At 53.4% G+C, this 69,882-nt stretch overlaps 2 protein-coding genes across 3 annotated transcripts; one reads left to right on the forward strand and one right to left on the reverse strand.

Moving 5' to 3' along the window:
• Positions 1-7,635: 7,635 nt before the first annotated feature.
• LGALS9 (galectin 9) lies at positions 7,636-14,025 on the forward strand. Of its 2 annotated transcripts, none has more exons than XM_053662697.1 (5): positions 7,636-7,856; positions 9,891-9,932; positions 10,393-10,481; positions 10,617-10,779; positions 13,243-14,025. In XM_053662697.1, the coding sequence occupies exons 2-5, from the start codon at positions 9,912-9,914 to the stop codon at positions 13,387-13,389; spliced, it is 420 nt and encodes a 139-aa protein (XP_053518672.1). In that variant the 5' UTR covers positions 7,636-7,856; positions 9,891-9,911; the 3' UTR covers positions 13,390-14,025. The 2 variants fall into 2 exon arrangements, with proteins under 2 accessions (XP_053518672.1, XP_053518671.1); XM_053662696.1 differs by lacking the exon at positions 7,636-7,856 and adding an exon at positions 9,593-9,740.
• A 1,399-nt stretch (positions 14,026-15,424) lies between these two features.
• Positions 15,425-43,613, reverse strand: NOS2 (nitric oxide synthase 2). The gene is given in 26 exon segments (XM_037162808.2): positions 15,425-15,982; positions 16,596-16,790; positions 17,759-17,907; positions 18,245-18,366; positions 18,803-18,890; positions 20,685-20,892; positions 21,905-22,068; positions 24,067-24,248; positions 25,003-25,081; positions 25,913-26,045; positions 26,867-27,041; positions 27,384-27,433; positions 28,330-28,434; positions 29,274-29,418; positions 29,792-29,874; positions 30,902-31,096; positions 34,149-34,250; positions 34,343-34,517; positions 35,821-35,960; positions 36,053-36,194; positions 37,119-37,210; positions 37,680-37,842; positions 41,382-41,530; positions 42,547-42,669; positions 43,448-43,583; positions 43,585-43,613. Coding segments are annotated over 26 exon segments (3,441 nt in total). The 3' UTR covers positions 15,425-15,865.
• Positions 43,614-69,882: the final 26,269 nt, after the last annotated feature.

The raw sequence follows: 69,882 nt of genomic DNA on the forward strand, positions 1-69,882 counted from the left end.
GTCAGGCACTTGGATCCCCGGTTCTGTCCCCTGAGCACAAAGGGAGGATTGTGTGACTTCCCGAGCTCCCAGCCAATCCCTTGTCTACCTTGGATCCCATGTCCCAGCCTCCTTTCAAGTCCACCTCAGGCTCAAGCCACCAGCTGGTCACTCACATGGGAGGTGGTCTCCTTAGCTCCTCCTCTTTCTCCAACCTTAACCTTTCCTTGTACCATCACCAACACTTGCCCCTCTACAGGAAAGTGACTCTGATTGACACCTGCTGTCTCCACCAACAGACAGGACCCTCTTCAGCTGGAGGCCCCCCTTTTCCATTGTCCTTCAAATAAAGTGAGAAAGAAATACCCCTGGTGCCCACGTACACGGGATGGCTGTGGTTTATCAAGTGTGTTGGAGGCACTTGGGTTCCTGGAATTGGGGAGGTCCTGGCCAACGAGGGAGCCCAGGCACACTTGGGTGGGAGTGTCCTGACCCATTTCTGCTCTCAGTGGGTCCCCACACATCCCACAGGTGTGTGGGAGAAAGCAGCTGGACTCAGGCTCTTTGCAAGGAACATCTGACAGGAAGCTTGTTAGCAGAGTTGCAGCCAGGAGGCAGCCCCATGCTTCTGAGATGGGCCAAGGGCTGGGTGGGGGCCTGTGAGGGCCAGGAGAGGGCCAGGACAGGGCCAGGAAGCCAGACAGCAGGGCAGGTCATCAGTGGGAGGAGGTGGAAGGAAGGGTGAAGTGGAGCTGACCCAGAGGAGAGCTTGTTATTGGTTCCACTGTGGGTCCCCCAGTGTTAGGGGGGAGGCGGTGCTGGGGAAAGTGGCTCAGTGTGTGGGTCTGCCAGCCCCTGGGCCAGTGCAGGGGGACCCAGGTCTTGTCCACATGATGCCAACCCACCATGATACTCCACCAGGAACCCAGGGCCTCAGGAACCAGGGCTCAGGCTCAAAGCCTAGTCCCGGAGCCAGGAGTACCTACCGCACCTGAAAGCTAGTTTGAAATGAGGAATCTCGGGCCCTACCACGCACCTGAATCAGACTCTAAATGGAGAGACATCTGAGGTAGTTACTGTGCTAGAGGCAATAGTCTAAGTGACCATGTCCTTGGTCACCGTTGTGCCATGCACTGCCAGGACACTGTAGGCTGGTGTCCCCTCTTCCCCCACCACCCCATCTGAGTGGGGGCCAGGGAGCCAAGGTAACACAGGCCAAACTCCAGCCAGTAGCCAGATCTCACCCGACCCTCACTTACCCCTGGCTGAGTGCCTTCCTCCTTCCCACTGGGAGAGGACACATGGGTCAGTCCCCTGAGAAGCCTTCCCCACGGAACACGTGTATCCTTCATGTACTTCCAAGGCCTTGACTGTAGCCTAACCTCACCTGCCTTGTCATCCAGGTGCCAAATGATATTGGCCAAAGTCTCATGAATCAGTGGCCCCGGACAAAATGCAGCGGCTTTGTCAGAAGGCAAATGTCGGGGGACTCTCTGCTGAAGAGCTGTCTTCCGGGCAGCACCGAACCCTTGCCGCCTCCACCCCTTCCCTGCCGGAGGTGCCTCCTGTGTGAGGCTGGGCTGAGGCCAGTGCTCCCTCCCCCATCACAGGTTCCCAGACGTGCACCCCCTGTGCAGCCCTCGTACCCGGTTCAGAGAAGCCACAGAGCCAGGCTGGGACAGCACCAGTGTCCAGGTCTATATAACTGAGGGCTGTTTCCTTGTGACACACACATGCACACACACAACAGGCCTAAAATAAAATGCATTTCATATAAATACCTCCATCAAGGAGTCTTACAGGGAGGGTTTAGATGGCCCTCAGGGGCTGACTAGGCTTTTGTTGTTGTTTTTGTTTTATTTATTTTATTATTATTTTTTTATGTATAACTTTTTGACCCACTCAGAACTTAGCTATTCGTTGTTATCTGGAAGGGATTCGTTTCAGGACCCTCTATGGATAACAAAATCCGGAGTCCACTCTGGATTTATTTTTATTTTTTTTAAATTTTTTAATTGATTATGCTGTTACAGTTGTTCTATACACCCCTTCATTCCCCTCCACCCTACCCCCCGTCCCCACCATTACCCCCCCTTTAGTTTATGACCATGTGTCTCAAGTCCTTTAGATTCTATATTTCCCATGCTATTCTTGCCCCCCCATCTATTTTCTATCTACCGTCTATGCTACTTATTTTCTGTACCTTCTCCCCCCTTCTCCTTCTCCCACTCCCCTGTTGCTAACCCTCCTTGAGATCTTCATTTCTATGTTTCCACTCCTGATCTAGCTGTCCTGTTAGTTTGCTTTTGTTTTAGGTGTGGTTGTTAATAACTGTGAGTTGGCTGTCCTTTCACTGTTCATGTTTCTTTAACTTCTTTTTCTTAGATAAGTCCCTTTAACATTTCATATAATAAGAGCTTGGTGATGATGAACTCCTTGAATTTGATCTTATCTGAGAAGCACTTTATCTGTCCTTCCATTCTAAATGAAAGTTTTGCTGGATAGAGCAATCTTGGTTGTAGGTCTTTGGATTTCATGACTTGGAATACCTCTTTCCAGCCCCTTCTTGCCTGTAAGGTCTCTTTTGAGAAATCCGCTGACAGTCTGATGGGGACTCCTTTGTAGGTGACTGTCCCCTTAGCTCTTGCTGCTTCTAGGATTCTCTCCTTCATTTTAATCTTGGCTAATGTAATTATGATGTGCCTTGGTGTGTTCCTTCTTGGGTCCAACTTCTTTGGGACTCTCTGCGCTTCCTGGATTTCTTGGAAGTCTATTTCCTTTGCCAGCTTGGGGAAATTTTCCTTTATTATTTGTTCAAATAAGTTTTCCACTGGTGGCTGTTCCTTTCCCCCTTCTGGTACCCCTATAATTCGGGTGTTGGAGTGTTTAAAGATGTCCTGGAGGTTTCTAAGACTCTCCTCATTTCTTTGAATTCTTGCTTCTTGACTCTTTTCTGTTTGGCCATTATTTGCTTCCTTCTGGTCCACTCCATTGATTTGAGTCCCAGTTTCCTTTTCGTTGCTATTGGTTTCCTGTGCAATTCCATTCATTTCAATTAATTTCACCTTAAAAGCATTTTCACGAGAGTCACATTTTCTCCTTAAAAGAGAGAGACTGCAAAACACAGGTGAAGTAACTCAAACAGGAGAATTCACTAAATTGAACTGGACAACACTGCCAGCAACGTGGTCAACAGCGCTGAGACCACACTGAGGGACCAAGCTCCCTAGAGCACCACCCCACAGCCCCTCCCAGGGTCCCACTGGGACTCCAACAGGCTTTGTGTTCAAAATCCCGGTGAACTAAGCTGTGCCCAAAACCCAGGGGCATCTTCCCTGTCCTCCCCATGGCTCCTGAGGTCCCATAGCCAGGGTTCTGACCTGTGGAAAAGGGCCAAGGTTGTGAGGGGTGGGACCCACACCAGCCTCAAAACCTCCCCCTCACAAACCACAGTCTGTACAGTACATAGTAATTGTGTATTACATAGTCACTGTGAGCGCGGACCTGCTGCACAGTGTGACTTTGGAAAGAGCAATACACACAGTGGGAGACAACACTGACCTCCCTAGGTGACTTCTCTTGGTTCTTGTGCCCAAGCCCCTCTAGTCCCCCCTCCAAGGAGAAATACTGGGTCCTCCAGGGCGTCTCATCCCCCTGCCCCTCGAGGGTCAGGTAGCTGTGGCTGGATCAGGCCCAGTTCTCCTTTTCCTTCCTGACAGCACCCAGGACCCTGCAAGCACTGAAGACCAAGCTGCTGGCTGAAGGGAAGACACTCATTTTGTCTGAAGTGCAGAGGCTAAAAAGTGGTCATCAGCAGTCAGGCTGGGTCCGGACCAAAGGGACAGACAGACAGAAAGAAACCGTGCGCCCACGGGAGGAGAAGGGGAAGGGGAGGAGAATGGAGGGAGGTGGGCATGCAGAGGACCTGTGCAGGGCAGGCTGGAGAAGTTGGGACCTGGGTCAGGGGGCCTCTTAGAACCAGGGGAAGAGTTTGTGGCACAATAGAGACAGGAAGGAGCCCACCCCTTCCTCTGCCCCCTCACTGGAGGCCCCAGGACCCCTTCCCAAGGTCTGGATGCCAATCTCAGCACTAGAACAGCCTCTTGAGGACTGAGCTCTCCCAAACCAATGAGGGGTCTGGTCCCAGCCCAGGGCTCCATGACACTACATGTGGCATAGCTGCCCTTCCCCCACCCCCATTGAACGCCCACTAACAGTGCAAAGGGCTCTTCCTCCACATCCTGGTCAACATTTCTCACCTTCTGGTTTTCAGTAGTGGCCATTCTCAGGGGTGAGAAGTGGCAGAGACACGTTTTGAACAGCTCTGTCTGATGCAGACTTTATATGTTGTGGCTGTGATGAACAAAGTCACACCGACTGTGGAAGTCCTGTGGAGAAAAAGGGGCAGCACAGCCACTTTCTGAGCGAGGGAAACACCCAGATCCTTGCCTGGACAGGCTTTTATTGCTTTCAAATAGCACACATCAAAAAAGGTTCTCATTCATTATCCTCAGGTTTGCTGTAGGTGATTACCTTTTACAGATAACAAAGGAGAGGATGTCGCTGATTTCTTCTTACAGATAATACTCAAAGAACTATGAGGGCTTATTCTGAGTCCAGGTCAGTTACCTAAAGGGCCATACATCTTTGGGAAAGAAACTCATATTATGCTTGGACCCTTATCATTTAAATTGAAAGTATTAGCAAAGCAGGTTTCATAGGATTTTATGCATTCTTTCTTTGGCCTGATGGCCCAGGGATGCATCACATTATTTCAGGCTTAAGTCAGACAGGGAAAGTAAGGCAGCAAGAGATCAGGTGACTTCTTGTAGACAGCATGAGCACTCAGGCTGTGTCAAAGCCGAGGGGTGAAGGTCCATGACCCCCTATTTTATAGTCCCCCATGTCCTTCCCTGAGGGCCTCTTCATGACCGTGCCTGTCTTAGGTTGTCCCTCCCTTGAGGAATCTTACCCATCATTGGCTAACCAGTCATCCACCTCGGGCCAGGCAGGGTGAAGTAAAAGGGGGCAGAGGTGGTGCTTCTAGGAGGAAGATAAGCTTTGTCTCCGTAGTGACTTATAGTCCCAAGGTCTCTTACTCAGCCTTAGCCATAGGGTACAGCTTCTGAAACCAGGGAGGGTGGTTCCTAACATCTTTGGATCAGGATGGTTGAACCAAGATCCTCAGATAAGGGTTGGAAATTTTGAATAACAGAGCTCTGAGAAGAAACTTTGCTTAGGGCTTCCCCCCCCCCCTTTCTTCCTAAGATTGGACCTGAGTGCTGGGAATGGGTCATGTGACTGCACGGTGCCGATGCCACCCTGCTGAGGTTGACCATGCCCTGGCACTGCACCTGGAGGATGCCCCCCAGGGTCTCAGCTGGGCTGAGAATGCCCCACCCTGCACAGCTAGGGCAGGGGGCCCTGGGGCTCTCCTTGTCAGTTGGACTTCCTGTGAGTCACTTCCAAAGCACCAGGGATGCCTCCTGCTTGTCTGCTGGAACTCAGGCTGTCCCTGTTCTCCCCAGGACACTCGGAGCTTTGGGAGTCTTGGGTGTCTTCCACAGGACTTTGTTGAGACAGTGTTTACATGATAAATGCACAGATCCCAGTGTGCTGGATGAGGTGAAACAGCCGTGTGACCAGCACCCAGGTCAAGTCCAGAGCACTTCCAGTGCCCAGAAGATGCCTGCGTGCCCTCCCAAGTTCCCGGTTCCACTCTGAGTTCCCTGGCTTTTCCTATGTCCCAGTTCCTTTCTATTGCTGGGGCCACTGCATCCTGTGAACCCCACAATGTGCTCCTTCCTCCTCCTTTTATTCACATCTGTGTTCTTTCCACTTTGGAGTCATGGCGAGTAACGCTGCCATGGACATGGGTGTGTGTTCTCACCCCTCTTGAGTTGTTTTCCAAAGTTGTATTGTTTCACAGTCCAACCTGCAAGGAATGAGAGTTCCACTTGTTCCATATCTCAATCAATGATGACATATTCCCTGGTGTCCCCGGTGTTGCAGAGGATTGCAAAGAATTTGTCTTCCTTTCCCTCCTTTCTGCTCCAGCAGTGCTGTCTGCCCCTCAAGTCAGTTAAATTCTAGTTGATCCAGGAATATAATGGGGGTGGAGGTTGGGCTGAGGGGAAACAGGAGCCTCTCCAAGAAGCCAGTCTTTGCAAATTCTGGTGCATCTAGACGAGGTTCAAGAAAGAAGAGGGGTGCACACACATGCATGACCCTGGGGCACCTTCTACCCACTTGGCACCCAGGTACCCCTTACCTGCTCACTCAGGCTTGACCTGTAGCACATTGGATTCCTGTCTAGCACACTGAAGGGACCTGCTTGACTTCGGGTAAGTTTATCATCACCACTCCTAGCCCCTCCTCCGCCAAGTCTTGGTTCAACCGTTTTCCTTACCTCAGTGCTGAAGCCATTAAAAGGCAGTTTATTTAATGTGTCACCCTGACCTCCATGTCACTTGGAATGTTCCACTGTTTCCGAGACTTCTCATCTCTGTATTCTGAAGCCAGGAAAGAGAAGGGACACAGGAGTCTGTCTGTCTCCACCATCGTGGTCCATTGATCCTTCTTTGCCATGTCTTCTCATGAGACTTTCAGGATCCAGAGGTTCCTGGTGAAGAAACGGCAGCTGAATTGGCCCATTTCCCCAGTGGGCTCCACTGGTACAGACCAGGCACAGCTCCCAGAGGAGACACTGGGGAGGAACCGGACTGGGTGCACGAGGACTGGCACATGAGACACGGCCCCATATTTAGGTTCCATCCAGTTTGTCTGCGTCTCGAAATCGCTAAAAGGTCACTACTATCCAGATAGCTGGGGTTTTAATTGGGAAGTTATTGAAAAAATAATATTTCTCTGTGATTTTTTTGGCAATAGTCAGTTGGTACATTAATCAATGTGAGGCCATTAACAAACAGGGAGAGAGGAGAGGAGAAGGCACAGAAAAAAGAGGTAAGCTGTCCAAGCAGGAACGCAGGAGCTCATAGGGCATCCCTATAACCAGGGAAGTCACAGCCTCCATGGTGAGGGTTTGCATTTACAGATAGAAACTCTGTCTTGTACACTTCTTTGTACATGATGATGTTTTCACGTGAGGAGCAGGATTTTAAGGCAGCTGGCGAGGGAGTATTTACTCTCCTCTTCCTGATTTCCTCACACACCCTTCCTTCCCCAGAACCCTTTCCTTCTCTTTCTCTAGACACATTTCCTCTTCTTCCTGGCTCTTCCCCACTGGGTTACTGCCAAATTGCTTTGATTTCTATATCTCTGTTGACCCTCCCCAGTGCAGAGGACTGCCTGACTGGTGAGAGGAGCAGCTGTGACCACAGAGGTGGTGGAGAGATGAACCTGAGCAGCATCCAGCCTCTCAGCCTGAGCTCAATGAGTTTCCAGGTTGTGGGCATGGGTGGTGCTGCCAGGCCACGCTTCTGCCTCTCCAGGAAAGCAGCTCTGGGTTTCTGAGGACACCACACTTGGGTGGCAGGGGTGGAGGGGGCTTCCCAAAGAGAACACAGAAGGACAGAAGTGCCAGGAGGGGCAGTCCGGATCCGTGCATTGGACAAATGCTGACTGAGCTCCCGGTGGGCGCCCGTCCTTCCTCGTGCTCAGGGGGAAGGAGCGCACAGCTCATCACAAGGACAGTGATGGTTTATTGGAGTGAAAGGGGAAGTACACAGGGCGTCTGGGGAGCACGAGAGCCCAGCATGTCTCACTTCCTCTGGAGGGGGCCTCCCTGGGTTCAGTCACCACTGCCTAGAAAATAGGTGACCACAGCCAAGCTACTTTTTCCTCTCTGGGCCTCAGTTTCCACATGTGTAGAATAGGGAGAATCCTAGAGCCATGTCCAGAATCGGGGTGAGAATTCGGTGAGGTCCATTCTTGGGTGCTTGAAGAGTGCCCGGCACGCTGTGGGTGATTCAGGGTTTAGTCTGATGAGGGGTGTGGGGGCAGCAGGGAAGAGTCCTGAGGGGTCTGCTCCCTGTGGGCTGAGCACAGCTCAGGGAGGCTGCAGAGGGGCCCTCTGGGGAGGGAGGGAGGAGCGGGGCCGTCCCTGCAGAGTGGGACACGGGCTGGTTTGCACCTTTGTGCCAGGTGTGAGGGCCCTGTGTGCAGGTGGGTTGTTTGGACCCTCTGAGCTTTATGATCCCCACGGCATTCATGGGGAAACTGAGGCTCTGAGACACTGAGGCCAAATGTGCCCGGATGGTAAGTGGCAGAGAAGGGAGGTGCCTGTATTTACCTCCAGAGGAGGGAGGGGCCCACAGAGGGAGCAGTGATGGGGGAAGGCAGGCAAGTGGCAGCCCCAGGCCCAGGGGGCCTGTGAGGTGACCCCGTCCTGGTCCCGACCCCGTAGTGTCTCTAGAAGCCTCCCCCAGCCTTGTTCCTGAGGGGCGGGGGAGATGGACTGACAGAGTCTTTCTGGGTGGGGCCACGAGACAGGCGGGTGGGCAGCAGCAGCAGAGTGCTGGGGGCACAGGTCGGTGGGGGCAGTTGCTGCCTGGGCTTCGAGTTGCAGCCCACCTCAGCAGGGCCCCTGGCATGGCCTGCTTTCCCCCACAGTCACCAGCCCCTGAGCTCTCCTTAAGGAAGGGCTGGTGGTTGGGCTGGAGAAAGCTGAGCCAGGCCTGGCTGGTGCACCAGGGTCAGAATGTGTGACCTCAGGCCCCCTTCCTGTAAGATGGGGGATGCCAGGGCTCCTCCCAGGCCCTGACACATTCTTATCCTGGTGGCTGGTTTCTACTCTTCAATCCCTGGACACACAGTGTTTTAAATCCGAAGGAAAACCCACCATGAGCAGTTAAAACAGGCTAGTTTTCCTTATAGTCAAAACAAAAATGAGGATGGGTGTTGCCCCCAAAGGGGCCTGGAGCACCCAACCACCCCACATGGTCTCCCCTTCTGGTGTCCCCCCAACTCCCAGCAGTGACCTTCCTCTTCCTCCAAAGAGTGCTGGGAGGTGACACGACCCGGCTGTTCTGCGGAAGAGCTGAGCACCTCTGGGGACCTCACCCCACACTCCTGCCCCCCAGCAGCCCATCTGGCCCAGCCTCCTCAGGGGCTAGGATGGAAGTGGAGGCACAAGGAGGACAGGGCTGGCCGTTTGGTCCGGGGAAGCACTCAGCGAGCCTGGAGCGAGGATGTTCTATCTCATTGTGAGAATCAGCTGTGTGCTGGTCAAATTAAAACTGTTTTTGCTGGTGCTCAAACCCCACTGCATTTCTGACCAGCTGCATGGCCTTGGGCTGTTCCCAAACCTTCCTGTGCCTCAGTGTCCTCATCTGTGGAGGTGGTGCTAATAAATGGCCAGGGTTGTTGCAACGATAACCAGGACCAGACGGGGAAATTGGCCACAAGAAGTGCCTCCAACCTTTGGGCAGAGGTGCCCTCTGACTGAGAGCCTCGCACTTCCCCTGGGCTGTGCCCCTTCTGCCCTCTGTGGCCGGTGCCTGCTGGGGACACAGGGCCTCTGGAATCAGGCTGCCTACCCGCTCGCCTGTAGGGCCTAGCCCTGTCTCCCGACCTCTAGGCAGGACCCTGAAGACTGCCAGGAAATCGGCCCTTCCGTGACTGAGAGGAGAGAGCAGTGGCCCCAGCATCTGGGTCTGAGGCCCTGCATGCTCACATCCCTGGGATGTCACTGCTGGTCACAGACAAAAGTCACTGCTTCTCTTCCTCCTGCTGGTGCAAGTCAGACGGGTGCCCTGGAGGGAGCAGAGCTGCCTGTGGAGGGCCCAGGCCGGGCGGCTGTGGTGGGTCTCGGACTGTGGCAGGAAGTTCCACCCAGGCCGCCCCGAGAGGGGGTGAGGGGGGGGCCCAGGGGCTGATGCTTCACGTTGGAGCATCCCCTCAGAGTGTGCGGGCGCAACCCCACACTCAGTGTCCTGGTCTCTTTTCAACAGAACCCTGTGATCCCACCTGAGATGTACGCCAACCCCACCTATGTAAGTGATTTCTCAGGGAGGGTGGAGGGTTGGTGTGCGCTGGGCAGCGTGGGAGGTGAAGGGAGGCTCACAAAATGAAATGCAGTCCTTGAGGAAGCTGAAGTTCAACACCCAAGTAAATGAGAAGTCGTTGAAAGGAGCTTTCACCTTCAAGTGTCCCTTCATCATGAGCACATTACGTGACTGTCCCTCCTTAGCCCCAGTGTCCCCTGTGTCAGGCCTAAGTCTAACTCATGAAATTTTGAGCCCATTAATTATTTTGAGGATCCCTGGAAAGTTTCCCTTTGGCATTTACAACCAAGTAAAGGCACCTCGATTCTTTCTCAAGGAGATATGACTCCCAGGAACAGTGGTCAGACTCAGTGCACAGTCCGAATTCATGGAAATTGGCAGGAGGTTCCCCCTACAGTGGTTGCTGCTCTGGCTGCCACTGGCTGAGCTGGTCCTCTCTTCCCAACAGCCGTTACCCTACTTCACTGCCATCCTGGGTGGGATGTGCCCCTGCAAGAGCATCACCGTGTCAGGCACTGTCCTGCCCAGCGCTCGGAGGTAAGCCTGGGCTCTTGGGGAAGAGAGCTACCCCAAGCTTGTTCTTGCCTCTCCCCTGGCTCTGTGCAGGATGGGGAGGGGCAGGGTCCAGAGCTCAGTGGAAAGAGGAGACTCATGTCAACTGCCCACCCTCAGGTTCCACATCAACCTGCGATCTGGGAGTGACATCGCCTTCCACCTGAACCCTCGTTTTGACCAAAACACCGTGGTCTGCAACACGCTGATCAATGGCTCTTGGGGGCATGAGCAGTACTCCATATCGAAAACAATGCCCTTCTCCAGAGGCCAGGGCTTCTCGGTAGGTGCTGCAGCCTGGAGCTCTGAGGGGCTCTGATGGGCAAGTAAGGCAGGGGGTGGGGGCGTCAGTGTTTGGGAGCTGAGGCCTCTGGGGTGAGGGCTGGGCCCAGAAGAAGAGAATGTGGTCACCAAATATTTGTTGTTATGCTCTTAGAATTACTGTCCCCCATTGTGAGGGCAACTTTGCCCCCAAGTTCCCCTGTCTGCCACGGATGAAATTAAACACTACCGAGACATCATCTGCTTGGGGAGGAGAGGTGGCCAGTTTCTCCGAGGAAAAAGGCCTCAAGACCCTTCCTCCAAGGGCTTTTATTGGGTCGTAATACACAGGAATACAGGGTGGCAAAGATCAAACAGTACATAACATTTCAAAGAAATCTGAGGACTTAGTCTGAGTCAGAGTCTGTCAGGAAGAGGGTTTGCAACAACTTTAGGGTTTCCTGCTCGGACCCTTAACATATGAATGAAAGCACTTTTAGCAGAGCAGCTTTCACGGGATTTTGAGAAATTTTTGTGATGCCAGAATTTCCCCAGGGATCCACTCTAGCAGAGCAAGGAGCTGTGCCCCTCCCCATCAGGTTTTCAGGCTTAAGTGGATTAGAGCCAGGAAGCACTTCTCCCAGAGGACCTGGGGACTCGGGCTATGTCACATAGCCAGGGGGCAAGGGTCCCTTGCTCGCTCTTTGTTGCAGCCCCCTGAGTTCTTCCACGATGGCCTCCCAAGTGATTGAGTCTGGCCTAGGTTTCTCCTCACTGTGAGGAGACTTTTCCATCATGGACATCTGACCGTGCTTTGGGGGCAGGGAGGAAGCCGAGGCAGCATTTGCTACCAGAGACAAGCTTTGTCTCCTGTGGCTCGAATTCTGGAGGTCCGCTCGCTCATCCTTAGCCACGGAGGGTAGTTACAATTTCTGAAACCAGGCAGAGAGGTCCACAACACCCCATAAAGAGGTGGTGTTATCTGCTGTTCACAGGTGAGAGACAACTCAAGTGCAGGGTCCTCACCTGAGGTCACACAGCCAATAAGTGGCAGATCGAGCCCAAGAATGAGGTGTCATTCATTTATTCGTTCACTCACTCATTCATTCATCACTCATGAGCTCTGTCACCAAGGCCGCTTAGTCCAGGTGTTGGGGGAGGGGAGAGAGCCATGAAGCCAGCAGACAACATCCCGCCCCTGAACTTCACAGCTGAGGTGGCAGAGAATCACCGCAGGTCACCACAGGTGCTTCGCTGAAAGTAAAAGAGCCTGCTGGGGTAGAGCGAGGCCTGGGCGGGGGCCACACCCCCTGAGATGGGGACAGCTCTCAGAGGCCACAGTGCAGTGGAGACCTCCGGGATAGAAGGAGACCCCCACAAAGACCTGAGGGGTGCATTCCCAGAGATGGGGGAGGGAGCAGCTGTTAGTGCAAAAGTGCTGCTCACAGGCGTGGACTGTGCAGGACCGGGGAGCCAGGGAGGCTGGAGGCCAGGAGAGCACAGCAGGGGCTCCCAACCCCTGCTACACATTCAAGTCACCCAGAGAGCCTGACAGGGAAAGGCCCAGGTCTGGCCCCAGCCCGGGCCAAGCAGGGGGAGCCTGGGCATCTGTGTTTTGAATAGGCCCTGACACTCCTCCCCCAGGTAGCACACCACCCTTGTAGGGCCTTGAGGGCCACGGAAAGGAGTCTGGATTTTGACAGAGTGAGTCTCAGTGTTTCAGCCTCAGAGCAATCTCCTTCGACTCAGAGACACTGTGTGACTGTGAGCAAGTGACGAGGCTGCTCTGAGCCTCTGTCTTTCCATTGGAAACATGGGACTACTAGCAACAGTGACCTTGGAGATGTGAGAGTGCACCTACCTCGTGTTGGGACAGGCTCCGCACAGAGCCCGGCCCACAGGAAGCGTGCTGCACGTGCCGGGTGTGTGGGGGATGACGGCGTTTTCACACATGTGCTCCCACCGCCTCGCAGAGGGTATTTGGGCAAAAAACGACAAGTTAGGAGGGGCCGCTGCAGGAGTGCCGGCCTGGAGCACTCCTGGGTGCGGGTACCAGGGACATGGGGGGCACAAGGCAGAGCCCCTGCCCCTGGAGGCTCAGGGTCCAGTGGGAGAGTGAGGATGGGGGCGGGGACAGGACCTGAGGGGGCTCCTGACTTGAGTAGCAGGGGTCAGGCGGTGGCAGAACGCAGGGAAGGCCAGCTGGAGAGGGGTGAACCCTGAGGGGGATGAGCAGTTGCCCATGTGGGGTGGTGTGTGGTGCGGCGCCTGGGGGAAGGGCATTCTATGCCAGGGAACAGAACATGCAAAAGGATAAGAAGGAGAGGGTGTTTGTGAACAGTGAATCCCGTGTGACTGGATGTGGGCGTGGGGCCTCCTTAATGGATGGAAGTCAAAGGCAGGAAGGGGAGGAGACCCCAGCCTGCATTTAGGTTTGCTGACTTTCCAAGTACACTGGAAATGACACGGCCGTCTGTCTGTCCAGGTGGGGATCACGTGTGGGGACACCGGCTTCAAGGTGGCAGTGAACGGTCAGCAGCTGTTTGACTACAACCACCGTGTGATGGACCTGCCTGCCATCAATGTCCTGGAAGTGGCAGGTGATGTGCAGGTGACCCACGTGCAAACATAGGCGGAATTCCTGACCCTGGGGACTTGGCCTAGAGCACGTCGCTGTCTGGGTCTGCTCATCACCTCCACCTTTCCTGTCCCTGCCCCAGCCCTTCCCAGCCCTTCCCAGTCCTTCCCGGTCCACCGAGGATCTGGAAGAACCAGGTCCCTGTGTGGCCCTGCCTCTGGCTGCAGCCCCCTGAGGTGGAGACGGCAGCTGGATGGCACTGCCTCCCTCAGCCTGGGCACCACCTGGGGCTCCAGGTGCCCAATCCAAACATCTGAGGAAGGGGGTGGTGTGTGCAGGCTGAAGCCCCATGTTCTGTCCCCTGAGCACAAAGGGAGGGCCGTGGGCCTTCCCAAGCTCCCAGCTGAACCCTTGTCTACCTTGGATCCCATGTCCCAGCCTCCTTTCAAGTCCACCTCAGGCTCAACCCACCAGCTGGTCACTCACACGGGAGGTGGTCTCCTTAGCTCCTCCTCTTTCTCCAACCTTAACCTTTCCTTGTATCATCACCAACCCTCCCTCTCCAGGAAAGTGACCCTGATTGACACCTGCTTGTCTCCACCAACAGACAGGACCCTCTTCAGCTGGAGGCCCCCCTTTTCCATTGTCCTTCAAATAAAGTGAGAAAGAAATACCCCTGGTGCCCACGTACAGGGGATGGCTGTGGTTTATCAAGTGTGTTGGAGGCACTTGGGTTCCTGGATTTGGGGAGGTCTGGCCAAGGAGGGAGCCCAGGCACACTTGGGTGAGAGTGTCCTGACCCATTTCTGCTCTCAGTGGGTCCCCACACATCCCACAGGTGTGTGGGAGAAAGCAGCTGGACTCAGGCTCTTTGCAAGGAACATCTGACAGGAAGCTTGTTAGCAGAGTTGCAGCCAAGCAAGGAGGCAGCCCCGTGCTTCTGAGATGGGCCCAGGCCTGGGTGGGGGCCTGTGAGGGCCAGGGCAGGGCCAGGAAGCCAGAGGGCAGGGCAGGTCATCAGTGGGAGGAGGTGGAAGGAAGGGTGAAGTGGAGCTGACCCAGAGGAGAGCTTGTTGTTGGTTCCACTGTGGGTCCCCCAGTGTTAGGGGGGAAGTGGTGCTGGGGAAAGTGGCTCAGTGTGAAGGGTGTGCCAGCCCCTGGGCCAGTGCAGGGGGACCCAGGTGTTGTCCACATGATGCCAACCCACCATGATACTCCATCAGGAACCCAGGGCCTCAGGAACCAGGGCTCGGGCTCAAAGCATAGACCCAGAGCCAGGAGTAGCCACTGCCCCTTAAAACTGGTTTGAAATGAGGAATCTTGGGCACCACCACACACCTCAATCAGAGTCTGCATTGGAGAGACACCCCAGGCGTTTAGTGTTCAGGTTAGCGTGCAAGAGACTCTGGGCTAGGTGACCACTGTGCCAAGCAACACCACCGCACTGCAGGTTGGCTTGTCCCCTCTCCCCCCACCACCCCATCTGAGTCCGGGGACCAGGGAGCCAAGGTAACACAGGCCAAACTCCAGCCGGTAGCCAGATCTCACCCGACCCTCACTTACCCCTGGCTGAGTGCCTTCCTCCTTCCCACTGGGAGAAGGACACATGGGTCAGTCCCCTGAGAAGCCTTCCCCACGGAACACGTGTATTCTTCATGTACTGCCAAGGCCTTGACTGTAGCCTGACCTCACCTGCCTTGTCATCCAGGTGCCAAATGATATTGGCCAAAGTCTCATGAAGCAGTGGCCCCGGACAAAATGCAGCGGCTTTGTCAGAAGGCAAATGTCGGGGGACTCTCTGCTGAAGAGCTGGCACCCTGGGCAGCACCGCACCCCTGCCGCCCCCGCCCCTTCCCTGCCCAAGGTGCCTCCTGTGTGAGGCTGGGCTGAGGCCGGTGCTCCCTCCCCCATCACAGGTTCCCAGACGTGCACCTCGTGTGCAGCCCTCGTACCCGGTTCAGAGAAGCCGCAGAGCCAGGCTGGGCCAGCACCAGTGTCCAGGTCTATATAACTCAGGGCTGTTTCCTTGTGACACACACACGCACACACACAATGTGGTTAAAATAAAATGCATTTCATATAAATACCTCCATCAAGGAGTCTTACAGGGAGGGTTTAGATGGTCCTCAGGGGCTGACTAGGGTTTTGTTTTTAAATACAAAAGCATAAATAACTGTACAGAAAAGAGTGGGGCTAAATACAGAGTGGTGAGGCAGCGCCTCCTGGTGGTCCCTGACAGTGGTGCAATCAGAAGAAGGCTCCATCCTTCTCACCCACTGGCCAGGCCTGGCATTGCAGCTTTTCTTTAAGGGACCAGGGACATCCCAATATTCCATTATCTGGGGAAGGGTGGGCTCAAAGGCGACAAGAGGTTCCCTCAGTCCAGGCTGCTACTTGGTAGCCAGTCAAACAAAGGGGGAAGGAGATGGACAAATAAGATGTGTGGCTTGGCGATATAATTTTCCACCATCTCCCTGTGGCCTCTGAGAATGGAGAATTGGGTCCATCATGAAATTCAACCGTGGCAGCTTTAACTTCCACGGGCTGTTGAAGCTCTGGGCTCACTAGACTTCCCGGCAGCCCCATCCTCTTGCACCTTGTAGGGAAATACAGCTCCGAAGATATCTTCATGATAGCGCTTCTGGTTCTTCAGGAAAAAACAGAAAGCTCATGTCAGCTCTGCTGGTGCAGCCACCCCTCACTCATCGGGCCCAGGCTGGAACCAGTGCCCTGCGTCCTCCCAGCTTCCCTACCACACATACACTGCTGAGCCATCTGCCTTCCCCACGGCCATGCTTAGATTGCACTTGACTCTGACTGAGACTCTGTAACCCCCACTGCCTGCTCTGCCGTGGACCACCTGAACATGTCTCCAGGCTTTAGGATGCACAGAACAGCCTGCCTAGTGCTTATCCCACAAGATGCTCCTGAAACATGGGCTCTGAGATAAATACATTTTGTGTGTGACACAGTTTCTCCCAGTTTTGAAGCATCATGATGCCCAGAAACATGTTAGAGGCTCTGAAAGTCTCATTGTAAAGCAGTGTGTTTGACTTTGTTTAACTGAACAATCAGACCAGGATGCACATCAAGCCTCTAACAGCGCATCCGGCTCTGACCCTCCAGCCACCTCTAGGATTCTCCTGACATCCAGGACTGTCCTGATCCTGACTCCCCTAGTTCTGATGCCCCTAGCCCTGGCTCCCTGTCCCATGCCCATGACCTGCATCTAGCTGGTGCACCTGCACCAGCTGCCATACCTTAAGCTGGAAGAAATAGTCCTCCACCTGTTCCTCACTCAGGCTCAGCTTGGCTGCCACCAGCTGCTTAAGTGTGTGGGCTACATCCCGGGCCATGCGCACGTCCCCACAGACATAGAGGTGGCCCTGCTCCTTGTGAAGCACGTGGAGCACCTGATCGGCCAGCTGCTGCTGAAGGATGTCTTGAACATAGACCTGAAACCAGAGGAGATGGTGAGTCCAGACCCTGGCTGCTGGGTGGTGAGGGGACAAAGCTTGTAGTCAAACGTGGTGGCCACAGGGAGTTGGTGAGGAGGCATGACGGGCGGCAGGGTGAGCACCCTCCCCACCAGGACTCTGCACAGGGACCAGGCTGAGCATGAGGACGTGCACTGGCACCTGCCCAGCCCAGGTCTAGGCTGGAGAGAGGAATCCTGGTCACGCCCCAGCCCTCCAGGAGCAGACGGTCCAGGGGGGCTCCCTGATGTACTCTGGATTCACATGCTTCAAAGAGGCACCATGAAGCCACTTGCCCTATGCAGGGCCCTGAGGCCCACCTGCCACACCCCAGAAAAGGGATTCTCTCACTGGGGGGCTGGTCTATGGGACCTCCACTCTTATGCAGAGCAGGGCACAGAGCCCTGGGCTCCCCAGTGACATGGAAGTCCAGGAGTCCACTGGGCTCCCAGTGACCCAGCCTTGGCCATGGAGCACTGGCTCTGGGAGGAGCCCTGATAGGACCAGTTCATTAGGGAGGGGCCAAGAGCCTGATCTGACTCCCCAGGGTCCTGGTCAAAGTGCCCTGGGGCAGCAGAGCCCATCAGTGGAGCAGCGAGTGCCCTCCAGCCTTGCCGTGGTGGAGCATAAAGCGGGCCTGGACAGCCTCTCCCTGGGCAGTTGTGCATCCCAGCCAGGGAGGGCCTTCAGCAGGCTGGGCCCAGGAGATTAACCCACCACGTGGCCTTGACGACTTGGTCCTGAACACCTCATAGCCTATCTCTTGGAAGAGTGAACTGAATAGTTTCATAGCTTCACAGCATCTCTCTGATAGTATAACAGCCTACATTTTAGAGCAGAGGAGATGAAAGTTCAGAGACATGAGTGGGGTGTGGAATGCCAGGACACCCATCATAGTATAGCCTGTGCTTTTAATGCTCCTCCCTCTCATGGGGGAGCCGCATTACCTTGGGTTGGCCAGGCAGACGAGAGTAGGCTGTGTGCACCTCATGCAGCACCCTCTTCTGGACCATCTCCAACATCTCCTCCCGATAGAGGTGGTCCTCGTCTGGGCGCCGGCACCCAAACACCAGGGTCATGCAGCCACTCTGGAGCCCTGGAAGACCCAGCAGGTTGCAGTTACCAGGGTGGCCACAAGAGGGCAGGCATCAAGACCAGACAAACTGGGTACCCAGCTTGAATTCTCATTTCATCTCCACAAGAATCCTATCTACTACTTTCCTTACTTTATAGCTGAGGATGCTGAGGGCCAGGGCATTCAGATCCCTTGCCCACACAGGCTGAGGCAGACCTCGGATAGGGGCCAGGAAACGTCTGTGGGCAGTGGCACAGCTCTCCTGCAGCTCAGTTCTACTCCCAGGCAGGTGCTGGCCACCTGGTCCCCCACCCCTCCCCCCTAGAGGCCCCCCTCCCCCCCGGCCCGCCAGCAGTACCTTTTTGTTCAATGTCATAAAGCCGCTGCTGCCAGAAACTGCGGAAGGGGGCAATGCCCGTGCCAGGCCCAATGAGGATGCAAGGCTGGGAGGGGTCCTCAGGGAGCTGGAAGCCACTGGCACTGAAGGGGACAGAAAGAGAGACCATCGTCCTCAGGCTCCGTGGGCTGCGTGCACACGCAGGACAGGGGCTGAGGAGCTAGGGGTGTGGTTGGGGTGGGAGTGTTGGGGGATGTGGAGATGACAGTGAGCTCGAATTTGATTCCCAAGTCCCACAGGCCGCTTCGTCTCCCTGACCACACACACCAGAACCTTGTGCCAGTGTCCTTCTGAGAGAGGCTGAGCCTCATTGTCCTCTGGGCTCTACCTCCATCCGCGCTGCAGACTTGGCCATGTTCTACAGCCGGGAAGTAGAATGGACAGGCCCGGTGTGAGCCCAGTGCCTTCTTTGTGGACCAAGGGGTCTAGACTGGCACCTAAACCCCAGACCCCTCTGTTTCCGCCCGAGGCTCCTAGGGCCAGTGGCCCCACAACAGACAGCATGGCAGGGATGCTCACCTTCGTACAAAACAGGGCACTGGGTCTTGGGGCTTCAGGCTGCTAAGCCACGTGCTGCAGACACCGTGGTGCAGGGGACCCTGGCCATCTGCAAGGACAGAACAGACCTGACCAATTTGCACCGCCAACCGGTGTGTGAACTGCCCCAATGGCGCTCCCCGCTGGGCTGCACTCGAACTGCCTGCTCAGACACTCTCTGGGCTCTAATGTGGGAGCTGTTTTCTCTCAATTCCGAGATCCACCCTCTAAATAGCAGAGCTGCTGAAAGTAGAAAGGGCCTTAGACAGTGTAGAAGCCTCTCCTTTTACCACTGCTGAAGTTGAGTCTCAGCGGGACTGTGACTCGTACAAGGTCACTTGGGTAGCAAGAGAGTCAGGCCACAGCTCAGCTTCCCTGACTGAAGGACCCTCCCAGCCCACCACTCAGCTCCGATGACAGCTGCCCAAAGTGGCCCCTGAGGGTGACCACAGTCACCGTCCCAGAGTGTCTTCCCAAACATAGCCTTTCCCGATAGACACACTGGGTGATGGACAACCTCCTGAGCATTCCAGTCTGTTCGGACACCTGCGTGTGGCTCCTCCTGGGCTTGTGGAAACCCCAGCTTTCCCTGGGGTACATTCCCTTCCCCATGACCCAGAATTCAAAGGGGCCTCCGCTAACTTGAGAAGGCCCTTCGGTTTCCTCTGGATGGAATCTTGCTCCCGCAGGACACGCCCGCCTCCCCTCCCCTGATCTGAGGACTGAGACTGGGCCCGTGCGATATCCTCCGGCACAGCAGACGGTCTCCGCCCAGTCCTCAGAACTGGGTGCTCGTGCAGGTCAGGGCACCGGCGGCCTTGAGGTGGGGGGCAGCTTCCCAGCTTTGCCGCCCCAGGCAGTGCTCCGTTACCAAGGGCAAGGCAGGGGCCCAGTCCTTCCACTGGAGGAGCCAAGCCCAACTGCACAAGGACTGAGACCTTCCCATCTACGTCGGCCCAGCCGCCATCTGAAGTCTTCATCCTGTGCATTCCTTCTCAGCACTGACACAGTGATGACTGTCTATTTCGGTGGGTGTCTTTTCATTGCACCCTTCCAGCCGGGAAGCTCACAGGGGCAGGGGCAACGGGGGCTGTGTCTCCACGCCCGCCAGGGTGCCGAGTATACAGAAGCACGAAACAATCCTTGTCGAGTCAGTGAGTGGAGCGATGAACAGTCAGAGCAGAACCACCCGGTACCTCGGCTGGACTATCGGGAAGACTAAGAATCGCTGGGCTCCCACTAAGCAGTGGGCACTTTCCACACTCAATCTCGTTACATTGTCCCAAAAGTAGTAGGGCTTGAAAGTGGAGCAGGGTGGTTAAGAATGTGGACTCAGGCCCTGGCCGGTATGGCTCAGTGGATTGAGCACCAGCCTGTGAACCCAAGGGTCACAGGTTCGATTCCTGGTCAGGGCCCATGCCTGGGTTGTGGGCTAGGCTCCCAGTTGGGGGTGTGTGGGAGGCAACCAATCGAAATTTCTTTCCTCTTTCTCTCTCCCTTCCCCTCTCTCTGAAAATAAATAAATTAAATTTGAAAAAAAAACAAGAATTTGGACTAAGCAGACTACCTAGGTTTGAATCTCAGTTCTCTATTTGTTAATGGTGTGACTTTGAACAAGTGGCTTAAGCTCTTCTTGCCTGTTCCCCCGCCTGTAAAATGCTCACGGCACACCCATCTCACACGATTACTGAGAATCTAGCTCAGGGCCTGCTTCTGAGTAGTCTCTCGCGCACACCTCCTACTGTAACGACAACTCTGGAGGGTGGGTGTTTAAATGATGGGGAGGCCAAGGCTCCGCCATGTTGAACAGCTGCCCAGGAAACAGCAGCGCCGGAATGCGCCAGAGCCTCTGCCCCGGCCTTACCTCGGGTGCGGTAGGTGAGCACGGCCACAGTGAGGTGGACCTCCATGGGTGTGCGGTCCCTGCAGGAGCTGATGGAGTAGTACCGGGGTTTCAGAACAGGGAGCTGGGAGAGCAGGAAGCTGGCAGACACCTGCAGGGACGGGAACTCCTCCAGCACCTCCAGGAATGTGGGACTGTTGGTGAACTTCCACTGGTTGTACTCCGAGGGCTGAAAGGCAAGGGCCAAGTGAGCAACTCAGGGCACCACCCCACGTGGAGGGAAGAGGCTGCCACAACCCAGTATTCATTCACTCATTCACTCATGCATTCATTCCCTCCCTCAAGACACACTTTGAAGCACCCAGCGCTGTCCAGGGTGCTACTGAGTTAGAGAGAAAAGATCAGCCATTTCCTCTCCTGGAAGAACTCAGGCCAGCGAGCAGCCTTCATCTAACTCGTGCGCCTAGAACATCACGGTCGGCAACTCGTGGGCAGGAGTCAGATCTCTACTGTGATCTCATCTGGGGCGGGGCTTCGGAATCACACAGGCCTGGGTTCAAACACTGGACGCTGTGACACGATGCTTGTTTTAGAGCTGTGGGATCGTGTCCCCATTCCTCAGCCCTTGTGAGCTGGAGACAGCATCCCTCACTTTGTGGGGGTGTTGTGAGAGTCCGATGGGAACATGTGTGCCCTCCCAAGTTAGCACAGCACAACCACACGGCAGTGGCAGCGGAGGTGGCTGGAATCATGAAAATGAGCTATAACATTGATATAATAATGACACCCAGTGCCTTTTGCAAAGACTGGGGCCCAGAAACTCAGGTGAGGTAATGTGTTCTCTTATTAATTTGCCAATTCATCTGCCCGACTGGCACTATGTCCACTTACCCAGCCATCCACCCCGGCCAGCCTCTAACTCTTTCTAAGTCCTAAGCTTGCTTCGGGTTTGGGGAAATACGAAGACAGACCAGACAGAGTGGCTCTTTTTCCTTAACTGATGTCTGAGGGTGCGCTTTGGTTGCATCCCACAGACACTCAGAAAAATCCCGTTTACTCAACACGACTGTGTCCTAGAGACAGTACGGGAGAGGGTGCCTGACTTCCCACCGGACCGCAACGTGTCTCACTTTGGGCAGCTGAGCTGAACCCCCCTTGGAGGTTAAAGACCCGCTCCGGGCTCCGGCTTCCCCGGACTCTAGGACCTGGCAACCGCCTCCCGCCCCAGCCCCTAACGTCACCTGGCACAGGGTCTCCAGCCTCCGCCTCTCGCCCTCTTCGGTGGCCAGCCGGGCCAGCTTCCGGAGCAGCAGCTGCGTTGGGGGGGTGGTGATGTCCAGGAAGTGGGTGAGGGCCTGGCTGAGTGAGCAGGGGGGCAGCCGCTTGTCCCTGACCCAGTAGCTGCCTGCAGGGGAGAGGTGACACTGAAGTTCTGGTTCCAGGAACAGTGACAGGGCTAATGCGTCCCACTCACGTGCAGGAAGGTGGTGCTCGGAGATGGGGCTGAAACGAGGGTCGATCCACAGCCCTCGAAAGGGCCCCCGTGGTGACGTGGTCCTGTAAACTAACTGTGGGCCAGAGTCCAGTCCCTGGTCACCCAGGCCTGGACTGTAGCAGGGTGTCCACAGGGGAATTTCGGACTCATGGTGGCTAAATGCCCCACAGACCTCTGTGCACCCTAGACACCGGCTACTCATTCAGAGAAACGCACGTAACCACAGTCCCCTAATGCCAATCACCCCGAAGGGAGGTTGTGAGTCTCAGGGAGTCCCAAGAGCCAGTATCCAAGGTGGTCACAGCAGGGACCCTGGGGCCAGTAGGTGTGGGTTCAAATTCTGACTCCCCACTTACTGGCTGGGTGACTCAACTCTCTGAGCCTTGGGTTCTGCCTCTGTGAAACGGACGTGGTAAGAAAACGTGTCTCACTGGCTTTGTATGAGCTTTGAATGAAACAGTGCAGAACAGGAGTTGGCATGGGGTCTGGGACCCAGGAACTCAGTAAGTGTCAGGTAAAAATATTACTGTGGCATCGTTTCATCCTGACCCAAGGCCTGCAGAGCCACATCCGTCTCCTACAGTCACAAGGACATCTCTGGCCCCTGGTCCCCAGGTTTCAGGCTCTCTCACATTGTCCGGGGCAGCGGGGTGCGAGGCCACACTTTGCCTCTGATTCCTGCTCTCCTATTTTGGCCACTCTCTTTAGGCGACACATTCTCGAAGGTGTCCTTACCACTGAGGAGGCTGAAGCCGGGGGCGCGTCCTGAGGCAGAGGCCCCCGACTGCAGATTTCATTAGCTCCCCTCTCCCACCGCCCGTTACCCTGCGGGTGCCCATCCGTAAGGCTGAGAGCCTCATCTTAGCACAGGACAGGGGTGCCCTGGACCCTCCCCAGGACGGTGTCTTCTCCCCAGTGACGATGGCCAGGAGCAGCCACACAGTCCTGGCCACCTTTGGCCTGCCCCTGCTCATTGCCCAGGGAAGGTGGGAACAATTGGGACCTTGGTGGGGTAACAGCATGAAGTCAGAATGCCATGGAGTGTGAAGAGATTATATAATTTGGGATCCGAGGAGGCTCTCAAGGTGTATCGTCTGACCTCCTGGCCAAACGTCCGTTAGCCTGTGGGGAACGGACATCCCTCCACGCCTGCATTTATTTGGCGCCAGGAGTTGTGAAGGTCGCATTTGTATCTGTGCATTGGTTCTTCAAAACAGGCCTGCAAGGAAGGCTCTACTGTCTCTGTTTTAGGGACAAAGGAGTAAAGCCCAAGCAGTGACTCCTATGCCCAAGGCCACCACCGTGCTGGTAAGGGATGGATCTGGGACTTGAACCTTCAAACCTCACCATTTCTACACTGTGTCCACATTTCTCTATTATGTCACCGGGCAAGCCACACACATGTGCCTGCCGTGGGGACTAATTTTACACAAGTAAAATGCCGGCGTATACCAAGCGCCCGATAAGTGCTGGCCGCTGCTGTGATTATTAGAATGCTCATTACTGTGCACTTTTGTGCACACCTGCCTCCGGTGCTAGGTCGTGAGTTCCCTGAGGGCAGACACCAAATCTCATTCGTTTTCAGCCCAGGGCATATCTGATGTGGCCAGATAAAATTTCCATGGGGGAAAAAAAATCAATGAATCAATCAACAAAAGAATATATTCTTTTGCCAGATAAGCAAAGGAATAAAGGGAAAAAGACACTCCAGCCCCTGGGGTTGGGCAGGTGGTCCCAAAGAAGCATCCCTTTTTGTGGGTTAACTCTTGGCAAGGCGGCTTTAGCGCAGGCTCGGGGGCCAGCTGGCCAGCAGGAAGGACAAGGTTAGCTGCCTGCGGTGCAGGCCTGGCCCTTCCCGTCCTCTGCTCTGGGGTGGGTGGGAGGATGCTGGGTGTGCAGGGGGCTCACCAGTCTCGCTGAGGGTCTCCAGGCACACGGGTTGGTGGGGTGCGGGGCCGTCTACCACTCGCTCCAAAATGCCTTGGACCAGGGCCGGCTGGTTGCTTGGGAAAATGCCCAGGTGCTCCCCGGGCAGGTAGCTGAGGCCCTGGCCGTCCGCACAGGAGAGTTCCACCAGGAGGGTGGTGCGGCTGGGGAAGGAACAAAGCAGCCTCTGGTGACTGCTCCGGGGTTTCCTGCAGAGGTCCCTGGAGGGTGGTCCGGTTTCCCCGGGAAACAAGCCCTCCTTCCATTCTCCTGCCTGGTTCTGTGCGCGCTGTCTCGGAAAAGGGCCTGAGGCTGACCAGGCCCGAGGCTTCTCCCTGGGGAGAGGATGCACTGACTCCAGGCTGTGCTGCCCACAGCAGCTCTTGAGGGCTAGACCACAGAATCTGCCTGGAGGAAGCACCCCTCTGGGAGATGCGTAGGCATCGGGACAAACCTTTCCTTGTCCCCAGCACACATTCCGTTTTTATCAGAACAAAGCCCAGTTTTCCTCAATGTTTGGGGGAGGCGGCGCAGAGAAGCGAAACCCACAGAGAATCCTCAGCATCAGCTTGCCCTGGCGGGGAAACGTCCTTCCCTGCTAAACTTTTCCTGAAAGTTCTAAGAAAGCGCCACACGGTTCGAATTTCTCTTGCCCTCCCCTTCTGGTGAACACGTTTAGGACAAGAAGCGAAGCAGGTACCTCGTTCCCAAGCTGGAAAACTGGCCCTCAGGTAACGGAGACCGGATGTAAAGGCATTGGTGGCCACAGGGTGACCGTCAGGCTGGTCCCCACCAACAGCCTGATCGCTGATGCCTGTGGACACCTCTCTCTTTTCAACATCTGCCCTGTTCTGGTCTTCCCCTCATTAAAATAAAATCTGTGGACCATCACCCAGGAGGCCCCGTACTTTGCCCTACCTGGATTTCGGACTCTGCAGGTTCTGCCGGGATTTGAGCTTCATGGTGAACACGTCCTTGGCGTGCACGCTGCTGAGGGCTGCGGGGGACACATAGGCGGTGAAATGGCCAAGCGGCTCTCCAGCATTGGTGGGGCAGCCCCCACGTGTCTGAGTCAGTGACATCCTTTTCCCCACCGTGTCTCTGAATCACACATTCAGAGATACCCTTGCTCTGACAGAGGGTGGCTGTGCATCCGCTAGGGGTGGGGCAGTGCAGCTCGGAGGTCCAAGTAACCCAGGTTTCCTGCGACGCGGGGGAGCCCTGCTGGAGCTGGGGATATCCTGAACAAGCGGAAACCTGCAGGGCCGCCGGGCTCATGGTACCAGAAAGAGAAAGCGCAGAGGCATAGCATCTGGAGGGCACCGTGGAGAGGTCACAGATCGCAGAATGTTCTGGAACTGCCTCTGCAGAACGTTCTTTACAATACTTGGCTGGCGTCAGAGTTGGAAGGGTGGGGCTCAAATCTCAACCTGGCCACCTGCTAGCAACTGGCTTCACCTCCCTGCACTTCAGTTTCTCTGTGTCTTCCTCGAAGGATGAGTGTCAGGGCTTGCTTAGAGCTGGGCACAGCGCCCATCACAGCGCCCGGCACACAGGAGGCCCTGGGCTGGAGCAGCTTCCTGCTCCCTTTACCCACCTCCCAGGCCCCCCTCCTGGAATGGCCGCCCTCACAGACAAAGCAAGACCTTGATTCTGGCACCCTGACCAGCTCTTGGAGGCGACAACGGAGGGAGGCCTGGCAGCCCTGGGCCAGCTGCCCCTCTGCAGAGGGTCCCACTGCTCTTTTCAACCAGAGGCTCACGGCTCAAAGACCCCCACCCCGGCAGGCAGGGCAAACAAGCCCCGTGTGGCTCAGGGAAGCTGGTACCTTTGTTGAGGTCCAAAGGCTGTGAGTCCTGCACGAGCCGGTAGTGGCACGGGTCCCAGGTCACACTGGTGGTGTAGAGCTTGGGGATCTGAATGCGGCCCTGGCCTCGGACGTCGAATGTCTCACAGGCTGCCTAGAGGGAGACAGAGCGAATCAGTATTTGTGAGCGTCACCCTCAGCAGTGGCAACGTGGCCACCATCAGGACTCTCATTTTTCAGGTCCTTACGAGCTAAGTGCTTTGTAAAAGTACTAAGCACACTTATCTGATCGGGCTGTTGTGACTCAAAGAGGCGCCGGGGCTTGGCACATGCTAGCTATTGCTATTACAGTGAACATTCACATTGACAGCATCTCATTTTATCTGCATGACCACACCGTGCGCAGGTTTGACTGCTCCCGTTTTCCTGATGTGGACTCATTGGAGGAGGCCTGGGCTGGGGAATCACGCCGGCCCTGACTCAGGCTGGGATTCCTAGGCACCACGGGGTGAAATGCTTTGCTTAAATGGGGAGTTTGCTAAGTCAGAGGAGTCAAACCCGGGCAACAAAGGCCTCCTGAGGTAGAGCTCAACCATGTGGTCCCAGTCCCCAAGCTCTCTGTGGCTGGGAGACTTGAAACAAGACAAGGTTGTCAAGAGAGGGGCTGGATAATCAGAGTGGGGGAAGATCTCAAACCGAGGCTTTCGGAAGGCAGGGAGGCATCCTAGCGACCTCTTCCTGCCCCGGGGACACACGCTTACTTACAGGGGAGCCCTTCTGGGGACTGAGGAAGAGCAGCAGTGGCCCAAGCCCTTGGCCTGAGCCCTCGGCCTACAGCCCCGCCCACACCTGGGACCCTGCCTACAGGACCAGGCAGGGGTCATGCCACCCAGGGTGCCCAGCCCAGGTGTCCCAGGCACAAATGCGCCCCAGCGTCCTGTGCGTGCTATGGGGCAGCTCCAGCGAGGAACTGACCTTGAAGGTCTGCACTGCCCAACTTCGGAAGGCCTCTTCCTGCCCACTGAGCTCGTCCCCTTCCCCTGTTGGGGTGAGCTGAGATGCTCCCAGGTGGGACAACTTCTGGTCGACATCATGAGCAAAGGCGCAGAACTGAGGGTACATGCTGGAACCGAGGCCGAACACGGCATACCTGCCCAAGGAGGACACACACACACACAGAGACTGGAGTGAGCCAGCCCGTGCAAGCAGCCCCCCGCCACACCCACAGCCCGAAGCCGCCTCCGACACTCCCACCTGCTCCCTCCTGGCCTCTTTGGCTTCTGAGCCTTTTCACCAACTCTGAAGACCAGCCCTACGTTTGGCCTGCAGACCTATAAGAGGGACTTGGACTCCCTGGCTTGGTCCTCAGCACATGCTGAGGACAGGCTCTCACTAGGCCGGGACGCCCCAGAGAAGACCCCTCCCACTTCCACTTCCAGACTCTGGGCCCACGAGGCCGTGCTCGGACACGTGGGCTGGGGAACAGCCTTACCTGAACTTGTTGGTGAGCTCTTTCAGCATGAAGAGGGATTTCTTCAGTTTCTAGAAAGAGAGAACCACAAAGTTCTCGGGTCAAGGTCCGTACAAGCACTGCTTTTTCCTTTCTTCTGGTGGCCCAGTTAAGAACTGGCTGCCTCCGACGGGAGAAGGTCCAGGACCTCACATGCCAGCTGGCTCGTGTGTGCCGGCTGGGGCTCAGGGACAAGCTCAGGCTTCACCACTTGTGTGGCCCTGGCCCTCAGCGGGGGACCCAGGACAGCCCCACCTCCAGCCCTGCCTGCCCTACAGCGGGGGCATCTCCAGAGGGTTTCCTAAGGGGATGCAAACGAGCCCCTCTTCCGGTTTGGAACCTGATGATGGCAACAACTGTTGCCACAGTTTCTGAAATAATTCTGATTTCTCAGGAACTCAGGTAATTTTAGGTGGTATATGACCTAGCAAATATAGTGTCAAACCTCATTGTGAGAAAGTATTGTTTTCTCTAATTTCCTTTTAGTTATCTCAGTTATGTATGTATGTATGTATGTATTTTGTTCTTCTGAACACTGGGGTGAAAGTCTCAGATTGGTATTAATGGAGCCTTAACACCTCTCTAGTACTTGCTTATTACTCCTTAAATAAAAAACTAAGCAAGCCATGGTTAGGTGACAGTTTCTAGCTAAAATTCAGTAACTTTAGTTGGTTTTCACTGGATTTACTTTTTGCTGGCCTTCCACTTGTGTCAGGGATATAAAGTTCCCCTTAAACGGGAATTGCGACATTGTAAAAGCCAGGCTGCTTTACTGAACTATAGGGAGCGTGTCTAAGTGTGTCACCAGAAAGGTGGCACAGGCACATGGCGATAATTATGCAGGGCACAGGTGGCTGTCAGGGCACCCACTCCCAAATGTCCTCCTCGGAGCATGCTGATGGCCCAGGTCCTTTCCCGGGCCACCCACCTCTCCATTGCCGGGAGCGCCTCCGTTCCCAAACGTGCTGGTCACCACCAGCAGCAGCTGCTCCTCCTCCAGGCGGCTCAGCCCATACTCGTCCATGCAGAGAACCTGCACGGCACAGAGGCTGGACATCAGCCCTGGGTTTCCAGGGTGGGGCCCTCTGCCCCCCCCCCAGGCCGCTAGCCCCCTTCATCATCCAGGCCTGCTGCCGCTGCACCCCCCTACCCAGCATAGGTGTAGCACAGAGAAAGTGAGCGCTTAACAAACCCCTGCCCAGCAACCCTCTCAAACACAGTCCTCCAGTCTCCCTGCCTCAAGCCCCGCCCCGCTACACGTCAGCAAGCCCTGGAGGGTTTGCCTCCCGTACACTGCACGTCCCAAATCAAAACACTTTTGCCACTTCCACAGCTGTTCTGGATTCCGAGTGTGCAGACACATTCTCCACAAAAATGGGATGAGCAGGTTACACAACGGTGACGACTCCTTTGGTACCTCAGGGACCCGAACACCGTGCCCGACACTAACCCCGGCGCCCCGGCCTCCTGTCCTGCCCGGCCCACCTGCCTCGGAGGCCTTCAGAAGTGAAGGACGGAACGCAGCCCTGTGCAGTGGCTGACTCACCCTCGGGGGGTTTACTTGTCTGCACTTTATTCATCCTTTGCCCCTTTCACATTTACCTGTGCACCCTGTACGGATGTGCTCAGTAAACGGGAATAAAATTCACCTAGAGAAGCTCGTGTGTATTGCGAGTTGGACTCATTAGGAACGTGTTTCTCAGCCTGTGTTCCCTCTGAAAAACGTGTAGGATTGCAAAGCCCCAACACACACGTCTCCGGCCGTCACCGATTTACCGTGGACAGCAGCACATGCAAGGCCCTGAGCGTCCAGGAGCAGAGCAGCCCCAGGCACAGGCAGAGACACGGTGCACGCCCAGCCACGTCGGATACCTCGGGGTTGAAGGCGCAGCTGAACAAGGCGCCCAGGTCCCGGGCCAGCGTTTCCGACTTTCCGGTCTCCGTCGCAAAGAGAATTGTGGCTCTGACTCGGGATGCCATGGTCTTTCGCATCAGCATAGAGGCAAAGAGCACGGCTCTGTGGGGACAGACAGACAGACATGTGCTGAGTCATCCTTCCAGAAGAAGATGGGGGCTGGGGGATGGGAGTGGGGGCAGTGTTTGAACCGGGGCACGCTGAGTTAAAAGAACCCACGTTTCTCACCAGCTACCAAACGTGACTCTCTGCCCCTCTCCTCCCCTCGCCAGCTCAACCCACTGCTCAGTCCCTTTGAGAAAACAAAGCAGAGAGGAGGTTGGGACAATGGCAACAGGTGCCCTTGGCATTGGTGCGGGGACCTCTGGGAGCCAACCTCCATCAAGGTCATCTTTTCTCTTTGTCCCCTGCCCTTCGATGCCTGGGAGGGCAGGCTGACCAGAGGGACATATTGACACCGGCCGCTCCCACTTACTTAACCAAGACTTGGAACCGAATCTCTCTTCTCTGGGGTCTCCGGTTCTCGTCCTGCCAGACATGGGTTTTCCAGGCCTCCACCTTCAGAAGAGAGGGCAGATATGAGAGCAAGGTGGGCACAGCTCAGCCTGAGCTGGGGGATGCTGGTGAGATGGAGGACCCTTCGTGCCCTTCGTGAGCTGCGGGGGGGAAGTGGTCTGTCCCAGTCCCCTCCCTCACTGAGAGCCCCATGGTGAGGGACCCTGCCTGTCTGTGTCCCTCAGAGTGGCAGCTTCAGTGTCCAGCACGGAGCCTTCCCCTGCAGGTGGCCAGTTGGTTTTATGGTCATTAGTGTCCCCCTGGAAGGAAGGGGCCCTGCTTGTCTCGTTTTTAGAGTCTTATCATGACTTGTCAGCAGGAAGACGGTATAATGCAGAGGCACCTTCGAGAGTGAAAGAAGGTGCTATGACGGCAGGTACAAACTGTCCAGGACAAGAAGTCACCCTACTGATCACCTTCAGAGCAAGGAATTTCTTCCCAAATCTAACCAAAGTCCTTTTTAACTGCAAACGAGCTTGTTTCAATGCATAATGGTTACCGAGTGCATTCCGTTGGGTCCTGGGCCGAGCTGTTCCATGCACCAGCTCATGGGACCCTTACTACCTCCTATTGTGAACTTAAGGCCAATCCCTTTGCAGAGGAGAAAATCTGGCCTGAGATGGGTGAAATGACACCCCCCCCCGTGTGCCTGACCAGGAGCCACGCTCTGCACCAAGATGCTATGGGGCCGTTCAGAGCCCTCCCACAAGGGCAGGGGCCCTGGTGGTCGCCCTCAGGAGCCCAAACCCCGTCAGAGCAACGGGCCACCAAAGGGACGATGCAAGGTACTTCCTTCAGGCCCGTGCTCTGTGGAAAGAACGTCCTTGAGTGAAGTCTGAAAAACATTAAAATACGTCTGTGTCCCTGATCCTTCCCTATATGTCCTGCAGGAGTGAGCATGTATGGGCACACGGGTGCACACAAATGCACGAGCACACACAGGCATGTGTACATATGTGAATGCACATGCAGACACACACTCTCTGTACCCTGAGCTCCCAAGACCAAGAGGGGAGGAAGTCCCTGTTACCTGGTAGTAGTAGAAAGGGGACAGAACATAGTTCAACATCTCCTGGTGGAACACGGGGGTGATGCTTCCAGAAATTGGGGGGACCAGCCAAATCCAGTCGGCAGGGCAGCCCCCTCGGGACCGGTACTCATTCTGCATGTACTTCATGAAGGACTCTGCAGCCGAGTGGTGGTCCATGATGGTCACGTTCTGCTTCTACACCAGAAGGAGGCAAGGGGGGAGTTGAGACAGGGATGGGGGAGTCAGGAGACTGGGCTGCAGACTGCAGGGCTCCCGAAGAACCACAAGAAGGCCTGGAAATCTGTAAAATGGGACAGCGACTCCTCCCGGCCCCCTCTGCACTGCTGAAGATAAAGGCCCAAATGGAAGTCACTCTCACAGCCTCCGAAAGAGACCCCCCAAAAATCACCATCACCGTGGCCAGCCCACAGATTAGATGGGCCTCCTGCAGGCCCTCTGGGGCCAGTGTCTAGCTTCTCAGGCCATGCCCACAAGTCTCCCCAGACTCCCAGCAAATGGCTCTCACCGGATGCTGATAAATCCAGCCACGGTGTGTTTTTGTTGATAGAGAGTTCCAGGAGTCACTTCCTGAGGATGCGGCCCTCTTGGCCGAGGAGGAACTAGAACCCTCTGAAGAGGACTGCGGTGTGTGGAAGACAGTGACCACGGTCCCTGAGTTAAAAGCCAAGGGGTCTGAGCCTTCTTAAATGGCCTGACAAGGGCAGCCACATGCCTCAATGTTACGGGCAACTTGTTCAATCAGGAGACATTTGTTTAAGGTAGTGGTTTAAACCCTGGCCTCTTATTAGCCATGTGATCTTAAGTACTTAGTTCCTAAACCTTACTAAGCCTCAGTTTCTCCATCTATAAAGTGGGGGTGATAACAGTTCCTGCATCATGAGGTTACTGAAAGGATGCAGTGTTATTACAAGTAAAGCACAGAATGTGCTCAGTAAATATTAGCTGCCGTTATTACTTCTGTCTGCCAGGCACTGCGGGAGGCACTGGCATCAGAAATGAAAGACCGGGCCCCTTCAGTGCAACCGATTAACCTCTAACTGGGGCAGGCAGAGGAAAGTCAGCTCTTCACGTGGTCTGAGAGGAGCTACCACGGAGGTGGGCGCAGGTGCTTAGCTCAGGCAGCGGCCTGGAGGAGAAATGGGGGCTTTCAGGGACAGCTTCGAAGAGGAGGTGAGTCTTGAGAATGGGTGCAAGCTAGGTCAGAGACCCGCATCCCTGGAGGACGCCATAGCGAAAGTCAAGGCCAGGAGGAGGGAAGGAGCTGGCTGCTGGAGGCCCGGTCACACCTAAAATTCATACAAACACACACAGCGACTCCAGGGAGCCAGACCAGTTTCACACTCGGGAGCTGATGATGATCACTGTGATAGTGATGGCAACACTAATAAAGAATAATAACAAAATGAGTGCCTACTAAGTGTTCACTATGGGCCGGGCAGTTAGCCGAAATGTTTTTGCATATGTTTAATTCTTCCAGTCACCTAGCGAGGGAGGTACTGTGACAATCTCTGCTCTACAGGTTAGGAAGCAAGGCCAAGTCTTTTGAAGTCTGCCATGAAGGAGAGTGACGAGGAAGTCCTGGAGACTCAAACACAGGGACAGGACGTGGTCAGCAATGGTCAAGAGACAGCGAAGGGTCAGGGGATTTTTGAGGACATATCCGCATCCTGCCAGGGTCAGGGCCGATGCTGGGAGTCCCCAGGAGCCGGGATGTGTGGTCCAGAGCCAGCTCGGCCTTCCCGGGCTGGGCCGGCCCCGGGGGGCTCTTCCTGTCCTGTCTCAGAGCCACCCTCGCCTCAAGCACAAGCTCGACCTGCCCGTGGGGTCATGGGGAATGGGGTGTGATCGTAAATATTTACTGGGTGATTGTTTAATGTCAGCCGCTACACTGCACGGGGACAGAGTTTTTGTTTGTTTTGTTCACCACTTGCATCCTGGCCCAGCCTAGTGCCTGGCACAAGGGAAATGCTGGATAAAACTTTGCTGAAGGAATAAAGGCCTCTCTCCCAGTGGCCTGGCCTCCAGGGCATCTGCCAGCTTTGTGGAGATGGTCCCAACTTCTAAAGTACTATCTCCACACATCCCATGCCTCCTTCCCAACAGCAAGGGGTGTGTTTACACACATAAGAGCAGCAGATGGCCTGGCGGGCTCGGTCCCACACAGGAGCCCACCTGCGTGTGTGGGTCCAAGGGGTGGACGCTGTCACTCAGTACAGGGAAATAAGAGCACCAGGGCTTATCTGAATGTGAGCTCTCATTCATTCATTCAACACAGTTTTGTGGAATCTACCATGTGCCAGACACTCTTCTGGTCGAGCAGGGAACAAGAGAGACAAGACACTGCCCTGTGAAGTGTACTTTTTTGGGGGGAGGTACAAAACAACAAAGAAAGAAGGAAGTGGATGCACTATGTATTGCCAGGAGCCAGTAAGTATTATGAAGAAAAACAGACAGTGTCAAAAGAATAAGAGAGACAGACAGAAGGAGGTAGGGCGGGGGTATCAGGGAGGGCTGCCCTGAGGAGGTGACAGTTGGGACCTGGATGAAGGGAAGGGGCTGGCCATGGGGTGATCTGTGGGAAGGGTATTCTGGGCAGAGAGAAAAGCAAGTGCAAAGCCCTGCGGTGGGAACTACACTGGTGAGTTTGAAAAACAGCAAGTGTTCTGGCGTGAGCCGGAGAGTGATAGAGGACAAAGGCCTGACTGGAGTGGCGGGGGATGAGGACGTGTCATGAGATCTTTCCTCAGTTTCTCTGGGAGGGGAAGCAAAAAACCAGTTGTAGCTGGGGAGTTACTGGCTTAGCTGGCCCTTTATTTCTTTGCAATGGGACCCATTATGGCCTGTTGATGCTGATGGGCATGGTCCAGTGGGGAGGGAGACCTGATGATACAGGAGAGAGAGGGGGTATTTTCAGGATTCAAGTCCCAGAGGAGTTGAGAGAGGACAGGATCCAGTGCATAAAGCAGGGCCTGACCAGTCTCTGGAGGAAAGTATGATGGAGGAAGCATAGAAGTTATGCCAGAAGACACAGAGTCGGCGAGAGGGCTCGTTTGCCTCTGCGTCCCCAGCACCACGCACAGTGTGTGGCACAGACTGGCCGTGCGAGGCTTGTGCGGAGCATGAATACGTGAGCAGTACTGTGAGGGGAAAGCGAGCACAGCGTGAGGGACTGGCCCGGGTGACCCTCTTTCGGGAAAGGCTCAGACCCACAGAACAGCGGGCGCACCTGGAAACTGTGGAGCACGGCGACGTTGATCTCGATGACGGCCTGGTCTTTCCAGAGCGAGGCCAACTTGTGCGTGTCCAGGCCCATCCTTCTGCCCACTTCCTGCACAGGCAGAGAAATGGGGGCGTGTCGGTCCCTGGGACCGAACCCCAGGCCCACACCTCCAGCTGGCCCAGCTGGACGGTCTTCATTACCTCCAGGATGTTGTAGCGCTGGACGTCACAGAAGTCCCGGACCCCGATCTCCGTGCCCATGTACCAGCCATTGAAGGGGCACCCTGGGAACTCGAGGCCGCCCGCCTCCAGCAGCATGTTGGACACCGCGGGCAGAGCGTACCACTTCAGCTCCAGCTCCCGGAACCACTCGTACCTGCGGGGGAGACAGAGCCACTGGCAACTGGGCCCTTCACTTCTGCCTGCCCTCGCCACCGGAAAAAAGCTTCAGGAGAAGAGTCCACCAAGATAACTCCTTTCCAAGGGTTGGTCTCTGAGTTCATCCCGCCAGAGGGGTGACTGGGTGCACTAGGTGTCAGTCATCAATCTTGCAGTCGCTCACGCAGACAGACAGTAAGAATCCAGTGTGTGCCAGGCCCTGGGCCAAACGTGAGAACCCAACGTAACACAGCGGTCAAGGGCTCTCATGTCAGGAAGCCTGGTTTCAAGTTCTGCCACTCTGCTCAGCAGCTGTGTGGCCTTGGGATGTTATTTAGACCCTCGGAGCCTCAGCATCTCCACCAACAAAATGGTACCAAACTCGGGAGATTATCGTGAAGATAATACTATCATTCACTTGTATATTCATTTATTCCAGAAATATTTATAATTGAGTACCTACTATGTGCCAGGGACCCAGCTAGGTGTTGGGGATATATTGCTGAACAAGAAAGGCAAGACCCCTGCTCTCAAGGAGGTTACAGTCTAGAGTGTAGACTGTGCACAGGTGAACAAGCAAGTTGACAGGAAGACAGAAACAAGTGATGTGTCGCACAGAGGGGGAGGGCGCCTGCTGTGACTGGGCATCCCGGAGGGGCTACCATCCAGGAATACCTCACTGACAGGAAGGAATGAACTCCAAGAGGAGGGTGGGGGAGCAGCAGGCACAAAGGTCCAGAGATGGGACTGTGTTTCACAATATTCAAGAGATAAAAAATGAAAAGAAAGACAAGGAAAAGGAGCCCAGCACAAGGACTGCTACATAGTGAGCCTCAACACAGGGAGGTATTTTCGTAATTGTGAGAGCGTCTGGAGCAAGCGCGGAACCAGATGAGCTCCTGAAGTCACTACAGCCCTATGCTTTCATCAGGGCCAGGAGGGGAAGCTGAGAGAATCGGCAGGAGGGCAAAGGAGGCGCGGCTGCTCAGTGGGAGCATCTCGGAGCCTTACAAGGGCTGCTTTCCCAGGGGCCCTGCTTCCCTAGCTCCTAGGGCCCTATCTGTCCAGGCCTCTGCTTCCCCTTCACCATCCACATATCCTCATAAATCTGAAGACCCAGACACAGTGCAGAGTTGCTGTATAAGGATGACAAGGGGGCCCTTGAAAGCCAGGCTTTTGGGCACCTGCCGCTGACTGGGCTTTGGGGGAGATGCGAGGAGGGGCCTGAGGGTTGAGGTCTCTCTTAGGAAAGGAGGGGACATGCATGTTACTCACACCCCCGGCACCCTCAGCCTGCTTACTTGGGATGTTCCATAGGCACCTCGAGCACAAGGTCAGGTGGGATTTCAAAGAGCTCAGGGTCTCGGCCATCGGCCTGCAGGACCAGAGGCACCACGTCGAAGCGGCCGTACTTGGGCTTCCAGCCCAGGTCAATGCACAGCTGGGGACAAGACAGGCCCGGTGAGTCTGCAGACCCAGGCACCCTGACCCCTCTAGGCTTCACTCTGTCAACACCAAGGCTGGATCTGGTACCTGGGTGAACTCCACGCAGGCGGGGTCCCCTCTGATGGTGCCATCGGGCATCTGGTAGCCGGCATAACGGAGGAGCTGAGAGTTCCAGACCCGGAAGTCATGCTTCCCGTCGCTCCGCTGGGGGAACACAGTGATGGCCGACCTTCCCCAAGCCCAGAGAGTGCTGTTTACCACCTGGCATGGTGGGGGGGCTCCCAGCCGTCCCCACCAGCCCTCTCCCCTTCCTGTCTTCTCACTTCCCAGGCCTCTGCCCCCGAGTTAACAGAACCCAACTTCTGCAGCTCCCCAATACGCCACACTCTCCCTGGCCCCTGTGTAACCTGCCCCATTCCCGACATGCCCTCTCCCTCCCTCCCTCCCTCCCTCTTCTCCCTCCAGCACAGGGACTGGCCCCTCCGGGAAGCCGTCCCCACTCTCAGGCAGGGTTAGCTGCCCCATCCCTTTCCCCTCTGCGCGATATCTCTCTGCTTGCAGTTGAGACTGTGCAGACATAGGTTCACAGCGGCTCAAGCAGCATCTTAGGGTTTTAGTTACCTCAGTGGCCCTCCAAGCCGCCCCCCCCCAGTGCCTGGCCCTTTGTTTAGTCCCCATTAATTGGTCACTGAATAGTTGCTGAACAGAAGAATAGATGAACAACTGAGTGAATGAGCTGCTCAGTCCTATCGGCCTTGACCTCTTGGGTTGAGGGCTGGGAGGGTAAGGCAGAGGTGGGTACCGGTGAGCAGGATACTCCCACCTCTAAGAAAAAACTACCCTGGAGCCATGTGCCACAAAATTAACTTCTCAGCTCCTCTAAAAAGTGAGGAGCTCTAAGCTTGCTTCTTAAAGACCTCCATCCCCTCCAAATGGCTCCAAGTCAGAAGCAAGTCAAGGAAACAGGCTACTGAGGGGCTAGGCTCTTGGAGGCTCTGCTCACTGCCAGGGCCCCCCAAAGAAGCCGGAGACCCAGGTCTCTCTCCCTGGTTTCTCCTGGAGCCAGAAACGCCACCCCAAACCCATCTGTATCCTTTGGCTGATCCTGGCGGAGGGTGGACCGGAGTCCTAGCCTCGGGAAAGGTGTCCCCACCTGATGTTGCCATTGTTGGTGGCGTATCGCAGGTGTCTGCAGATGCACTCGAACATTTCCTGGGCAGTGGAACAGCTCCGGGCGTCGAAGACCTGCACACGGCCCCCGGGGGTGACGGAGAGGCTCAGTCACGAGGGACACAGGGTGCGCGCCAACCCCCCGCCCGGAACACCAAGGGAAGTGTAGTCTGACCTCTGCACCCACGTCTCCCACCTCAGGGCCACCCGCCCACCCCTTCTCCCACGCTCCTAGGGGAACCCAAGCAACCCCACTTGGAAGATGCTATCAAAACCCAAATCCCAGAGGTCATTTGGTTTGATGCTGGCAGTTAGTCTCCCAAATTTAACATGAGAAAGAGAGATGAGCTAGAAATCCTGGGACTGAAATGGGATTCTGGAGTTCTCCTAGGGGACCTGTCTCAGGCTCAGCAATGCCTGAGGCCCCGGTTTCGGTCTGGGAGCCCTGGGCACAGCTCAGCTTGGCTGTTCAGGGGCGCCCGCCCAGGGCCTCCCTGCCCTCCCCCCTCGGCTTCCTCTCCTGCTGGGGTCTAAGGAAGTCCACCTGCAGGTTGGACCACTGGATCCTCCCGATGCAGCGCGGGGCATTGCGCCAGGCCTGCTTGGTGGCGTAGATGAGCTCATCTCCCGTCAGCTGGTAGGTTCCTGTTATTTCTATCTCCTTTGTGACGGCTTCCACCCTGGCCAGATGCTCCTCTATTTTTGCCCTGGACGACAGGAAGACATCAGGAAGATCAACAATGAGATGGCCTTAAACGGCGATTAATTCAATCCACAGAAGCAGGATCCAAACCAGGACACCAGGAGGGCAAGATGTCTGTCGTGGGGACCGTGGCTTCCAGGGTCAGCGTCATGGGTCAGCCTCACGGGCTCTGAGCTCAGCAGGGCTCCGTGCTCAGTTTCATGCGCTGCTGTCACTACCTTGAAATTCGTCATCACTTTTGAACAGGGAGTCCACGTTTGCATTTTCACACTGTGTCCTGCAAGTTAGGGAGCTGGTCCCAATCCCACCTGCACCCTTGTTGTTTCTAGGTGCTTTCCCTCTAACTGTCTACACTTCAGCTTGACAAGCACGAGCAAGGAGAGTGTGCCATCCCCAGACACATGCGAGACCCAGAAGGGCATCCATCACGCCACAGCCTCGTCCGACCTCTCATCCAGGGGAGCAACTGTCCACCTTCCCACGGTTAAGAGACGAGCCTGGCCCTCCCACAGCATCCCCGTGTTCTGAGTACTTGCTAGGAACCAGGTACTGGGTGAAGTCCCTCCTGCTCGGGGTCTTACCGGGTCTCTGAAGGAGGCATTTTGGTGTCTATCTTACCATCCAGTGTACCAAGGCTCTAGGAGGTTAAGTGACCACATAGAACAGAAGTGTGATAAAGAGCAAGGTCAAGACTCAGATTCAGTTTCCCTGATGCCAGGCCCAGGCTCTCAACCTTGCACTTTCTGCCTCAGGGAAGACTGTAAGCCCAGAGATGTCGAGAGCCTTCCCACACTTTCCTGGCCAGGCACAGAGAGGGCCCACCTCTGAGGACTCAGCCTGCAGGGCCCCCGGTGAGGTCCAGCATCACCGGCTGCCTACGGCATGCGGTTCCCCAACCTCTGCACCTCTCAGCCAGCATCCCAGTGAGGTGTCTGCACTGGGACGAGCCTGGGTTCTCTCCTCCCCTCCCAGGCTTCAGAAATACCGCCAGGGAGGAGGCGTGCAGTCAGAAAGGCTTTGAAACACACACACACACACACACACACACACACACACACACACACAGCAACCTTGAGATTTCCAATCAGCGCCAAAGATGTTTGAAATGGCAACAAACAAAACTATTTAAGGAATGAACTCCTGATTAAGGAGATTGGACAATTCAGAACAAAATGGCCTTTCTGTGGATGAAGAGTGTCTCGACAACTCTTCCCTGATTAAAGAAAGAAGCTCCGAGACAAAACACTTGACACTGTTTATCTTCAAGGATCCTCCTGGCTGAAGGACCTCTCGGCCTGGGTGAAGGCTGAGCTGCCCACCACAGGGGAGCCCTTTCTCCCCAAACGAGGCTCCTCACCCCGCCCGCTCCCTGCGCTGCGTCCAACCAGGAAAACCCCAGCGATCACCAGAGCGCACTAGGTCGTGTTACCACGTGACTACGAATAAGGAAGGATTCGTTTTCAGCTTTTTACCCAGTCCCTTTAGAATTCTGTGTTTCCCTACTGTGTTAATATAGTCACATTTCTGTGGCACTAAAAATGCTATGATGCCTAGTAGTTCTGAAAAAAAGAGAGTGGCTCTTGGCGTCAGCAAACTGGATTTGAGCAGAACATTCAGCAAGCTCCCATTTCTAACTGCACAATCTTTCCTTCAAAAGGCTGCCTGGGGCACTTTTAAAGAGCCAAATAGCCCGACTGTTTGTGCCTTTGGCTGCCAGTGCAACTGTGGTGTCACTCACACCCCCAGGTCCTCTTGGGATACCAGGGATGGATTTGTGACTGGAAGAAATGACTCTTCCCTCAGTGAGAAGCCGTTGGGTTTGAACAGCCACAAGAGCCTGGAGGCTCCCCAGCCAGACACCCACCCAGCTGCCTTCCAAACACCAGCAGCAACTCCCAGGTCCAGTGCGGAGTCAGAACCTTCAAGGTCAAAGAGCTGGACACTAGACCTTGAAGATAAAAGCAGGGGCTCTAGCACCAAACTTCTGGGGTTCAAATCCTAGCTCTGGGACTTCAGAGAGTGTGACTTTGAGTACGTCACATCTCCTCCATGGCTTCAGTTTCCACGTCTGAAAAATGCGGAGGATAATAATGGGACCGATCTCACACCTTGGTGGTGAGCAGTACTTGCATGGCACTTATCCAGGGCCCAGAACATGTTTAGTGTTCAGTAAATGTTGCCATCAACATGCTGGCCCAGGGGAGCCCATGGAAACGATTCCTGCACCCCGAAAGGCTCATTCGTCAACAACCTAGCTGAAAGCCCTGGGACCTTGAGCCCCCAGTCACAAAGCACTTTCACAGAGGGTCTGGTTCCACAGCACACGGCAGGCACCCCCACCCTGCACATTAGACCTGCCTGGGGAGTTTTTAAAGAAAAGGGGTGTCTGCTGCCTCCCCAAGTCCTGGGGTCCTGACACCGTTGGCCCAGGGGACCCTGATCTCAGTATATTGCAAAGTCCTCTGGCAACTCTACGGCACAGCCAAGGTTGGAGATCACTGGCCCTGGAAGATAAGGGGCTATTCCTTAGACCCAAGGTCCCTTCCAGCTCAGATACCGTAGGGTCATAGGAGAGGGGATGTGGTGTGACCAGGAACCACTTTTTCTGCCATGGGGGTCCCGGGTGCACTTCCCTGACTCATTTCATGCCATGGAGTGCCACCTGGGCCTGCACCATAAAAGCCATAGTCCACAAAACTGCAAATCCATGCCCTTGGCCATTCTGTCTTACAAGCCCTTTGTGCATTCTTATTGTAAGGTTTAAGGGGAACTACGTTAATTCAAAGTCGTACCATATTTTGTTGTATATAACGTGCACCCACGTTTTAGGCCTTACCCATGTATAACCTGCATCCTTATTTTTCCCTCAAAAATTTGGGCAAGAACTTGCGCATTATGCACGGCAAACGGGTATATTCAATGAAGCTCAGCAACGTAGAACCCCACAAAGTTCAGTGCAGAGAGTGCGTCCTGCCCTCTCCTAGTTGGGTGGCCTGAATTCTAGCAGCAACTGGGTAACCTCAGGTGTGTCATGGGGCTTCCTTGTCTACACCTGTCGGAGAAGGGCTTGCCTAGGTGGTCTCGAAGGTCCTACCTACTACAAACATTTAATAATAAAAGGGTGCGTGTCAAGCCATAATCAAGGCGACTTTGTGCCAGGACTCTGTTCTAAATGTATTGAATCCTCACGACAATCTTATGAGCAGGATTCTGTCCTTACCCTACGCCCACTTTACAGATGAGGAAGTTGAGGCGCAGAGAGAGTAAGCAGGTTTCCCGGGGATATGGGACCGCCCGCCGGGGGAGCCAGGGTTCACACTCGGCTACATTCCCGACCCACGCTTTTAACCGTGATTGCTCCGTCTCTCGGTATCACAATTATGAAAACCTACCCCTGGGGTCTTTTTCCCTTGGGAAACTATGTTTTAGTTGCCACTGCAAATCTGGGAAGAAAAGGCGCCTGGCCTCAGAGGGAAATGGCTGGAGACAGGAGAGCTCCCGGGGAAGGGGGAGGCGGTGGATCCTGCAAGAAGTGAGCCTTACTCTTTGAAGGAGCTGTAATACTGGTTGACAAATTCGATAGCTTGAGGTAGAAGCTCATCTGGGGAGGTAGGCTTGTCCCTGGGTCCTCTGGTCAAACTTTGGGAGTTCATGATGGCTCCCAAGCAATGCTTGGACTTGCAAGCGAGATCCTGGGAAGAGAGAGACAAGTGGTGAGGTGGGCAGTTTTGATGGCAGTTTTGCTAGCCCATCCTCTCCAGGGCTGGCTCTCCTGGCCACCCCCTTTCACTCTGGCTGCTCCAGCTCCCTACCACCCCTCTGCACCCTTGTGGCACCTCCTCCCTGGGGTCCGCCAGGCTTTTCCCCCCACCTAGATCTCTTTCCCTCCACTGGTGGACCCCAGTGGGTATAGCTTGTGTTGCTCTCCCTTTGCCTGGGCTGAGCCTCTTGGCCGCATTCCCAGCCGGCCCCAGACCCAGAGCGAAGTCAACAGCTCCATCCCTGGAAACATCTCAACTACCTTCTCATTCAAAGAGGCTGATGTGGCTCCTGGGAACACACTACTGCCATTCAGCCAGAGTGAACTGAAATGAGAGGGTGCAAATCCCAAAGCCAGGGGTGGCACAGGAGAAGCGCTGAAAAGAGGTACACCCAAATGATAACTGTCGTAATTTCTGCAGGGTGTGGGGAATCGCTCTGATTTCAAGGTCTTGAAATTTTCGATTCTTTCCCACTTAGGCATCCTAAAGTGAGAATGAGAAGCATAGAATACAGGAAGGCGGCATAAGGGACACTTAGTGCCACTACTCACTGGATGCTCTCCAGTATCCCTACCAAACAGCACCTGAACCCTTCTCCCGACCGCAAGCTCCCCTGATGTACTTCAGTTCATCTTCGGACAGGTCTGTTAGAAAATTCTCCCCGAAACTATGCTGAAATCTGTGTCTCTCTAGAAAAGAATTCATTTGTTCCCATAACCATTTCTCTCACCTCTGGTTTATCCGTTACCCACGAGGGGGATTCATGGGAAGTTGGCATCATTTACTTCCTACTGTTATTTACGAGGAGCACGTCTCTGTCCCAGCACCCCTACTCAGGTGATGGCCGTTTTTTGGCCCAGAGACACATCTGTTCGATCCTCTCAGGGCCCTGATGGCTTCGCTGACCGGGGACAAAGGTGGTTCACCCCGAAGCCCCAGATTCTCACCCCTTTGGCCTTGTGGTGAAGTGTGTCTTGGAAGGTCATCCCACTGCCCCAGTTTTTGATCCTCACGTGCCTTGGACAGGCCGATGGGGGCACCTCCAGCTTGACCAGGGATTCTGGAGACTTCTAAGGGGGGGAAGAAAACAGGGATCCCCAAATGCCTCCAACTCCAGGACCCCATGGGTCTCTCCCTGGCCCTCAGGCCCTGCTTTGGCTTTGGGTGGGGTGGGGAGTTTGGGTGGGAACTCAGGTCAGGGTGTTGGTCCATGTCCCTCCTCCCTTCCCGGCAGCCTGGCCACCTGGGCCAGTGCCTGCTAAGAGCTCCAGGTGCCCGGGCCACTAGCCAGGCATCTCTCCTCACCCAAGACCCTGCCAAATGCTCCCTCAGAGGAACTGCAACAGCAGGGGAGACTAGATGCAAAGGAGACTATTGTCACCGCCAGTGTTACAGCCAATGCCTCCGAGGACAGAAATCAGGAGGAGGAAAAGGATGGACTAAGAGGCATTTAAACAAATGTAAACCATCTGCTCTCCCAGCCGCCTCTGCCCCATTCTCTGCCCATCTCGTCTGGAACACTGAGACCGAAGCGCTTGGGGAAGACGGAACCAGTGGGACAGCAGCTGGGGGCTGCAGCGAGGGCTCGGCTGCCGAGTCTGACTCCATGGGTGGTCTCCTCTCACCCCTCACTCACACAGGCAAGTCATCCAGGTGCCAGGGCACCTCAGGGGCCGCCACTCCTGATCACCATCAATCACTTGCCCTCCCAAAGCCCTCCCTTGTCCCCACCCTTGTCCCCTGGATCTCCACCCACTGCCCAGACTCCAGCTTCCACCAGGCTGCTCAGCCTGCATCTGCCTGGGCGAGGGGGGAAGGGGCTTCCCACAGCCTGTGTGACTCACTGACCTTCACTGTCCCCGTGAAGGGCTGGGGGGACTCATTCCGGGCCTGGCCAGGGCTGTGACCCTTGGGGTCATCCTGTGTCACTGGGCTGTGAAAGGAAACAACTGTCATGAGATGGAGCACCTGAGGGCAGAGAGGGGTCTTGGGCTCCCTTCTGCCAGCCTGTCATTTGAGGGATGAGGGAACCGAGGTCCAGAGAGTGGGAGTGAATGCTCGTGGTTCCAGAGGAGGGCCGTGTGTGTGTGTTGGAGAGCAGGCAGACACAAAGGGAGCTGAACCAAGGCTGGTGGCCCAAAGGACGACAGAAGCTCAGGAAGATGCCCCCCTCAGAAGCCAAGTACAGATATGGGTGGGCCCAGAAGGGCTTCTCCCAGGCCAGCAGCATTGCCCACCATCCATTCATTTCGGAGGACTTAAGATTTTTTATTTAAAGCGTTTGACTTGTCTTGGTTTATTTATTTATTCCAAATTTTTATTATGGAAAATGCTAAACATTCACGGTGGAGATAATAATGATCACCTTGGGCCCTTCACCCAACACCAACCCACATCCAGTCCTGTTTCAGCTCCACTCCCCCGGCCCCCACCACTAGTCCAAAGCAAGTCCGAGAGGCCCTGCCATCCACAAACATCTCAGTAAGTGCTTCTGGAAAATAAGGCCACCTTTTTAAAAACACATATTGGTTACATTTACTTTAAAATGGCAGGTGTAAAGAACTTAGCTTGTCCATTGGAGAAAGCCCTAATAGTCTGTAATCACTTAGAAAGCATTGGTTCTGGTTTAGGATTTTAGGTTCGCTCTCCTGGCAAATGCTACAGAGAACAGAAGACGTAACTCCCTGGCTACATGCTCTCCCTGGCTACACGCTCGTAAGCACCCCTTCAAAATCACACATGCCTCCTTCTGAGGCGGATCACACTACAGGGGCACTTTAGCTGGAAAGCTTGTTGTGTTCCACGTTCTTTGCTGCATTTTCTGGGGTGTGCATGTGAACCCCACATCAAAGGGGAAGGAGATGAGAGAGCATTCCAAGGGTCTCTCATGTCCCACTATACACATCTGTGAGGTTGGAATATGACACATGAGCATGTATTGCTTTTATTTTTGGAAAGAGTAATATTTAGGCTGTGCCCAGTTCTCCACCTTTATAAACAATGCCCCAAACTGTGTGCATGGCCTGATGCTGTGTGTGTAAAAGCACAGAAAATCGTTAAGTAAATGTTAACAGTAACGAGCATTAACTGGTAAGATCATGGGCGATTTAAATTTTTGCTTACACTTTTCTGCATTCTCCAACTTTATACAGTGACCTATGAATTCCTTTCATAACTGGGGAAATGTTTAAATTTGAAAATGAATAAACAAAGCTATGCACAACCCCCCTTCTCCCTCGGCAGGTTTCTTTCGGCAGCTGTGGGGAGGTGGGGTGGCCAGAAGCCGGAGGAGCAGTTAGGGCTCCGGACGCCTACTGGCAAATCACTGCATTGCCCACCCAGACACTCGGTGCAATTTGGTCGAGCCCACCGTTGTGCTTGGTCCTGCTTTGTTCTTTGCAGGAAAGGAGGACCCTTAAGGACCTGCCATCGAAATGGAAGCTGCACTGTGGTGCTTGCTTAGACCCAGGATCCGGGTGCTGAGGTCAGAGCTGCGGTCTGTGGCTTGTTTCATGGCTGACCCAGGGTCTCGACTCTCCGGCAGTTCCTGCTCCTCCCCACCTGCCCACCGCTCCCTACACCAGGGCCTGGGGACAGAAAGGAGCTCTGGAAAATGAATCTTATTTGTTAAACAAGAATATTTTTGTTCTCTTATATCTGTCCTAAATGGTGTAGCAGCCTCAGTGCTGAAAAAAAATCTAGAAAGCTCCCGAGCGCTGAGACATCCAGAAGTCCTACTCTGGCCCTCATAGACCGTGGCTCACGGGAGCATGTGGGGACTCTCTGGGCCCTTGTGGCTACAGAATTGTAACCTCATAGCTTCTAACCGAGGAAAATACTTTTAAGTAAATCCTCATCGGAATCCTACAGAGCGAATATTACTATCCTCATATTTTCACGGAAAACCGAGGCTCAGATAAGGTCATTGCCACCTAGGGCTAGAGAGCCCGGTCTGCGCGCGGAGCCGCCCGCCTCCCTCCCAGGGCTGATTCGGCCCGGCTGCAGTACCTGGCTCGCCGGGAGCCGCAGGCGGGCTTCTGCCGCAGGATCCTGCGGAGAAGTCCGCAGAGCCGGGGCCGGGCTGCCTCGCACGCGGCGCTCAGACCCTCGCGCATGGTACTGGCCAGGGCGCAGCTCGGAGGGCGCCCCTTCTCGCTTCGTGCCGGCTCTTTTAAAGCCGCCCGCCTCCGCAGCGCTCGCCCCGGGGGCGGAGCGAGCAGAAGTTGCCTGGAATCCGCTTCACCCCGATTGGCCCTGAGCCGAATGTCCGGTGGGTAGGGAGAGGTGCGCCCACCCCCAGTGACCCAGAGCAGGCGTTCTCAGCGATGTCTGCTTTTTGGATGCCCCTGGACTTTCTCTGGGACAAGTAGGGCAGGCTTTGTACTGTAGTACTTTACAGTTAGCAGAGCAAACTTTATTCTGTTATCTGCCCCTTACTAAATCCAGTCAAGGAGGCAAATCGATACTGCTATCCCCACTTTATCCCGGAGGAGCAGGGCATAGAGGTTAGCTGTCTTGCCCCAGGCCACACGGCAGCCCCAGAGCCCCAGGGCCACAGCCAAAGCTCTCTCCCCTCACAGGGCTGCCTGCCCTGGGCAGTGTTATTGTTCAGTGTGATTCCAGGAAGGAAGCCAAAGAAAGAGCAGGGCTGGGAGTGAGTTTTAGTGGGAGACATGGGGGTGCTGTAAGGTGGATCAGGAGCCCCTTCAGGTCCCTTTCAGGCCCCTGGTCCTTGCATCTGGAAAGCACAGGACCTCCTTTCTGACCTTGCTCCTGCTGTACCTTCCTCCTACAGTGGAAGCAGGATAACTCCTCCGGTCTACACCAGAGAGACAGGGCAGCAGCCCCAGGCCTCAGAGCACAGAGCCCGACTGGACGTATCCTGGTGTCTTTTACCCCAACCCCGATTACAGTGGATGGGAAGAAGGTACAGTTATTCTGAGCCAACTGCAACCCAGCCCCGCTTTGTTCCAAGTGACATATATCTTCACCTAGATGTTCCCAACATCTGCCTTTGTTCCTAAAACACACACATACCATGTCCACTTCCCAGTCATTTGTTTACACAAAATACAGAATCATTAGTCACATATAATAGGTTCTGCGTCTTATTGAACCTGACTGAACTTGAAAATTACCTTTTACAATCAAATTATATTCATTGGTTCCCACTGCTTTCCCAAAGAGTATAAAATCCCCTTTGCACTGCAGCTTCCTTCCTCTTCTGGTGACATCCCCACCCCAGATGCAGGTTTCAGTCCAGCTGGGCCCCCCCCCCCCGCCCCCTTGCTCTCCCATGACCTCCTACCTCTCTGTGGCACCCACCCCAGTTTAGAGAGCCCTTTAACCTCCCATTCTGCGTGTACTCCTCCCCAAACCAGTAAGGAAGGCACCATGCCCTCACCCCCCCCCGCCAGCAGCCACTGGGTCTCTTCTCTGTCCCTTCCCTAATCCAGCACATAGCAGACCCTCAAATGAGCCCATATACTATAGAGGTTATGAGTTTGACCTTGGTTCAAACCTCAGTCCCACTACTTTCCAGATTCGGACCTGGAGTAAGTCATTCAACCTTGTAAAATAAGAATAGTAAGAGTTTCTGTGTCATCACTGACAATTAATAGCCCTGTGATGTTGGGCAAGTCCCCCAGCCTCTGATCCTCAGTAATAAGGACTTTACAAATATTATCTGTTATTTTTGGCTGCTATGCATGCAATTCATAAGTGGTTCCGTTTACTATTTTATTCATCAACAGAAGGGCCTCGTGGACATCTCCATGACTGCTCCCTCTACCCCCAGGCACTGCGCCCAGTGAGTAGCTCTCAGCAAATAATTGTTAGCAAACTGGAACACGCCCAGAAGCAAAAGCGTGGCAGCCCAGTTAGTGGTTACAAGCCAGACTGGCAAGCTTGACCCCTGGCTCTGACACTTGTTAACTGTGAAATCTTAAAAATTACTTAAACTTCCTAGGCTTCAGTGTTCTCATCCCTACAGTAGAACAGCAACAGAAGTCCCTTCCTCCTGGGTTGTTGGGAGGGGTAAATAAATCCATGTATGAGATTTTCGCTCCATCACCTGAGTATCCAATTTGAGCTTTTCCACCAGCCCACCCAAGCTTAGAAAAGTAGGTCAGGTCAATGGTTCGTTTCCAGTAAACCTACAGCTCAGGGTCCCACCTGGGGTCTGAGCTCACATCCCCTGAAATGTCCAAAACACAAGTCAGGAATAACTGTCGGTGCTGTTAGAGGGTGCAGGATTCAGAGCTAAAAGCTGTAGGCTGCACTACAGGGGTAGGGGAGGATTGGAAAAGATAGGAGGCGGATTGGGTCTGGGTGAGTCTGGGGAGGAATCTGCTGTGTACAGGTACCAGGAAACAGGAAGGCTGGGTTGGCCAGGTATGATGGGCCCCTGGAAGAGTGACCATGCAGAGCCCTGCAGTCAAGCCTCAGTAAGGCAACAGGCAATAGGGAGCCATGGCAGACTCTAGAGCAAGGGCATGACTTGCTAGAAGTCAAGTTGGAGTGAGAGAGTCAGAGCCAGCGCGGGGGATGCTGGCAGGGGCTGCAGCCACGAGGTGAAGAGAAAAAAGGAAGAGACATGTTAGTTGGTGACCAAGAAGAGTCAAAGCAGATTCCTGGGGTTCTGGCCCTCCCTAGATCCTGCGAGGAGTGTTGAAGCCTCTGTCCATCAGCAGCATGTCAGTCTGAACAGCTCGGAGGACATCGAGAGGCTGTCCAACCCCACATTCTCATCCCTCAGTCTTTTGGCCACCTCCGCCACCACAGCCCAGACTGCCTGCTTTCAAATATTCTCTCCCCTAGTTCAACCCACCCAACATACCTGGACTGTCTTGCTCAAGAATCTACAGTGGCTCCTCACTGCTGCCAAGCTGAGCAAGTCCAAATCCCCTCCTTCGCACGGAAGTCCTCCAAGCTCTGGCCTCAACGCTCCTCTCCCAGCCCCCACCCCACTCCAGGCCCCAGCTCAGTCCTGCTCACTTCTGCCTCGGAGTCTTCGCCCACCCTGTCTCCCTTCCTGGAATGTCTTTGCTGTTTCTCTTGATCTCCCCACGTTCTACCCACTCTCCCAAGTCCACCCCAAGCCCACTCACTTCTCTGAGGCCCTTAGAGGGGACTCTGCTTAACGCTGCCCGATGCATCCTAGCAGCCAACAGCAGAAATACTGATGGCAACAGCCACACACGCCGTTTTTCGGGCACTCACTCTCTGCCGGGCATAGTGCTACGCTGTTTACATGTAAAAATTCCCTTAATTCTTACCACCACCCCAGAAAATAGGCATTATCACCCCCTTCTCACAGATGAGGAAACTGAGGCTCAGACGCTGGGGGATTATCAAAGGTCACAGGACTATTACGTGGCAAAGCCAACCGCTTACCCCAAGCCCAGGCTTGTAACTGCCGCTTTTCTGTCCCTTGTCAGATACACTCAAGGTTTCATGCCGTCTGCCTCCAGGGGGCCCCCAGCCCGCTGGAGTCCACGGGAAAGGCTCTGAGGGGGCAGAAGTTGCCCTTGGGAACAGAAGCTTTGGTTTGATTCCTGCTTTCATGATGCTGCAGGTTTTCTTGTCTTTCGCTTGAGCAAGGCTCGGCCTCCAGTTCCAGACATGCTGGATGAACTTACCTAGCATGCCCTGGAAGCCCGCCCACTGACTGACTGGTCCGTTGACATTCTCTCAATTCCGCCTCACGCTTGCTTCTCCTACACGCAAGTGTTGTGTGTGTGTGTGCGTGTGTGTGTTTCCAAAGCCCAACTTCATAAATACCACTTAGGTGACCTAAGGGAAGTCACTCCCCTCTTAGAGCTTCTGTCTCTTCCTTTGTCAAATGCGACAATAAAAATGCCACAATAGCTGCAACTTCACAGGGCCACCGTGGAGATCAGCTGAGAGGTAATAATAGGAAAGGCCCCGTAGAGCCCTGGCACAGAGGGGGTGCTCAGGAAACTGTAATAAAACCCTCATGTTTACGAGAGCCTGTTATGTATGGACACCCTGCTAAATGATGTGCCTGCACACTCCCATTTCAGTTCAACACGATATGAAGCGCGTTCCACTGTGTGCCCATACTGCAGGTGAGAGCATCTGAGGCTGAGAGGGGTTAACTTGCCCTCGGTGACAAGGCTGGGGGAAGACAGCACAGCCCAGGGCTGGGATAGAGTTTGTCGAACATCCCGGTACTCTTCCCAAGGTTGATATTCAAAATATCTAACAACTGGTGAGGCATATGCACTGGTGAATCATCAGAGCAGCGGTTGGCCTGGGTGCCTTCCCACTTCTAACCGCGGGACAATACTACCTCCCACTGTCAAGTCAGGGACTGCACGTTCAGTTTCCATGTTCCCCCCACCGCCCCAGGGATTCCAAGTTCCTTTGGGGCCAGCACTGTGCCATGTCCCTTCCTTGTCCACATCATAAACAGTACACAATAAACAGTGGCAGCATCAAACCCCAACAGGGACATCCAAGAAGCAACCAGTGAGATCAGACCTCCAGTGAGAAACGGGGATGAGAGAGAAATTCAGTGCCGGAGGGAAAATAAAAGCAGAGAGGAGATGAATGAGCAGAGGTGGGGGTGGCCGGGGAAGCGTACCTGCAGGGAGCCTGGGTGGCTTTCCCCACATTATTGTTGATGTCTGGTTCCTTCGTCAAGTAGGATTTGGCTTTGAACAGAAACTTCCAGAAATAAGCCATCTCTGCGGCTTTGCAAAGCGGGACACTTGTCTGGATTTAAACTCAGAGGTTCTTCCCCACGGGGCTGAGGAAGGGGAAGGAGATAGTGACAGAAGGGTGACAAAGAGTTTACGATTACGATATAGTCGATGGACTGAAGAATCATACAAAAGCTGACAGAAATCTAGAACAGCTGTTTCATGGATGCTTCACAACCTCTGCTCCTGCTTGGGGGCCGGCTTTGGGGAGCCTTTGGATATAGACCTTGATTCTAAAAAGCTGCATAACAATCTGAGGGAAAAACGCAGGCCCACAGCTCAACAAGGACACAGCATATACCTGGTGCGCCTCCTGTACAGGACCTGCGGCCCACCTGACGCGAGCCAGCCCGAGGCAATGCGGGAAGGGGCCAGCTGGTCGGCGCCTCTGCCTGCCGGCAGGTCCAAGGAGACCTAAGTGGAGGCCCGGGGCTGGTCTGGGCTTGCAGCCAGCGTACCTCCTCACTGAAATCCCCCAGGCACCGGGTAGCAACATGGGGACACGGCCCATGCGAGCATCGCAGAGCCCCTACTAGTTACAAGGCCTGGACCCAGTTATTTACCTGAGGCTTATTTCTTCATCCATGAAATGGGCTTATAATATCCATCTTAAAAGAATTTGTTAGGCAGGGGAGAGCTGTATGTTATAAGGCTTGGGCAGGATAATCTACGTAAAAAGAAAAATCTTAGCAGATTGCTTTTTACTTTCCAGTCGGAATTTTTCAAAAAAAGTGGGGTTTTTTGGAAATGTAACAACCACAACCATGTTTGCGGCGGGGCGGGGAGGGGGAGACGGAGTAAGATGCCCTGTCTAAAGAGCCAAACCTCACGTTGGCATTTCTCGGGCTTTTCACCAGTTTATCTCTATAGGCAGAAAACTCCCAAAGTTTTCTGAGCCTTCCCAAACAGGAAGAGGCAGCAGATTAGCATATTCCCCAGAAATGAAGACAACTCACCTCGCAGCTGGCTGCGCGACCTCAGCAGGGTACAGACAGGTGCACTGGGGGCTCTGCGACCTTCAGACTGCCCAGGCCCCTTACCAGGACTGGCTGAGAGGTTTCAAACCAGCAGTGCTGAGTTTCCTGGGGCCAGAGGGTCTCAGTTTTCAACTCGTTGCAAAGTTATGGTCATCCTGGCAGCTACGAAGTATTTATACCCATCCTGTGTCATCCAGAGAGCCGTTTTTGCATAAAGACCTTTTTTTGAGTGTCCTTAGGGAGTGTCCCCAGTTGCGTGTACAGTTAGCTAATTTATGACTAGGACTCCTGGCCTGTGGGTGCCTTGATCCTGCTGTGACATCATCCTGTTGGTGCATCTCCATAAACTCACTTCTTCCTGGTCCCAGGTCCAAGGTAGCAGCTCATCAGCAGGGTAGTAAGTCCAATAAAGGAGCTGTGGTGGAGCTGGGTTTGGTTTAGCTAAGCCGCCTTGCTTCACTTTCAGCATCTGGGGATTTTATTTTTAACTCGTCAGGGAGCTCTCTGGCTCGTTTCTGTCCAGCCTTTCAGTGTGCAGCTTGTGGCGGGAGTCCAGGAAGCTGGGGAGTATTGACACCATGGGACAAACTGGGAAATGCCCGAGTACAGAAGGCCGGGCAGGCTGGGTGATGCCGGTGTTCCCAACAGGTCCCTGAAATACACAGCCTGAGGTTTGGGGAGGTGAAGGGGAGCCACCAACCCAGAGAGACTGCTCGGATGTGGGTGTCACGGATGTCTCACCCTGTAGCTCTGGGTGCGCTATGGCAGAATGGCAGGTAGAACTATTTTCTACAGAGAAAAAATTCCTTTGTTCTAAAAGCAAGTATGTTATAGCTTCTCATATGGAAACATTTTCCAGTTTCTGTTTTAACAGGGAAAATTACGATGTTCAATAATTTCATTTATTCTAGTGCCTCGAATACAGTGTTCCTAGGCGGTATGCATTGTTCAGTTAGAAAGTTAAAATAACGACTACGTTAGGGAAGAGTCAAAAAATGGAAGGAAAGAAAACACCCTTGGCCTCACCATCCTCACACAGCGCTACCCGCCATCCATTCCTTTCCTTCCTATCTTCCCCAAATTAAATGCAGCGTTATGATTGATTGAATTTGTCTAAGACAGAGTAAGTTACAAAAGAAGACAGAATAGGAGCTCAAAGATCTTTGTTAGTCGAATGAATGAATGAATGAATAAAAAGAGTCATAGGTTGCAATGCGTTTCCACATACCAAAGCCAGCCTTCTTTCAGGCTGCATCCAGTTTGTTCAAGGAAATCATCACTGCTCGGGGAAAGGTGCATAGTCCCTGGGCCTCAGGAGCGCAAAGCCTGAAGAAAGGAATGAAGAATTATGGTGCCGAGCGGTGCGTGCAGGGACAGAGGATGGAAGAGCAGCAAAGTAGCTGAAACTGCACTGCAATTTACCTGTGCTCCTCCTAGAGGCCTCTAATTCCCAACGAAGATAAGCTTCCCATTCATTTAGTTTTAGTTTTAGAGCTGGCTTTTTCTAATCTTACAGGCAAAAATTAATTGAGGCATCAGAAAGCAACATTTTGGTCATCTTAACCTGATGTCAATTCTAGTTAAATCTTTTCTTTTTCTAAATTGATGAATATGTTTTATCGTATTTTTTCCATGATCATTTAGTCCCCTTCTACCCCCTCCAGCTCTACCCCTACAATCACCCCACTGTTGTCCATGAGACCTTTTTCCTTTTTGCTCAATCTTTTCATGTCTGTAACTACTTGCAAGTGAAGGCTTCCTATTAACCGTGTACCCACAGAAGTGTTCATGGGACTGGGCGCTGGGAGCTTCTGGCCTTGGAGGCACACTTTTCAATGTTGGTTTTAGTTTTGCTTTGGAATCTGTCGAGTTTGAACAAATTTCTAGGGATATTATGCAGCAAGTTGAAGGGTGCTGCTTGTGGGTGGAGCTCCAAGGGGCTGTCACCTCCCGAGTCACCTCAAACCCTCGTACGTGTCTCGGTGTCTCTCCCAGACTGTCTTCTACAACCGTGAGGACTCGGAGCACCGGGTAACCAACCTCTTGTGCGCATCCCAGGATGAGTCAATTATTTAATTACAGTTGAGTTGGAATCCCCTACTGGGCTCCTGCTGGTTGGGGGCGGTGCCCCCGACACCTCCAAAGAGATTCTCATTCACCTACAAATACCCTCAATTCGAACTGGAGGAACCCACAATTCCGAAGTGCCCCTCATCTTTGGAGCCGAAGGAGTTCAGGCTCTTGTTTATCCAGCAAAAGATTTTGTTCAAACTCTCAGAAAGCAACTCCAGTTGAAAACCCAAGTAAATAACCAGCCACTCGGGTTTTCCCCAGTCTTTACTTAGCCCTTATTTATAACCTAGGCACTCTCAACCCTTAACTGTTAGCTCCACCTCAAGGACCTCAAAAAGACAGCTCAAACAAAGTCTGCCTCTTACCTCCAAACAGGTAGGTCCGTAATTACAAGGAAAACTCTCCCACGTCCGCCGGATGCAAAGCGAGGAGCTGGTGGGGCACAGTGAACCCCTGCTGGTACCTAGCCCTGGTCCAGGTCTGCAAGGTGGTCCCGGGTGGGCTTCTCTGGAATCCCACCCCACTAGGCCTGCTGAAACAACCTGAGTCCTGGCACCATAGTGGCGGTGGCGGCAAGAATGGCGCCAGGTGTCAGACCCGAGGGCTCAGTGCCGCAGCCTGAGGTCCAGAGTTCTGGCCAGGAAACAATTCAGAGCCAAGACTCAAACTATAAGAGAAAGGTTGTTTAGAAAATCCCAGAGGTAAAAGAAGCGAAGAGTAGAAGAAGTGGGCTCAGGAGGTAACACTCCTGGAGGGCGGGAGAGGCGGGGGAGGCGGGGATCGCAGGAGAGGTCGGTCCTGGGGAAGGACACGAATAGAACCTTCATCAGCTTTCTGGACTTGTCCTTTCAGGTCCCGTGGTCTCTGCTGACTGGTCAACACCTGGGCAGGGGGTCATCCGTCAACACAGGGTTTTCGGCTTTTCTGGGTCTGTAGCGGAAATACCACCGAGACCTAGATAACGATCTCCAGGGAGAAAAGGTCAGGCGTCTCGCCATCATCTGCAACGTGCCGGGGGAGAGAATTTCTGCCTGGTGGCAAGATTCTTATTGTCCCAGGCTTCCTGCTGGGGCGACCTTCTGTCCATGTCCATCTGACTGCTCACCACACTGTGAGGTGGCTACTATTACTTGCCTTTCCTGGAATCCTCTAGAATCCCATCAATGTGGCGTCAGACTACCTGGCTGGTTTCGTTTTAGAAAGTGCAGTTACTCCATCATTTGATCTGTCAAACACGTGGCAGTGAAATCCCGGGGCTTGGGGCTGGTGCCCTGGCTCGCTCTCTCAGATGTTCCCGCCTTCGTGGTGGGGGCCTGTCCCAGTGCGGTCCCCGGGGAGTGTCCCCAGGTCCTCGTTATCCCCGTGTCAGCTGACCTCCTCAAGGGGCCTCCCGTGCATGACCTCTGAAGAGTGTGGCGCTTACAACCACCCTGAGGCCTGTGTGCCCGTCACCTTCCCTGAGTCCTCACTGCTGGGCAGGTGTGGAAATCCAGGCTCCTGGAGTCTCAGGTGAATCTGCGGTAGAGCCAGGCAGGAACCCTAATCTCCTGACCATCTCCCTTCTAAGTCTCCCCTACACTTAGACATACGGACTGTGTTGTCCTTACCTCCCAATATTCCCAGCACCTCCTGCCTGGCAGAGAGTGGGCACGCAGGAAAGCTTTAGTTGAGTATAGGAAAATGGAATGAGCAATGAATGACATAGGGCACTAACCAAAGGGCCTCTGGAATGCCTGGTTCAGGGTAAGAGCTCAGTAATTATTTCCTTTCCCTGTTCCTTTGCATTCTTAGAACATTATCATCTGGAGTTTCAAGGCGGCCACATCCCCTGAGGCCCAGCTCTGCCCCGTCATCTGCCAACCACTGCACACTTGGCCCAGGGCAGAGGTCGGGTCCGCAGTTCTGTCTGGTCCGAGCACTGGGCTTTGAGGCTGTGGATGGAATCAGCTTGAAAGGTCCTGGATTCTTGTAACTGACCACTGAGCTGCTGTGTGACCTCAGAGAAGCCACCTCTCATCTCCAGGCCAAGCTTTTTATGACAAATGGCAGCCAAGATAAAGTAATGAGATCAAGAGAAAATGCGTTGGCCCTCGCCAGGGGGCTCAGTTGGCTGAGGCGTCATCTCGACAGGCTGCCTGTGAGCCGTAATTATTCTGGTCTCTGAGAATAATTATTCTCACGGGAGAGTCGGGCAGGAGAGGTGGTGCGTGTGGTGCGGGGGCCTTGCTCCTCCGGGGCTGTGTCCTGGCTCTGTCCTTTGCAGAGACGATGGGGGTGAGGGAGAAAGAAAGGGGACTCCAGGGTTTTAGTCTGGACACTGCCTGTCGGTGTGAACCTGGACAAGCCATTTAGCTACGCTGACTCAATGTCCCCATCTATTAAATGGGGCTAGTGATAACGCTCCCCTCACAGGTGGTTGCGTGGATTCGGCGGTTGGTACCCACAAATGCTTTGTTAGTAAAGTGTTCTCTGATTACCGTTTTGGCAGAAAGAGCTTCAAAGCTGCTGACTCCGAGGGTCCAGCTGGAGCTGAACCATCTCCACCACATGGTGCAGGGCCAGATCAACTGTCTTTGTTGAAAAAAATACAACACAGATTAAACCCAAAAGAAAACAGTCCCAGGATGAGGAGGCTGAGAAATGCCAGTGCTGGTAGGTATTGGAGTGGTGCCCGTGATGTGCCGGTGACGGGCAGCGGGGAGCTCTTCTCCGCAGCGGCCTCAGAGCCTCCCGCCCCTCCCAGTGGCCCGCCTGTTCCCCGTGTGCCCTCCGAGGTGCTCGCAGCACTCATCCGCTGCGTGCCTCGTCGGAAGCAGTCCAGGAATGTGACCTGTTGGTGAGCTGGGCTGAGGGCAGCCGTGCAGCCCAGAAAACCACAGGACCTGCAGAGAGGAACACCCATGACAACCTCCAGGAGGGCCGGCCCGGCCCCGCACCCAGACGTCTGGGCTGGGCAGCAAGGCTCCCGGGCTGTCCTGGCTCAGAGGCTGCCTGCTGCATGTCCGCGGTGAATCTCTTACCCATGTGTCACAGTCCTTACTGGTATTTTTAAAAAGATTTTATTTATATTTAGAGAGAGGGGAAGAGGGGGAGAGAGGGAGAGAAACACTAATGTAAGAGAGAAACATCAATCGGGTACCCCTCAGACAGGCCCTGACTGGGCACAAACCCGCAGTCCAAGCACGTGCCCTGACTGGGAATGGAACTGGTGACCTTTGGCTTCGCTGGATCACGTCCAACCAACCGAGTCACACCGGCCGGGGCCTTCACTGCCATTTTCACTCTCTCCCTCGCTGTTCCTCAATTAAGAGAACATTAAGGTGGTGGTGATAATCACACACGATATTGTGAGTATACTGAAAACCACGGAAATGTACACTTTAAAATAGTTAAATGACAAACTTTATGTTCTGTGAGTTTTACCCCCAATTAAAAAGAAATAGAAGGATGCAATGTTTCAGAGAGAGAAGGAGAAGTGGGAATTTAAAAGCAAACGTGGGCAGAGCCCCAGCCCCTCTGCCAAAGGGGAGTTGGGAAAGCAGGTCGTGGTACCTGCTTGCTCTTTGTCAAAATGTGAATTATTATTCTCTGACCCACAGCAGGGCCCAAAAGTTCCTGCTTGGCTGCCTTTTTTTGCTCCATAGCTCAAAGAGTTTTCTTCCTTCCTCCCTTCCTCACCCGAGAATGGATATTTTCATTGATTTTAGAGAGTGAGGGAGGGGGAAAGAGAGACAGAAACATCTCTCTACAGGCAGGTCCCTTCCGTGCCGTGGGCTGATGGGGTGCCAGTCACGCTCACCGCTGTATTCCCTCGGTTCACAGTAAGTGGGCAGTCAGACACGATTGCATGCAGGGTTGTGCACTCACCGTGTGCACATCACTGTACCCAGCCCTGTGACAACCTTGCGATGAAAGTGTCATTGTTCCCATTTCACAGGCAGGACAACGGAGGCTCGGAGGGGTGGCCCACCGGCTCGAGCACCCATGGCCCGAAATTGGACATCCAGAAATGCAGACCCGTGCCCCCCAGCTCTGAAGACAGGGACTGCCCAGCGAGGGGCTCTGCACTGACTCCAGTGCCGCCCAAACTATCCGGCGGGGCTGCCCAGACAGCGAGGGCGCCAGGCCTTTGGCGTTGCGGGAGGAGGGCTGCTCGAGGAGGCTGAAACCCTTCAAGCAAAAGGGGCTCTTGAGGATGGAAGGACTTAGATGGGGTGAGGCGACAGAGGAGGGTGGCTCAGGCCAGAGGCAAAGCCTCGACCTCCATCGCTTCTGCAGGGGGGCGTCAGCGCCCCTTCTCCAGGGTGGAGACGCCGAGTGTCCCTCTCGTCCAGAATGCTCGCGCTTAGCAGCCCAGGCACCTGGTGTCCCAACAGAAGGAAAAAGCGTGGCTGTCACTGTGCCCCTCAGGGACCTCAGGGAGGTCGGGGAGGTTATACCTCCTGCCCTCGGGGTCTCTGTACCAAAGGCCGTTCCGAGGAGACTTGGGGTCATACCTGGAATAACATTTTTTTCCTTGGAAATAGCTGAAGTATTTATTGATTTGATTCCTGTCTGTGACAATGTACTGATTTTCCACTTGTGAAAAAGGATAAAAATCAATTTAAGTTAAAAAAAGAGTTAATTTAAGGAAAAATATTTAAACAAAACATAGTGTAGACAGTTTGCTGGTGTGGCAGAAATTAAGAGGGTGGGACCCAAATAATCGCAAGGAAAGCAAGTCAGGAGACGTGCGTGAGACTGTGTGTGTGTCCCCTGTCGAGTCACGTATCCAACACTCGGGTCAAAGGACCGTTCTGGCCTGAGGCTTTCCAAGAATTCTCCCAGTTGTGGTGCCCTGAGGCATTAAGTTTCTCAAACAGGCCCTGCGTCTTGGAGCCCAGAGTCATGTGTTGACTGACCACTGGGGGGCGTGAGTCACACAGGTTCCCATAACTCAGTAGCCAAGGTCTCCCTTAAATAACTCAGAGATGACCGAAGCTCAGGGACTTTTGCTGGAAATGCCCAAGTGGTCACCTGAGGTGGATGGACCTGGGGTGGATCAGGAGGTGGACCGCTTTGCTCTCCGAGTCCCTGGAGCATGACTCACGCTGGCTGGAGCAAGCCTGGCAGGTCACCGGCAGGGCTGGCGCAGCGGCCTTGGGCCTGACGGCCCGTGCTCTCAGGGGTGTTCCAGCCAGGGATTTTCTTGTCAGTGCTCCCCAGAATATGCCCCCTTCATTGCCCTTCCGTGATGCTCCGTGGGTTGGGGAGTGGGAACCAGGCAAGTCCTGAGGTGTGCTACTTCAAGGGTCAAGGATTCGGGTACAAGGAGTATATTTGGGACCTGCAGGGGACATCACTAGGGGAGTGGGGAAGGGCAGGCAGTCATCCAGGGTGAGCTCTTAAACCAGCCACCACAGTGGGCAACAGGAGTTCAGCCCCAAGGGGACCCTTAGGAAACACTGTGGACCTCAGAGAGGCCCCCCGGAGAAGCCAGGCTGCGGGCTGTTCGCCCAGCAATCTCTGAGCATCGCTGGTTGGGGCTGCTCCCAGGGCCGGTGGAGGTTCCGTGGCCCTCTTTGGAGAGAGCGACCTTCCTCAGTTCTTGAAAAGCCCTCAGGCCCAGGTAGGCAGACGCTCGAAGCTGGAATTCACCGGGTGCGCCAGAGTGAGGGATGTGGGTGGAGGAGAAGAAGAAGTGGTTCCCCAGCTTCGGCCTCTGAGGATGTTGGGTGCTGATCCAAGAATAATCTCTAAATGCCTTTGCACTAACCAGGCACACCCTCCGGATCTTTCCCCAGCTGTCTGTGCACCTCTGCTTTCTCAGTTAAGGTTCCCTGGAGTCTTTCCGGCTCTGATATCTGGGCTTTCTGAGTCTCCCCACCCCATGCATGTCTTGACTGTGGTGTTCTTGGGACAGTCCTTTTCCCAATCAGAGTGCCCACCAGAAAGCAGAATGTGGCAAGAACTGGCACCACTGAATCCAGACTCTGGCCACTGGTACAAAACCCTTCAGGGCATCACCATGTGTGAGAGTCAGAATCATTTGAAAAGATCATGCTGGTCCCACTGTAGAATCCCCCTTCATGGTGGATCACTATATAGTCCAAGAAATGAAGTATATTAATAACATTTTATGCTAAGGAATAATACTTATGATATCAATAGAAAACCATCAGATTATTGTACAAAATGATCCCCACCACGTAATTTTTTTCTTGGCATAGAAAACTGAGAAAAAAATCTAAAATATTAAGACTGGTGGAAATACGCAGGCAATGGTTATTTTCTTCTTCACAGTCTCTATGTTTTCCACGTGGGAATGGGGGTGGGGCAGGGGCGACAGGCAGTTTGCTGTATGTAAATCAGGACCTGGCTCTCAGAGGAGCTGACAGTCCCCACCTGGAAGGAATGCTTTGTTTCCTCCTGCCCTGGCTGCTGAGCTAACACGGGAGGCACCTGCATCACCGCGGGGGGTAGCCTTGGCCTTTGGCATCCCACACCTGTGCCTCTCCGGCCTCATTCAATCGGCCCCCTCTCTGAGGACTCCCCGGCTTCTCCAGGAGCTCCCCAGCAAGCCACGCCTTTGCTCTCTCTGCCTAGAATAGCCTTCCCAACGGCTCGCCACCTCCACTCTTCCCTGGGCCAACTCTGATCTCCTCGGACGCTCTCCAGACTCCGCTCTGCTCCATGGTGTGTGTGGTCATCTCCAGACGGTTCCCCCATCCTCCGCCCCTAAACTTGCTTGTTTTTACTGCAGCTCAACACTCTTCTGTCTCCCTTACTGATCTCAAGCTCCCCAAGGCCAAGGCCATGTCTCACAAATCTCTGTAGCACCGGCACCATGCCTGGCACAGAGGAGACACTCAACAAAAAATTTTTCATTAAGATATAATTCACATAACATAATATTCACCTTTTAAAGTGTACAGTTCAGTGGTTTTTAGTATGTTCCAGTGTTGTGCAACTGTCACCACTACCTAATTCCAGAATACTTCCATCGCCCCCAAAGACACCTCATACCCGTCAGCAGTCACTCCCCATTTTAGTCTCTGCCCAGCCCTAGGTAACAACTAACTTAACTTTGTCTCTATGAATTCGCCTGTTCTGGACAGTTTATATAAATGGAATCATGCAATGTATGGCCTTTTGTGTCTGGCTTATTTTACTTAGCATAATGTCTTTGAGCTTTACTCATGTTGTAGCATATATTGGTACTTCTTTTTACGACCAAATAATAATCCCTGGTACGGACCTACCATCTTCGCTTATCCATTACTCAGTTCATGGGCATTTGGGTTGCTCCTACTGTTTGGATGTCGTGTGCTGCTATGAACAGTTGAGTATAGGTTTCTATGTGAGGAGATATTTTCAATTCTCTTGGGTGTAATAGAATTGTTGGGTCATAGGATAACTTGATGTTTAACTGTTTAGTTTTTGAGGAACCGTAAGCTTGTTTTCCAAAGGGACTGCCTCACTTATCCTCCCATCAGCAGTGTATGCGGGTTTGGTTTCTCCACACGCTTCCCAACACTCGTGATTGCCTTCTTCTTCATGACAGCTTCCTACTGTGTGCAGTGCCCAGTGAACTTTCAAGGAATTGATGGATGGGTAGGTGGACTTGTAGAAGTGGGTGCCCGCCCCTGAGCCCTGCTCCCTGATTTCGCTGGGAGTCTGCACGGAGCAGGGACGCAGCAGCCCGCAGCCTGCACCTGATGCGGTTCCAGACCCCTAACTGCTTCGGTCCCGGGTCACGCAAGCAGGCTGGTGGCCTGGATGCCCCTTACCCCATGAAGAGGTGCTAGACGGGGCCAGCTCTGTAACCCCTCTGGGCCTTAGTTTCCTCTTCTGGGAAACAGAAGCAAACCTCCGCCTACGGGATGACAGTGAAACGAGGGAGCGCACACAAGCTGCCCGTGCAAGGAGCGGGAGGAGGCCTTCTTTCCCCAGTCGGTTTGTCCAGAGGCCCATCCAACATGCGCACAAATGCCACTGCCCAAATGAACTGCCGGAAAAGCGCTTGAAGAGAGCAGGCAGTGGGAAGGGAGAAAGACAGGCAAGAGGTTTACGTGTGGCGGGAAAGCAGCAGGGCCAGTGGCCCGTCCCCGCGCGGGTGGGATCGCAGACAATCCCCGGAGAACTACCCCAGGCCTCAGAGGGGTTTTTCTCCTCCAGCCTTTTGGAACCTCAAGCACCTCTCTTGCTTTCCAGACCCCTAAGCCTCCCATTGAGGTCCTTGGAGGGGCACAGAGCCTTGCAGCAAGAAGGACTTTAAGGTTCTGCACCAATATTTTGATTGTATTCCCCCCGAGCTTCTGTATATTTCAGGGGTGGAGCACTGTTAAAGCAGTGACCCATATTTACTCTTCTAAACCAATATAAGGTGAGTTCCCAGTTGGGTGAGTTCTCTGTTACCTAAGTAATTTGTTGGTTGGGGCAGTTTGAAGGTTAGGGGAGAAAGAGGAGAGAACTGAAATAAATTGCTGAAATGACAAGGGTGGAAACAGCCAGGGCGCTTCGCCTGTGGCTGACCCTGCCCCCCAGGACGGACTTGGACTTGCGCGTCTGGTTTGTGGAGAACCCAGGAGGAGGTTGTCTGCACCATTGAGAGAGGCTGGGAGGGCCCCGGCCTGCTTCGGGAAGATTCTGGCTCACCCGAGTGACTCCAGATGAGCGGGTTCCCTGGTTCCCCAGGGAGGAAACCAAAGCATGCAGCCAGCGGGTTGGGAGAGGAGGGAAAAAATGCACAGAAACGCAGCAAATCTAGAGCTGCAACTGTGTTCCAGGCCCTTCTTTTGTCTGTAATTTGTGTTCATTGATTCGTCATTGATACCTAACTCCTATCTGGAGAGACCCCTTCTAGCAGCGTCAGAGCTGGCCCAGCCACTTCCGAGGGGTTTCCTGGGCCTCAGTCTCCCTGCTGTGTATCATGTGATTCCCCCCTCCAAGTAGACTGGACCAGGGTGGGCACGTCATCCTAGGGCAGCCAGGGGCCTCAGAGGTAGCCTGGGACCCTCTTCCTCCAAGGATTTAAATTGGAGACAGAGGAGCAGCGATTGATAGCCAAGTAGATCTCAAGAAAGACCCCAAGAGAAGGTGGAGGGTGGAAGCCAGGGTGCAGAAGAAGCCGGGAGTGAGCAGGCGCCCTGAGGTGGGCAGTGAGGGCAGATTGCAGCAGGCGGGGCAGGCCGCCCCAGCCAGGCCGTGTGCAGAACACCCAGGACCGGAGAGTGTCAGAATTCCCCAGGCTGTGCGACTCCCAGCCATGCTCCCTCACTGCCCAGAGTATTCCACAATAAACTCATTTCCCGAAAGAACCTGTATGCAGGGCTTGCACTTTTGCAGGCAAGAAGTTTTCCAAAGTGATTGCTCCTAACAGAGCCTAACACGATACTACTGGTTTATTGAGGAAGTCTCCTATTTGGGCGTAAAAGTTTATTGGGAATTAAGGAAGAAGAGGAGCTGGACAATGATAGGTGGTGCTAGAAAGTACTCCTCGTACTGAGTTTATTGGGCCCTACAGAACAGAAGCAGAAAGCTGTCTGAAGGTCCTGTTGGAAGGGGCAGCCAATCAGATGTGAGCTGGGGCAGGTGAAGGAAGGAAAAGGGAACAGTGTCCTCACGCGTCCTTGCATGTCTATGGGGCCCACAGTAAATCCCAGGCTGGAGTGGGCCTCGACATACCCAGAACCGTGGTCACCACGTCTCTGATTCGGTGTCAGGACATTGTTCAGCCGCACAGGTCACCCGTTCCAGCCCCGTTGGGTGTGTGTGGACAGGCTAGTGAGAGGGGTGAGCTGACGAAGCAGAAGCGGAGATGTCCAGGGAGAAGAGCCCATGAGCGCCTAAGCTTCGGACCGATGGGCGTTCTCACTCCGAGGTGCCCACTCGGTCCCTCCCCGGAGTTTTTTTCACCCTCTCAGTAAATTCTCGCCTACCTGCCACCTCTCTTTGTCTCTTGACTGACATCTTTTCTTCACAAAGATAAGAATGGGAGTCTATGCTCAATGACGTCTCACCGACAACATCTTTGGTGCCATGACTCAGCTTGTTTTGTTACTGGTACCCCAGTCGTCCTTGTCACCTTGGCTTGAAGGACCTGACTGTGTTTTCTAGCTCCTTTCATCCAGCCATGGGGTTTTCTCTCACTAAAACCCTGGCTGGTGTGGCTCAGAGGACTGAGCACCGACCTGAGAACCAAAAGGTCTCCAGTTTCAAGTCTTAGTCGGGGCACATGCCTGGGTTGTACATGCCCGGTTTGGGGGTGTGAGAGAGGCAACGTCTCTCATACACTGATGTGTCTCTCCCCTTCTTTCTCCCTCCCTCCCCTCTTTCCAAAAAATCTTTCCTATAGATTTCTGCACTTGCAGGCAGGGGTCGAGCATTTGAGAGCTGATAGGGTGCTTGAGGACTCCCACGAAGGATGTGAGTCTTGGACCAAGGAAGTTTGGGAAGTTTGCACTGGACACCCTGACGACTGCAAGACAACATCCATGCACCCTGAACACTGTCAAATAACAGAGCCCTTCCCTGGGGCTCTCAGGTTGTGAGTTCCAACAGGGACAGAGAGATCCTTGTCTTTTGGGCTAGAAGGACATTCTTTTCTTTCTTTCTTATGTCTGGAGTTGAATTCAGGCTGACTTTCTTTAAGCTGTTGTGTTTTGGTTTTTTTTTTTAAAGTCCTAGAGGTGGAGCTAAAGGTTAAGAGTTGAGAGAACCTAAGCATTAGATAAGGATCAGGATAACCAAGGACAGGAGAAAACTGAATGGCCGTGTTTAATTTTGGCTCGTCAATTGGAATTGCTTTCTGAGAGTTTGAACAAAATCTTTTGCTGAATAAACGAGAGCCTGAAGATAACTTCCTCCCTCCAGCTCAAATCGAGGGTATTCATAGATGACTGAGAATCTCTGTGGAGGTATCAGGGGTATACCTCATGACATGAAGGGGCCCTGCAGGAAATCCCAACTCAACTGTAGTTAAAGAACTGACTCGACTGGGGATGTTCACATAAAGAGTCCTCACTGCTGTATTAAACAGCCTGGGAGAGACCCTGAGACACGTTAAGACAGTTTGAGACAACTCAGGAGGTGACAGCCTCTTGGAGCTCCACCCATAAATACTACCCTTTAACCCACCCCATAATATCCCTAGAAACTCCTAGGGGATATTACTCCTCAGGTCACAAAATAAAACTAAAATCAACATGGAAAGTCATGCCTCTGAGACTGGAAACTCCCAGACCCCAGGCCCCCATGAATATTGCAGATAAACAACTGACAGGAAGTCTTTACTTGCAAGTACTTACAGAAATGAGAAGATTCAACCAGAAGAGCTATCAACTGAAGATGGCCAAAATGTAGCTCTTTTGATGCCTAAATTAATTTTTGCATGTAGAAGTAGGAAAAGCCAGCTCTAAAACTAAAGCTAAATGCGTCAAAAGCCTACCTTCATTGGAAATTAGAGGCATCTGAGAGAAGCACAGGTAAATTAGAGAATAGAAAATCAGGAAAACCGGTGCACAGTGATGGAACACATTTCCAGGACCCCAGTGGGCCTGCAAAGGCATTGAATTTAACCATTAGCGAATTCGGTCCCGGTTGTCTGCATAGGGTTGCTCCTAGGGCATTTCCCCTTCTCCTCCTGAGTGGTTTGGAAGAAGCCGAAATGGTCATAAAAGAAGAAGCCACTGAGGCTCTTGTAGACACTGGGGCTACTCTGTCTGTACTTAGCCGCATCTAAGTTGCCTTCTCCCTTAGAGTCAAGCTTCTGCACCAGTGGTAGAGAGAGCTCATCAACCAATGTTTGTTTTTAATCAGAGCCTGTTCCCTTTCAACAAGGAAATGTCACGGGACAATATCACCTGAGAGGATGAGATTTTTCTTAAAATCAGTGATGCCCACATATCCTTTTCCCAGGAGGGTGAAGTATATTTAGAACTAAATGAATCAGATACTGAACCAATTGGGAAAATAATATCTTAAGGGAACCTCAACAAGAGGAAGCTAATCTTGAGACTGACTGGAGGTGTGTTCGTTTTTCCTGTGACTTCTCTGTCTTCTTGCCCCAGGGACACCCACCCAGCAGTTTCTCATCTTCCTAGAGCAGGCCCTCGGAATTGCTCACACACAGAGGTCACGGGGATCTTCTCCGACCCCTCCCTGGTTCCCTGTCCTTTAAAACACCTTTTCTGCATACTCCCCGGGGTTCCTGAATCCAGAGAAAGGGACCATCCTCCATAAGAGCCTCCGATACAGCTTAACAGGGACTCATCCCTCTCTTCAAGGAGTAGAGCACCTTTCTTTCTCTCTCTCTCTTTCTCTCTCTCTTCCCCAGGCCCCCTAAAGGTTTAAGGCTCTTAGGAACATGAAAGGCAAGAAAACAGGTCACTTGCCCAAATACTAAAGGCCAGAGTTACAAGACAAGTTTTTCTACCCAAGGCAGCAGAAGTAATAGATACTCCTTGTAAAGACAGACATGAGGGTGGGAACCTCCGCTAAGGCTAGTAAAGGCCAGAGGCCATCAGAATCGCCCATGTGAAGTTAAATAGACCCAACGAGTTGTGCCTCACCACTGGCTGTTGGTAAGGCTCCACACCTGGGCATAACTGTATTGCCGCTTTGGGAAGGTCTCCACCCCAATTCTGGGAGGGGCCTCAGGATGCTGAAGTTCGCAGTGGTACAAGACCAGGGGTGGGTTGCACGGTTAGGCTAGCTGATTCCAGGAACCCAAGCATGAAGCAGGGGGTGCTCTCTTCGAGCCCACTATAGGCTGGGAAAAACAGGGACACCTATTTTCTCCTATACACTCCTCTCTTCTCTTCCAGATGGGAAACAGATTCCTTCAGTGAGTTGAGAAGTAAAGGATGGTCTCTAGAAATTTTCTGTCTCCAGAGATAACAGGCAATGCAATCTTCGCCCACAGTGCCTCAATATACCCTCTTTTAGGGTGCATGCTCACCAGCTGGGAGAAATTTGACCCTGAGTCCCTTGAGAAAAAGAGGCTAATCTTCTTTTGCAACACAGCCTGGCTCCAATATAAAGCGGACAATGGGGAGGTTTGGCCAGTTACTGGCACCATTAAGTTTAATACTATCTTGCAGCTAGACCTGTTTTGTTGGTCCCAGGGAAGTGGACAGAGGTTCCATACACCCAAGCCTTCGTGGCTCTCAGGGATGACCCTAAGCTATGTAGCTCTCTCAGTTATTGCTACAGAGCCTCAAAGAAAAATGTACCCGGATGATGAGGGATGATGAGGGATGGGAAGGTTTTAATCCTCCTCCTCAGGAGACAAAGGGCTCTTCATGATTTAATTAAAATGCCCATCAAAGGCCTCAGAAGATAGAGGTTAGTTGGGGTGAAATAAAAAGAGTTGAAGGGGACATATTACAATTAAATATCATTCCAGCAGCATCTCTGAGGCTCTAATATTAGAGAGACAATCTACCACTGTCTTCCTACCTGCTCCGCCATGTTGGGGGCATTTCTAAAGGTGCCCGGGTCCTATTTCAAGAGGCCAGGAGAGGTCTCTGAACTGGCCCCTCCTGCCCATTGTTTCTCAGTGAGGAGAACCATAGCGCGTGAGATAGTGTCTGGTATACATATAGTGGGTATTTAATTAACGTGTGTGAAAAGGAAGGAAGGAAGGAAGGAAGGAAGGAAGGAAGGAAGGAAGGAAGGAAGGAAGGAAGGAAGGAAGAAAGGAAGGAAGGAAGGAAAGGGAAGTTTGAAATTAGAATTTGCCTAATCTAGGGTGAGCCAAAGACTGGCAGAGATAACTTTTCTTCACCAGAGGATTTTTTTCTCACTGCTTTTAGAGAGAGAGGAAGGGAGAAAGAGAGAAACATCGATGTGAGAGAGAAACATTGATCGGCTGCCTTCTCGTATGCACCCCGAATGGGGAATCAAACCTGTAATTCGGGTAAGTGCCCTGACCAGGAATTGAACCCACAATCTTTCAGTCAATGGGATGATACTCCAACCAACTGAGCCACAGTGGCCAGGGACTCCTTGGAGTCTTTGTTCCTGTCACCTCCTCACTGGTCAACCCTGCCATCCTTCTTTAAAATTACAGGCTTTGTCTTCCCCCTGCCCCTCCTGATTCCCCTTATCCTTCTTTATGCATCTCCCCCAGAACTTAACTTCACATCCTATGTAATTTACCTTGCCTATTTTTCCCCACTAGAATGAAGGCCCCCACAGAGCGGGAATTTTTATCTGTTTTGTTCACGTATGTATATCCAGGACCGAGCATGGTGCCTGCCTCAATATTTGTTAGGTGAATGATTGAAATTCTCTGATATAATGAGACAGAGAATAAATTATTTGTTGACTGCAATCACTAGCACTTTCTAAGGAGAGTGGGCCTCAAGGATGATTCTGTTGGTGGAGCCCACCCATCCCACCTGGGTGCCTTATTCCCAGCTGCCCCTACAGGCTCCGGATACTCAGGGATAAACCATGAGTCAGAGAATGAAATACTCTTCCAGCATGAACTCAAGGACCAAGGCCCTCACCCCCATGTCTGCTCCCTGGCCCCATGTTCACCAGCCAAGTCAAATCCCACACACAGCGGAAATGATGAGAAATAACAAGTGCCCTTCTCCCCTGTCCTCAGAGTATCAAAGTGATGTATACAAAAGCAGCCTTCTTGTCCCTTGTGCATGGCAGAGTGGCTTCCAGGGCTCACGCAGCCAGAGAGAAGGCTTGGTGGGGGGTGGAGGGGGAGAAGGACAGTCCAGGAAAGCTCTGGACAGCAGTCATCTGCCTGGAAAATATTAGTCCGCAGTCTGCCGTCTGCAAAACCTGAGCCTGGGACACGTTTTCTCTTTCAGTTACAGAAATAAACACTTCTGAGTCTCAAAATATTCAGGACTTTCCCTGGTTACTGCTTCTGCCAGTATTGGCTTACTTTTTCATGGTGTAAAGCCTGTTTTCTTCCGGAAGCAAAAATTTGACTGGGGTAATAGGGAGTACAATGAAAACATTTAAAAACGCAAAGCTGGGTTCTTCTTTTTTTCCCTGAGGGTAGTTTCTTGGAAATCTCATTTTTCCAGCAACAGCTGAAAAATCTTGGCCTGGTGAGACATCCTTCTAAGGGTCATGGGACAGACGGAAAGAGGCAACCTCCTTGCCCTGTGCCTTGGTGGCCACCTTGGAGTTGGTGACTCCGTACTATTCCAGGCCAGAGCATCTAGACCCCGCCCCTTCATTGCTTCCTCCTGGGGCATAATCCAGATAGAAACTCTCCTTGGCTGCAATACACTACAGGTGTCCAGATTCCTCATAGAGACTAGAGTTCAGCCTTAAATTCGGACTTCATCACAGTGGCAAGGATGCTTGTTTTACCAACTGGTACTGGAACGATTGGGTATTCACAAGGAAATTTTGACCCATACCTCATAGCAAACACAAAAATTAATTAACAGTGGATTATAGATGTATACATGAAATATAAAACAATAAAGCTTCTAGAAAAAAACATAGGAGAATATCCTCATGATCTTGGGGCAGGCAGAGATTTCTTAAACAACTCTAAAAGGACTACCTGTAAAAGAAAAAGATGATACATTGGACCTTATTCAAATTAAAAGTATATGTTCATCAAAAGATATTATTAAGAAAGCAAAAGGGTAAACCTGAGACTAAAAAACAGATCAGCCGCACTTATGTCTAACACAGGATTTGTATCCAAAATACGTAACAAATTTCTATAAAACAACAAAAGACAATTCAATTGTTAGAACTAGTAAACAGTTTTTATGCCAAAAAAAAAAACATTCAAGTGGCCAAATGAGCATTTGAAAAGGTGTTCTGTTCTACCTTTTCAAAGGTGAAAAGATGTTCCACATCCTTACTCACCAGGGAAATGCAGATTAAAATCCACAAAGAGATATCAAGACACACCTACCCAAATGGCTACACCTTAAAAAGAAGGCAGTACCAAGTGTTACCGAGGACGTGAAGGAACTTTGCCGGTGAGTGCAAACTGGTAAAACCACATTAGAATGCCATTGGACAGTATCTACTCTGCTACCTGTGTGCCTATCCTATAACCTGTAATTCCACTCCATCCCCTCCACAAAATGAGTGTGTGTGTTCACCAGTACCCACTGCAGCACAAGTCATTGCATCCAAAAGTGGCTAACCCAAAGGCCCATAAAAGGAGAATGGATAACTTAAATACACTGTGGTATATCCATATAACAAAATTTTATACCACAGGGGTCAGCAAACTATGCTCCACAAGCCAACCTGTAGCCTATTCGGTGTGTGTGTATTGCTCATGGCTGCACTTGAGCAACAATGGCCATGTCTGCACGGCTGAAAATATTTATGCCTGGCCCTTTACAGAAACAGGTTGCTGACCCCCTTGCACACAGCAGTGAAAAAGACTGAATCTCTACTACATGCCAAACCATGGATGAGTCTCCCAGACAAATGTAGAGCAAAAGAAGCCAAACATAAGAGTGCATTCTGAATGATTCCATTTAGGTAAAGTGCAAAACCAGACAAAATTAATCTATGA

Source organism: Artibeus jamaicensis, unplaced genomic scaffold (genome assembly GCF_021234435.1).
Source record: "Artibeus jamaicensis isolate MK-2021 breed Jamaican fruit bat unplaced genomic scaffold, CSHL_Jam_final contig_2790, whole genome shotgun sequence".
Classification (NCBI taxonomy): domain Eukaryota; kingdom Metazoa; phylum Chordata; class Mammalia; order Chiroptera; family Phyllostomidae; genus Artibeus; species Artibeus jamaicensis.

Coding starts and splice junctions, on each gene's coding strand:
- LGALS9 (XM_053662696.1), top strand. CDS start 9,606: ATGCTCACATCCCTGGGATGTCACTGCTGGTCACAGACAAAAGTCACT. Junction 9,933..10,392: donor TGTACGCCAACCCCACCTAT/GTAAGTGATTTC, acceptor TCTTCCCAACAG/CCGTTACCCTACTTCACTGC. Junction 10,482..10,616: donor GTCCTGCCCAGCGCTCGGAG/GTAAGCCTGGGC, acceptor GCCCACCCTCAG/GTTCCACATCAACCTGCGAT.